The sequence below is a fragment of the Juglans microcarpa x Juglans regia genome, chromosome 3S (assembly GCF_004785595.1).
Source record: "Juglans microcarpa x Juglans regia isolate MS1-56 chromosome 3S, Jm3101_v1.0, whole genome shotgun sequence".
NCBI classification, from domain to species: Eukaryota; Viridiplantae; Streptophyta; class Magnoliopsida; order Fagales; family Juglandaceae; genus Juglans; species Juglans microcarpa x Juglans regia.
The window spans coordinates 24,196,076-24,251,700 of NC_054599.1; the positions used below are offsets into that span (position 1 = coordinate 24,196,076).

The following is a 55,625-nucleotide window of genomic DNA, read 5'->3' on the forward strand; positions in this document are numbered from 1 at the left end:
TTCAACCTCTACACACCACACTTTATGTGGAGAGAGAGACGATGAGAGGGTGTGTGGGGGTTGAAGAGGCTTTATAGAATGACTCATTATACAGAAGGGGATCCTTTTCACGACGCTAGATACATTTTATTAAGAATATATCATTAATTACATTGACTTGACTTGACGCTAGATACGTATTATTATTAGAGTAATGATACTCCCACCGCTCTCAATTCTATTGGGAGTTACGCTAACATTTATTTTTGTTTTTTTTGTTATTTATTTTATTTTATAATTAAGAAAATATTTTTTAATAATGTTATGATTTTTTTAAAAAAAATATATATATATATTTAAAAGTGTTAAAAATACATATATAAAAAGCCAAAAAACAAAACACACCAAAATAATTAACAATAGCTCCCAACGGTTGCTGTAGTGCCTTATTTTTCTGTAATTTTTTTAAGAAAATGATACTCTCATCACTGAATTTTATCTCTCAATGTTATTGTTGGAATTTTTTTTTCTTTTTCTTTTTGCTTAATGATTAATGAAGTATTTTTTAATAATATTGTGATTTTTTTTATTCTTAAAAAATATTTAAAAGTGTTAAAAATTACATGTAAAAAAAGAACAAAACAAAAAAGACCAATTATACCTAACGGTAACATCGTCCTTATTATTATTATTTTTTTTAACACATAAGTTCTTCATTGCTTCAAACTGTATTATGGCCTCCAACCATTAAAACAGACATAATTCATGGATTTACATAGTCTATATCTAAAATTTCATAGCCCAGTGAGATAGCTTTCTTAGCCGGTTGATGTGCTATCTTGTTTGCCTCCCTCTTTACGTGTTAAATTTTTCATTAAATTTGAACTATTATGTTTATAAAGCGGTAAACCTTTTAAAACTAATGTTTTATTATGAACCATTGTAATTTTTAAGTTTCATTTCTTTTCTTACATATAAAAGATATAAACCAATTCAAAATTCTACTCAAAATCATTAATTTAACATTTATATTATTTTATATTTTAAGCGGAGTCATATGACTCAAATGTGACATTCTACCTATAAAAATAAGTATTCTACCCATTAAACTTGAAGTGTCATGTTTATGGAACAATAATCTTTTCAAAAACAATGTTCTATTATGAATTGTTAGAACTTTTAAATTTTATTTCTTTTATTACATATAAAGATATAGACCGATTCAAATTTTCACCCAAGGATGTTATTTCAACTTTTATATTATTTCGTCAAATAAATCACCCTATAAATCGTTTCAAATTTCTTCACTATAAAATCCAGTATCTCTTTAAATCTCTCTCCCTCATGCACAATATACACAATAATGAACGTATTGCACAGATTATAAGGTTCTTTCTAATTATTCTTGAGTCAGAAAAGTAAGAGAACGTCTTGTCAATTGTTAATGAGGACGGTGACTCGATTAAGAGAAATCTTACAAAAGAAAAGAACAAAATAAGTCTTATACACTACACACACCTAACTAATCTAACTAATATGCGAGTCGGAATAATCAAATTTCTAATTTTTCAATGATTGTTTGGAAAATAACACCCAAAGTTAAGATGATTCGACTCTATGCTCATACGACTATATGCAAAGGATCATGCTATAGTCACCGACTCACCGCTCACAGCTACCAACTGTGTAAATATAATGGGCTTTCTTTTTCTTTCTTGAGTTCTACTAAAGCCACCAAAAAAGTCACTCGAATTAGGCTACCAAATAGTACATTTCACTTTTTTCTTTATCTTTTTTTTCATATATATTTTTTTAATCATCATAAACATTTAAAAAAAATAAAAAAAAATTTACAACATTATTAAAAAATATTTTTTTAATCACTAAATAATAAAAAAAAGTCATTTGAGACACTTTTTAAATTCAAATTTAGGATCCAAAGCATTTCTCTTGTTTCTTTATTGATTGTGGGCCCCAAGAAAATTATATGGCAACTATCATTGATTACATTGACTTGACGCTATATACGTATTATTAAGAAGATATGAGATGAGATATAAATTAAATAAAATATTATTAAAATATTATTTTTTAAATAATAAGAAAATGCTACGCCCACCGCTCAAAATGTCCCGCTCTCCCTTCCCGCTATACGTGGTTTGCCACGTTGTATGTCTTTAAAAATTGAAAAGATAAAGCGTCCTTCATCTGAATAAGTTAGAATGACGTTCGTCTTCATGCCAACCGAAACTCCTTTCAACTTTTGTCTTCGTCACTTTCGTCTTAAAGCAGAGGAACTCATCTCAAATTAAAAAATTAACCTCCTTTGTCTTCAAGCTTTGTCTTCAAGCCAACCGAAACCCAGTCCAGATTTCATCTTCGTATTCAAGTCAGAGGAACCGATTTCAAATTTTGTTTGTCTTTGCATAACACTTCCAAGGCAAGCTTTTGTTTTATCTTCAAGCCTGAGAAACCCATTCTGCCCACCAAAGATAATCCATTTCTTATTTCATTTTCAAGCCAAGCCTCCATTTTTGTCTTCAAGCCTCCAGTTTCAGAACCCATTCCGTCGCCTCCCTCAGATAGCCTCCAATCCCAGTTCGAGAAACCAATGCTTCCATCGACTCCCCCTTGGGTCACCACCCCTTCAAACCCATTCCGTCACCTCCCTCTCAAACCTCTACCCCTTCAGAAAATTTAGCGCACAAAGGCAATTAATTGTATTGTTTATATTAGTTATAACAAAAGAGGCTAAGAGAAAGAATGTTGGCGGTAAAGTACTTGGTTTCTTTTACTAGGTTGAGTTTTTGCCCGAAAGGATCCGATTTTTTCTGCTTGGGGAGTGGTGTATTTTAAACTTTTTTCTTTACAAATTATAGGGTAGCTCTTATGTTTTATTTGACTAACACCTTTTCTTTTTGGGTAGCTGTTGTGTACCCATATTAATGGAAAGAAGACAGTAACTTTGATTTAAAAAAAGAAAAAAAAAAAGAGAAAAAAAAAAGAGAGCTTTCATACAGAGATGGATGAATTCTGGGAGTGCAACATGTCCAAAAACTTAGCAGAAGCTCTTACCGCGCGGACTAAAGACGGAGGAGTCAAAGGAAATGAATGCAAGCTTTTGTCGGGGGTTGGGGATTTTCAGAAGAAATGAAGAGCAGTCGGGGATTTTCGGAAGAAATGAGGAGCGCGGGGGGGGGGGGGGGGGGGGGGGGGGTGTTGGGCGGGCTCGTAAACGGTAAATATCAACGGTAACTGTAGCATCGCCCTAATAAATATCCCTTCCCATTTTACAGACTGAGACTGCAAGTTACATACTAAAGAATCCATGGATAAGCGTTGGATGGACAAGGATTTATCTATTGAGGAACAGAATGCTTATTATAATAAATATAAACAACAAAAGCATGCCAATCGAGAAACAGAAAACAATGCAAACATTGCTCAGCATCCACTAAATGGGTAAAAAGATGAAGAGATAAAGTACCCATCACATCCAAATCACAACATTCATCAAAATAAAGCAGGTTTCTAGACAAGTCTTGAGATTACTAAGATGATGAAGCAGCATCAATCGGTTTGTCACTTTCATGTCGCAGGCTGTTTTCTCTACTGTAAGGAGCCTTGGCTCCCTGAAAACAATGAGAATTGATCCATTAGGATTAAGCCGGCCATATAAACACAGAGAGATTAAACATTTGACTCAAGCTACCATAATATTTGCAAAACAACCACTTACTTGAAAGATTGTTCCTAACTTTTTCAATGCTTTACCCCGCAGCCTCAGAACATCCTTGGAAACACTAGGGTCTTTGAGAACCTGAGACACAGAGAAGAGTCTAGATTTTTTATTTTATTTTTTGCTAAGTAATGGAGTCAAGGAAATCATTTCTTAAAATTTTTCATAGATGTTAATTTCTTATAAAGTTAAAAATGAACCTAGAGTTTCTTTTGCTCAAAATCTCTATAACCTTTAATTCTATAAGCACCCAAAATTCGAGATTATTATAATCTGTTGATTTACTGGTATATAGTCTTGAAAGTTCTTTATGAGCAACGGACAGCTAAAATCATCTAGCATCAAGCCAAAATACTACAGAGAAAATATTAAAACTCACTGCTTCGCAGACATGCGACAGGATTGTCTCGATATCGACGACATTAATCTGCCAAAGGGAATTAACCATGGCTTCCTTCTTATCTTCAATGGCTTTCAGCAAGTTCTCTTCTTTGTTTTCTCCTTGGTTTAGCTTCATCAACTCATCCTGTATCTGAATTAAAGACACGGCACCTACACATTCAGAGAAGTATGAGCTATTCATATTCATTAGCAAAACTCAACATTGACAGAACGACCTAGATTCTATTGTTGAAAAAAGAAAAAGCTTGATAGCAGAAACACAGTACCTGAAGCTGCCATCACTTGCGACTTTATCAGATGTCCTTTATCCCGTACCCATTCTGCTAAAAATGGTACCTTCATGAATCGCATGTCTTTTCCAAGTTCCTTTGCAGCTTTCCTTGAGTAAATATAGCCAATGGTATGTAGCATAGCCTCACCAAAAGCTGATATCAGTAACAAAAATGAGCAAGCAAATTGCACTTGGTGACAGGGAAAAAGAGCGCTACTATTTCTTTGTATCTAATGAGTACCTTTGCCTCGGTATGCAGATATGATATAAATTTTTGCCTTTAAAGGCAATGGAAGACCAAATGAGGCCTGAGCAGATATGCAAGCAGGCATGTATGTATTAAGCATTGCATGCACTTATGAAATACAAATGCAATACCACCTCCATTCACTGCTACTCACGCAAAGTGACTAAAAAGTGTGAAATGAATGGTTTAAAAACCAGTTGGGCTTGTTCCCAGCATAAACCCTCCACCAGATGGGTAATGCAAACTGTCAACATAGTCAACCAGGCAGCCTGCTGACAAAGTGTGGACTTCTGCTTGGTGAAGATTTTGTTCTTGGTGAAGAGGGGGGGGAGATAGATAATACTAAAAGACTTCATATGAATTTTCACCAAATGAAGCGTTTTACTTTTATCAGATTTATTATGTTAATGAGGCTCTCTCAAATTACAATAACAATAAATGCCTCTGAAAGTAAAGTAGCTGCTTCTCAAACCCTACAGTAATAGTTATTTGTATTTTGTGCCCATCAATTGCCTTATTAACCAAAAGAAAAGAAAAGAAAAAAAAGCCTTATTAGCCAAGCATTGACCTAACTAAACTAGATTGAGCTTTTATGTAATTGAAATCTAGAATGGAACCAAAACATCTTTTGGTTCAGTAGTGTTAGACTTTAACTTAACATGCCTGGGGCATCTTGAAAAATTATAGAGACCCTGATGTTTGCTCAAGGATAAAGGATTATTGCTAAATGTGAGCTAATTCGTTCATACGACCACTCTAAAAAAATAGACCACCTTCTGAGAGGGAGATAAGGAGCAGGGGAAAGGATACAAAAAAAAGTTGTTTAAATGTCAATAAATTTCTTTTGCAAGTAGTTATAAATCTGAGATTTCTGGAGAATCTCAATCAGAAATTGCTATAAAGAATCAAAAGATCTCATACATGACCTGAAAATAGCTCATCAAGGCCATCTATGATGCTCTTGCTTTAGTAACTTAAACAGTTTCTTACTTTATTTCAATTTAATATCACTCTTCGTTCCCTGGAATATATTGGGGTTGCTAATGTTAGGAGAGATTCTTGGAAGCCAACACTTTCCAATTTGTAGAATCTTAGGGTGGTTAAATATAGAAATTACCAACTGTTGAGAGTCGTCGTGCTTCTGAATTTGCCCATTCTATGAACTCGTTTGTTCTACCTTCAACAAATGGTTGAAGGCGATTTTTCAGTATTTCTATGAGCCTTTCTTCCCTTTCCTTCTGTAATGCCTGCACGTGAAAAAAAAGGCAGGAGTTTCAGTTAAGTGAATCAAGAATTTTAGAGCAATGGTGAAAGAAGTATACCTTTAGCTTCTCCTGAATTCTTTGCTTACGAACCGTAGGATCTTGTGAGTCTTCTTCCATTTCAACAGATGCCAAAGAAGCTAATGCAAGTTGCCCAACATACTCTTCAAAGAACTCACTCCCAAAAAGCATCCCAAACACGGCTGAAGGGTCCACCATGGAGTCCCTGGCAAGGAGAAAGCAGTCACTAGGTTTTAGGTTCAAATAAAAAAAGCATGCAATAAGGAGAATGCAAAGGTTAATAAAGAAGCCGGTTGAAATAGGAATAGCGATATTCAATAGCCTAGTTAAGGTGCCATTTTTTGTATTAAATATTATGATCCAATGTCATTCAGTTTGAAATTAACAGCTCTCTTACAACCCCCCAAAAATGCCTATAAAGTTTCTTTCGATCAATAACTTGTGCTGCTTTTTACATAATTACTTTGATACATAGATTTCTTAATATAATCAAAGCGAAGCATTGTCGATGAAGTAGAAAAGGTTCTTATAATCATCAAAAGACCTGAAGCTCTATTATAAATTGCAGAAGTTTCATTTCTTAATAGCTAATCCAAAGCGCAATCAATTTTTTAAAAAGACTGAAATGTCTAAACCTATGCTCAAAGCAACCCCCCCCCCCCCCCCCCCCCAAAAAAAAAAAAAAACCCACCCAAAAAAAAGGTTTGCATAAACTTACGATAAGACTCCTGCCTTTCCATGCTTGTCATATGCTTCACGCTTCTCAGGATCACTTAAAACTTGGTAAGCTTCACCAAGTGCCTTCACATACGCCATGAGCCAAAAAATAAGAACGTAAGAAAAACAAAAACAAAAGATTTAGAATTGTACTCTTCACATTTTATTTTACCAGTATTGTTTCCTTCACATTAAAATGCTTATAGAGCTAAAATGACTCAAGGCAACTTAAAGAAAAGCAATGTGAATCTTTGGCAAGAGGGTAGAATATGATCTATATTAAAACATAATTTACCTAATCAAAAGGCTCAATATAGACCTGGAAAAAACTTAGATTTTTCCTATTTGGTAATGCAGACTTGGGAATTCACAGTAATTAAATGATAGAAGAAGTATTTGTTTTCACAAAAAACTTCATATATAGCTTAATGAATTACATGATAACAAATTGAACATGTAGAACGGTACAAAACTCAAAATAAGATATTTTGTATAAAATATTAAGAACCTGTTAAATAGGATTATTTTGTATAGAATATTAAGAACTATACCTGGAAATTTTCAGCAGCTTTAGGGTCTCCAGGATTTTTGTCTGGGTGAACTGACCTTGCCTGGAAAGAACATATAAGATATTTTCTAAGCGAAACATTTTACTAGTATTTTACTTCTAGATTCAAGATATGACAGTTCTAAAGTATCTAGAGAAAAACGAAATTAAAAAGGTTTACTTGCTGTATTAGCAGGTTGAAATGTTGTATTCACTATGACTCGGAAAATGGCAATTGGGAGTGGTATATCTGGTTCCCCATGAAGCGAAATTTGATTGTCAATCTGTGGTCTAAAACTTGCCCCTTACCCTTCTATTGTCATATTTGTTAATAATTTTTCAACCCAAAATAAAACAAATGCCTTGAAAAGAAAGCTGAAATATTGCAATAGTAGCTCAAACATACACACACACACACAAACAATAGCAAACTGGTTCTAATCCGATACATTAAACTGATGGTCTAAAAGCAAGTAAAATTAGGTGTCAAACAGACTATGAGACTTTTTAACGCACAGGTTATCAACTCAAACTCACCTCAAATCATGAGCTAATGAAGTATAATACTCCCCTAATTAAACCACCAGGCATTAATACACTGGGACTGGATGAAACTGGAATTAAATTATTAGCCATTTTCCAGGTATCACTGGGGTGCTATTAGCCTGTGGCCACAAAGTTTATGAAAATTGAGGAATGTGTTACAGAAAGTTTTGGACCGTGGCCACTTTCATGGTTTTGGAGTGCTTCTCGCACCTCTAACTACGTAGGCTGTGTTTGGCTGCTAAGACCATCTTAATTCTACTGCTCACAAACTATTCACTATTATTCCATTCACATATGATCATCTGACTTGTTTGGGGATTGAGATAAAATGAGAATTTTGTGAATAGTAGTGAGATAGTTTGAGTTGAGTATTTTTTTAGTTTTAGAAAATGAGAGGAAAAAAATTGAATAAAAAATATTATAAAATTAAAATATTGTAAAAATATTGTAATAATATTATTTTATAATATTATTTTTATTTGAAAATTTGAAAAATTTGTAATTATTTTTTATTTTTGATTCGAAAAATTAAAAAAGTTGCAATAATTAAATTGAAAATTTTGTATTTGAATTATGTTTTAAAATAAGATACGATCAGATGAAATAAGATCAGCCTCAAACCAAACCGGCTTTCCAAACGTACCGTACGAGTCCAAAATCGGAAACTACATCGAAACATACCCTACGAGTCCAAAATTGGAAACTACATAAACTTCAGTAGCGCTTAGCCAAAAACAAAAAGAAGGAAAAAAGAAAAAAAAAAAAAAAAAAAAACAAAACAAAACCAAAACTGCTTTCAAAACTAGGGTAAACCCTAGTTAAGGGTCTAGGAGCCCAGCCGCGATTTTGGTTTTCAGGCAGAAAACGAAAGAAGAAAAAAGAAACAGCGCAAAAAACAAAGTAGTTGAAGATGCCAGAGGCTGAATTTGAAGGGAAAGGTTAGGTGTTACCTTAAGGTAGTAAGCCTTCTTGATCTCGGCCGCAGAAGAGTCGACATTGACACCCAATACATCGTAATATGCAGTTTCCTTCACCATATCTCCTCGATCACAGCTTGGAGCAGCACACAATAGTGATACTAACGTTACAATTGAAGCAGATCTGGGTGATGTTTGTGCTTCTTACATTAGGGGAGGGAGAGGGGAAGTGCAATGTGCATTAAGACCAAGTTATACGACGCCGTTCTATACGGACAATACCGGAATATAATATATATAGCGGACCGTGAGGAGCCATCTGGGATCTCTTGCAGGTTTACTTATGGCAACACGTGGCGTATAGTCTATTCAATGCCATCCAAGTTTGCACACTTGGCATGTCCTTATATTTTTTTTTTCTTTTTATTTTAAATATTTTAAAGAATAATTAAAAGAATATTAATATATAAATAGTCATTTTTTTAATTATTAAGTAAAAAAATATTAAAAAATAAAATAAAATATACAAACGATTGAGCATACTCATTAGACATGATATCATTTTCATTTTCTGTATGTTATGAATTCTAGTCCTGGAATTAGTATGGTTTATGGATAGGATTTAATGCAATGAAATCTACGTCTATCTGTCTTCAAATTATAAATGTATTAGTAAAAAAATTTATAAGAAATCTTAATCAAATATTTTAACTTCTCATTCCACACATATTAAACAAGAAAAATGTTTATAGAGAGGGCTATAACGTGCATATCTTTTGAAAAATAATCAATTTCACTTTTCTTTAAAAAAATTGACCAGAGTTGCAACCATGAAATTTATGAAAAATTCAGATTCACAAAAAGATCTTTAAAAAGTGAGATTTATAAACTGACATATTTAAATATGATACATTAAATTTTCTTTATACTAAAAAGATATTTACAATCTGATTTATCACAAGATTTATAACAAGTTATATTAATTTATTAGTTTTATTTGTTATGAGATTTCTTTATGAACAATATATTTCTCGAAACTTATATCCAAGTATTTAGAGAAATGCTTGGGATCCCCATTTTGGGTCCCGGGCATTTCTATCAAGACTATTTTTTTTTAACTTAATAATTAAGTAAGTATTTTTTGATGATATTATAATTGTTTTAAAAAAATGTTTAAGAATATAAAAGAATATGAAAAAAATTATTAAAAAAAAAAACATTTAGGTCTTATCGAGACCGATCCTCGTGCTACAACGTCGGTGGGCGTAGACGACTCAAGTATTTATCGTTAAATAATTAATAAAACAAGCAACTACGCAAGTAAAATCTTCATTTTAACCATCAAGTTGTGCGTATTAAAGAAGCTTCCTTAAGTCTATCCTTAGAAACAGCTAAACAATTTATCTTGTTTGAAGAACTTTCGGCCTTTCTAAACAGCCAAACAAACTAGCGGAATCGAGGGGGCAACGAATGGCAGGGTTCTCGTATTGGGCCGTACGACAATGTGGCCCAACTGTAATTGAATGCCGGTTTCGGGGCTATCTGGGAAAATAAGATCGTGGGCTTGAATGTGAAGGCCTAATAGGCCGAGCTAACTCATTTATACCGAGAGAGCATCTATCTGAAACCCTACAAGAAGTCCTGCTCGTTTGCTCGTTTTGTTCCAGCTTTATTGCAATAAGTATCCGAAAAGCAAAAGAAATAGAAAAAAAAAAATTTCATCATTTCATTCACCATATATATCACATTTTTTTTTCTCTTACTAAATATGTGGTATATAGATGATGAGTAGAAAAATTAAATAAATTTAAAAAGAATAAAATCAAAAAAAAATTAATTAAATAAAAATAAGTATGGTGTGTAATGTATGAGAATGATGAGTAACAAAACTCAATAAAAAAAATTTTTAATTTTTAATTTTTAACATTTTTATCTAATCACTACCTAATCATTATTCAATAACAAAAATCAATAAAGCTTTTACAAATTTTAAAACAAAAATTATATTTAAAAAAATTTAACTTTATAATATATTTAGTTTTTTTTCTCTTATTTTTCTAAACCCAATAAAACCATTCCAAATGTTGAAACATGCCTAAATGCTACTTTAAACGACAAAGTTTTTTAGCATTATCTAAACAGCTCTCTTACGTGAGCGAAGATCATGGCCTAAGAAAGAAGTAGTAGGAAGGGATTGATCTTCTAGTGCATTGCACGAAACCTGAAGGAAAACAACAAGATCTTCTAAGCTGCAGCAAAAGATTAGATCAGATCACGCAAATGCACATATATTTCCGTTTCCTTTCCACCATAAAAAACAATATTATCACTTTTCATGCGCCTTGAATATATAGACTTATATTCTTTTGCCCTCGTATATATTTATATATATATTTATGCTGCTCGATCTTTAAACATTTCAGGGCATAAATTCATCCAAAACAAGCCTAGTCTCGGTTTGACGCATGCCTAAAAAGAATCTCTCTCTCCTTCTCGAAAACTCTGTCTCCCTTTCTCTCTCTCCCCCCAAAATACGATTGGTTAATATTATACAATTAAGGTCTCGTTTACATTTAAAATTTAGATAAACTCATCTCATCTTATTTTATTATTACAATTTTTTTAAATTATCACATAAAATATAATAAACAATTCAATTTTTTCAAATTTCAAAACAACTTTCTTAAATTTTCACACAATATAATAAATAATTTAACTTTTATTCTACTATTCACAAGCTATCTCAACCCATCTCAACTCATCTCTGAATCTAAATCACTCCTAAGTGTGAAATTCTTATATATTTCCTTTGAAAAAAAAATTAAAGATTATTATTAAAAAAACTAATTTTGTTACATGCAGTCGCTTTTACGTACTGTACACTCCACTTATGTCATAGAACTCAACATTTATTTTATATTAAAAACAAATGACATGGCCAATCACATCAACGGAATGTGCAAAGAGTAGGCAAAGTGATTGTACAGAGAATTTAAAAAAAAATAATAGTTTTTTTATATAAATCTCAAATTTATTTATTTTTTCAAAATAAATACGCTAAAATTACATAATGTAGAATTTCAAATATCATTTCTCTAATACAAATTGATTAATTGAACAATTCAAAGAAGGATACTATAGCAATCACATGGTACATTGCAAACAGTTTAAACCCATAAATCGCACTAAAGAGGTATTTTTCTTTCTTCGAGACAACCAATATACATGAATTAATTGCAAGTAAATTCGAATCAGCTGATCTCTCACCAAACCAAAATGATTATTTAGGAGACCCCATTCTTCAATTAATGGAGCAGTTCAAGTGCAAGATTGCCCACCTGATCTCTCACTTAACTAACTAATGTCCTTGCCACTTCCTTTTTCCAACATCCAAATCCTAAAAAAGGGGAAGAAGGCGTGCTAAGAGATTTGGTCATCATTGTTCTCTTTTATTTAGATGTGGAGTTTGCTTTTTTGCCTTTTTCTTTCGGAATAAATCTATGGGTTTATTTCACTTTACCCCCGTTCTTTAGTAAATTTTCCTAATTCCCTTCTTTAACAGAGTTACTTAAATTAGCTCCATTACTATTACTACAAAGCTCTCTATGCTTGAAATACTACTTGCCTCGTTCCCTATCAATCAAACTCCCCTAACATTTTTATAACTAATGCAACTTGATATATATATTATATATATCTATCTTTTTTTTGTCTCTTGGGCAAAGCTCCGGTTCATTATTCGTGTCCCTTATGTTATGTTGCAAGACACGTGTCTCACATCTAACGAATCTAATTTTAACCTATCGATATTTAATTGAGTTTCAACCTTTTTGTAAATTTTTCCTAATCTAGTATAATAGAATGTACGAGATTTACACACTATCTATCATTTCCCTTTATATAAATACAAAGCTATAAACTCTTACTGCGATGCAATTTTTTCTTTTAATAAATTACCTTACTGCAATTGCATAATTTGCAACTTATCAAACATGCGTATATGATAAAAGATATTCGTTCGGCCTGTTTTTTCATGCTCTACCGACATGAGTTTCTTCATTTTAAATAGCAAGTTAGAAATATTCGGAAAAGACATAATAATACACCTACAATATTTTTATAATTATTTTACTATTTATTTCAATTAAACTAATGTAATTGTACCACTTCTTTAAAAATTATTTTCAATCTTACATAATTACTCTTTATTTTAAATAGAATTACAAAATAGTTGTAAATTAATTGTAGGTTTATCGTTAATGGCCCAAAAAACACATATTATAAAACAGTTATATATGAATATGACTTGTTTACATGAAGAAAGATAAGTCTATTAAGTTTATTTAGAAACCAACGTTAATGGAAATAATAATGTGATTAAGTGTATGTTTGGAATTACGGTGGAAAATATAACTTATAACTTATAGTTGAAGTAATAATTTTACTATTAAAAAGTTATTTATTGTTTGATAATTATATGTTTAAAACACTTACAAACATGTTACTTCTGTTTATAAACAAATTAAAAAAATGATTTGTGGGGTATAAATGACGATTATATGATTTTTTAAAGATTATAACTATATTATTGAAAGTTTGAAAATTGTGATTATCTAAAAGTTGTATAAGTAGTTTTGCCAATTATCAATCTTTTTAAAATTCGAATTACATTCATTATCCATAAAAATACATTTGAGAAAATGCATCAAAACGATATTTTTCCTCAAACATACTTTTTAGATTATTTGAGATTAAAAGTTACTTTAATATATAACACTTAAACAATTTATTTTTTCTATTAAAAAACCTTTAGAGTTATTTAAACACTTTTTAAGAGTCATAACACCACTCCAAACAAGCCCTAAATAAGCTTAAATGATTTCATTCCATTTAATTAGTGCACACCACGTGCGCGTTCCTGTGTTCCCAACCTATGACACGGTATTTAATAATAAGGATGCTAGTTATCAACTCTCACCGCACATTTAATATATTTTAAAAAATTTTATTTTATTATTATTAAACTAATTGAGATGCTCTCATAATTGATATAAGAAAAATAAAAAAATAAAAAATAAATAAATATGATGTGTGAGGATAATAAGTGAAACTATTTATTTAATAATAAAGTAATACTACTCGCCATTCATTTTAACATCATCATCTCATCATAACATCATGTTATATTAAATAATTTGAGATTATTTATTATGTTTCACTTATAAGTTTATTATTTAATATCACATTAATGAATGTTGAGAGAACAATGATAAATAAATTTTTTCTTAATAATAATTTGGTCTTTTTAATACTCTTGCTCTCTCAACTGTGGCGGACCCACGTTCAAGGCCTCCAAAATTTTCAAAAAAAATCAAAATAACCCCACATTTTATTTATAATTATATAAATATAGAAAATGTCCCTCCAACAAATTTATAATCCTCATATGCTCTCTAAGATTTTCTAGAGTTTCAATATACCTAAAAATACATCTCACCACTTTGTTTCCTATTTATAGCCCCAAAATTTGATTTAATTTTCATATATTATCTATTTTCAAGAATGTGGCATCACCAAAATTAAATTAAAATTAAGTTTAGGAGAAATAATAATCTTATTAATATGGATCCCAAAGTTTTTTGTTGTACAATATAATTAGGCTTTTTAATATGAGATCTAAAGTAAGAATACAAGAAAAATCATTTAAAAGTTGATGATGTATATGAAAAATATTTTAGAGGTAATTTTATCATCTACACTTAATTGAACAAGAAAAAATGTATTTAAGATCTCAATTATAACATTAAATGTTTAATGTGACACGAAAATATTTAAATTTTATATGAAATTTGGTAAACTAGCTTACATATTAGAATGAAATATGTCATTCTAAAATTTAAATACCCCATTACAAAAATAATCATGGTTAAATATTATTCCATTAAACATTATTGCCAAAAATATGAAATATATGTTAAGTTGTATTTTTAAGATTTTATATGTGTATGTAGCAAATTACCTAGATTTAATTTTACAAATAGTTATATTTTTATGATTTTTTAATCTCTATTTATTTTACATAAACGTGTAATGCAGTAGAAAAGTTGACCCCCTCCACAAACTTGCTGGTTCCGCCACTGAACATCAACTTGTCTTTCTTGATTATTAACTACCAAACTTGTTATGTTACTCTCGATTCTCCAATATAGATTAGAGGAGGATTTAGATTTCTTTAAAAAATTTCATCTAATATTGAAGATATAAAATGATGAGAGACACATGAAATAAATTGTATAATATTTATTATATAAGAATTAATATATTTAAAATCAAACAAAAATAATTATAAATATTATAATATTCACTTTATTAATATCTTTTTATTTGAGACTTTGAAATAGTAATTCTGATATATAAGTGTGTCGTTTGGATTTGAAAATGAGTTGAGATGAGTTGAGATGTATTATTAATAGTAGTAAGATAGGTTATGAATAGTAGTGAAATTTATAAGTTAAAGTTGATAAATAATAATGAATAATAGTGAGATAAATTAAGATGAATTGAAATAAATTATGAATACAAACCTCTGATTGAGTGCTTAGCACTACTGAACCATGAGTGACTGAGTCTGACTGACCAAAACTAGACAGGGGGATGAACCTTTATTTACTTCTATTTTTTTAAAACGACACCTCTACTTTTTCTCCATCCTTTTTTCTTTGCCTTTATTTTTCAATATTTTTGTTTGTTTTCTATATGCGTGATGGGGAAGTGCAGTAGGTTATAAGCATTGGAATCCGAACCTCCATATCTCTGCAGAAAAAATGGAGTTGGAACCCACTTGCTATTTCAATTGGATTTAGCTAGATCTTCACACAGCAAGTGTTACAAGTTCATTATTCTCTCTACATTTGGTTGGTTTTTTTATTCTCACAGAAAGTGTAGAAGGAACAGTATTAATGTTTACAATAAAAAAAAAAAAAAGAAAGAAAGAAAAGGAAATGAACAAGCTCCATAACCAGCTTGTTTGCAATTCATAATAATCAGATCCATTAAATCATAAGTAATATAAGATATAATTTTCGGTTATTCAATCTTGTAGACGTCATTTGAAAAAAAAAAAAAAGAGATTTTTCATTCAAAAAATTTTTTTTTTCATGTAGATGCATGGTTTATTTAATTTTTGTTAAAAAAGAATATGCGAGATTTAAACATCTTAAAATTATAAATATCATTTTTTTAAAATTATTATCGACAAATAAGCCTTGTGTTCCTCTAAATTATGCTGCAATTACCCTTAATTAATTTTTATATAAGCAGGGCTTTTAAGTACTTCCAAAAAAAAAAAAAATCTGCAGGAATAATATATCATTTTCTGAAAAAAAAAAAAAAAAAAAGGGACCAAAGAATATATAGTACAGTACTCCTCATTGCATTTTCCACGTGCATAATGCACAATTATAATACGTTGGCATCGATGATAACGCAGGAAAATGTCAGTGGTCACAGACCACCTAATATATGTATAAAACTGTGACTAAAGCTTCGTTTCGGAATATAATTCATTTTAATTTATTATTATAATTTTTTTAAATTTTAATATGAAATATAATAAATAATTTAATTTTTTTAAATTTTAAAATAATAATAATAATAATAAATAATATTTTTTTAACTCAACTCATTTCAACATCCAAACACACTCTTAATTTGTTTACGATCCTTCATCTGTTTTTCAGTACTGGAAATATTGTTCCCTGCACGTGGGACTAGTTCCTCTCCACTGGACGAGCACTTCCATTTCAACTCTTTAGAAAATCACGTGGCTCTTTGGCTTTTTACATATCGATCCGTACAATTCTTGTAGCTTTAACATTGTGTTAATCTTTTTTTAAAAAAAAAAAAAAAAAACATTGTGTTAATCTTTTATTAACCCTTTTTCAGCAAATAAAAAGAATAAAAAGTATTTTGCTTCATCTCTCTGTGTTTTCCTCGCAGAATGGAGTACTATGCACTGAAATGCTTGGTCTAAGTGCTGCTTTAATTTAGGCCCATTTTGAAGTCAATAGCTGGTTCTTTTGATGTGTACAACCTTACTATAAATGAAAATTATATTCCTCCGAAAAATTCTCAATAATTCTGTGTTTATTTACAAATTTAGTATATAATACATAATTTATTATGAAGTCTATATTATATTCATAAAAAAAACAACATATCTATTTTTTTATTCAATGTATTTGGTGTGCCAATAATCAAGTTTATAAAAAGAAGTGTTACAAATATAAAGAGATTTTATAAAAATAAATATACAAGCTGGTGTAACTCGTTAGATCTAATATTGTACAATAAAAATAATTTTATAATATAATGTATCATATCACGTCACATCAACTTGTGAGTTTATTTTTATGAAATATTTTTAACGGGACGAAGCATTTCTTGCTTGCAAATAGATTTATTACGATTACAAATCTTGTTATCCGAAAGGATTTGTGAGAATTAGGCCTCGTTTATTTTTAAAAAATATCTAATCTGATCTAATCATTACAATTTTTTCAACTTTCAATATAAAATAAAATAAATAATTTAATTTTTCAAATCTTAAAATAAAAATAATATCAAAAAATATATCATAACAATATTTTATTCAATATTTTAACTTTAATATTAACTTATCTCATTTTATTCTACTTCATTTCATTTTATCTTATTTGTAAAAATAAACTGGGCCTATTCTACTTGTGCACATAAGAGTCATTTTCAGAGTGAAGTGCACGATGGACATTCAAATTCCTGCCCGCGAGAGTCCCTGAAAAGGTAAACGTAATGAGAACCAATCAAAACCAATCCCAACACAAACAATCTTCTTTGTGGCGAGAAAAGGAAACAGCAAGGAACGTATTTGCTAAGCAAAGTATATATATATATATATATGTATATATATATATTTGGTGACATATTCGAAGTGGAATCAAATTAAAGACAGCTCAGAATTCCATTCAGACCAAAGTCCGTAGATTACATAGGTATTTGAGTTCTCAGTTCACTTTGTAAAACCATGAGATAAAAGTAAGTAATCTTCTCACGTCACATATTGCATTTATTTTTATTTATTTTAATATTTTTTTGAGTTTTATTATTTTTAAATTAATTGAATTATTCTATTTATCATTTATACACTATACATTTGATAAAAAAAAAAAATTATGTGCAGTGTGTTAATGATAAGTAAAATTTTTTAAAAGTGAAACACAGCAGAATAATACATCACTGGCAAAAAATTGTCAAAAGATATACAAAATCCACTCTTTATCTCATAATTTTGTCAAACAAATGAAAAGGAAATCATGATTGTTATCATTCATAATTTCATACGATTGAGTTGAGCAGATTATGACGCAAACGTGGCTGATTATATTATTAAAAAATAGGTAGTGCAACGTCACACAACATTAATAACAGTAAAAACACCCATCTGGACCGATACAAATAATATGTATTTTATTCCTTACCACCTCCACGCAGTGATGTTTCTAACCATAGTCTAGACAACAAAAGACACACGAAAGAAAAAAAAGCAAAAAAAAAAAAAAAAAAAAAAAAAATCTCTCCACTTTACTCCATCTAAACGTCAAGCAGCACAGCAAGATCAGTACTAGCGCTGAAACATGTCTGCAGCAGCAGCCATTATAGGCTGGTTCAAATACTGCAAATTCAACGGGTTCAAAAGGCTATCATGTGGCTCAGTGAAGGAACTCGAGTCCCCAGCTCCAAAAACGCCATTGCTGGCATTCAAGAAAGTGATAATCTCATCCAGGGACTTCAATCTGTGGCTAAGCTCACCCACTCGAGCTTTGAGTACTGAATTTTCAGCCTCGATATTCAAGTAATGCTGGGTGGTGATGTTCACGCCGGTGATGATGTGCTGGTTCTCCTTCCTGAGGTGAGTCACCTGCGAAATCAGATTGTCCAGATGCTTCTGTTTCTTCATCCGAGACCTTCTTGCTGATTCCCGATTGGATATCATTCTCTTCCTCTTCTTCAGTTCCAGCATAGCTTTCAAATCCTCCTCAGAGCCAGAGTTATGCATCAAAGTTGATCCTGAACATGTCCCACTCGAGGATGCCATGCATGAAACACAGAAAATTATACAGACTTTTGTAATAACAGTTAATGGTGAACTCAGAAAGACAGGCAAGACACAGATACTGAAAACCAGAAATATATTAGATTATAGAGCAATATAATTATACTATTAGAGCCTAATGATCAGAGTTTGAGAGGGGATATATCATGAAACGTAGTACAACCAGTACAAGAACACGACAGAGAAGGATTGAACTAAGTGGGTCCTACGCCAGAATGTGGAATTTATCATACACCCAGAGAGGAGGATTTCACACAGAATTTGAGACATGAATCTCAAACATCAAGAACAAGATATTGACCATTAAGATTATCCTTGTAAGAACTAACGGTACTCTGATAAAATTCGAGATTAGAGTTTGCAATAGCCTCGAAAACTCCAGCCCAGCATGCGAAACTCGAAAGTAGTAATCTTTCTGAGACTCGAGAAACAAGGATCTCCGAAGGAAAATAAAATAAATCGACAGGCCTTCAAGATGGGTTGTAGATTTCAAGGTAAAAAAAAAAAAAAAAAAAAAACGACTTTGGACTCAGAAAACAAGAACCCTAATGAACTTCCGATCAAAGCCAGGGCTTCTTCAGTCTGGCATAGTCGTAGACGCCAAAATATCTGCAGCAGTGAAGCGAAAGAAAGACTACAGACAGAATGCGAATGGGAAGGGGCCTTTGAAAGTTTTGGGGATGGAATTTATAGAGCAAAATGGACAAGCGAGGTGATTAATTAAATGATTTAAAAATTAAAAATAAATCTAAAAATTAGAAAATATGGAAATAAAGGTGAAAAGAACTTCGCAAAAATTAGTTGAAAAAGTTGATGGGACATGTGAGGTGGGCTGGGAGAGAATAGATGAAGGTAACCTCCGCCGTCCACGACTTCCACCTCCAGCATGGAACTATTCTCCTTTATTTTTATAATTATTTTTATACTATCTCATTTAATTTAATTATTATAATTTTTTAAAATTTTTATATAAAATAAATTAAACAATTCAATATTTTTAAATTCTAAAATTAAAAAATAATATGAAAAAAATATATTCTATTAATATTTTATTTCACTTTCACTTTTTATTTTAATTTATCTAATTTTATATCATCTCATCTTATTTCATTTATAAATATACGTGAAGTGGATATTATAAATTTAAATTTATCAATTGATTTTTATAAGCAACAGGGTAGCATGGTTCTTTATATAATTTGTTTGCAGTTTGCTTATGTCCATTTCTTGATGTTCTGACACGAAACACTAATTAGGAAAAAGGAAGGTATAGGGATGTAGGTTTAGCTATTAATTATTTTGTTAATCAGAATTTGGGTTCAGAATCCAGCAGGACTTTAACGTTAAGAACTCCAGATTTTCGAAAATGACCATGTTTATTGTATAATCCATACATTACTTCAAGGGTACTTTGTCTTTTCGGTTTGCAGACAAGAGAATTGGAGATTATTCCTTTTCAGGGCAATATTTTGCCACGGTCACCATCTATCTAACTGAATTTTGCAAAGGTTCTAATAATATAATTATTTCTGATTATGTGATTGAAGTTAACTTAATAATGTACAATATTGTGTTAATAATATAAATAATAATGGAAGTACTTGTCATGGTGAAAATTAAATAGAGCAGTGCTACTCTGCCGCCAGCAGGTGGCCGCTCATTGTGGTGCATAGTGCAAATTATACTTTTCTTTTTTTTTTTTTTTACTTTTTTTTTTCAAATATTTTTGTAAACATATTTAAATATTTTTTTAAAAATAAAAATATATAAATATACTAATAGTCACTTTTTTAACCATTAAAAAAATTTAAAAAAATTAAAATTAAATACATAAACAGTCAAAATAAGTAAGCAGATTAAGTAGATATAGTAGTATTATTCAATTAAATAACCCCCCGATAATGACATTTTAGTATTATTGAAATTGCTGGGTCGGACACCAAAACACTAGCATATTACGGAAGTTTTGATGCTTGGTACTTTCCTAAATAACGCATAAATATTTATAAGTGCCAATCATTATATGTTTTCCGTTTAGAAGTTGTGTTTTAGTATGAAATGTGATCAACACGTCTCAAACACATAAAATAAGTCTATTTATCACTCTTATAGTTTTAATCTGCTGTCCAAATGCATAATATGCCTGGATAGGGGTGCTATCCGCCTCCGGATGGGGTTGACCCCTTATCGCACCACGCCTCATCATGGGTAGGGATTGGGTTTGTAATCCCGCAATCCACCTCTGCATCTTGGGAGTGGGGTAAACCTCTCATTCGTTCGCCCTCTTGTCTACCGGCACCCACGAGTATCCTAGCTAAAAAAAACACATAAAAAAAAATCAAAAGAAGTTTCAAAACCATCTCAATAATAAACAAAGTTACAAAACTACCTCAACAATTAACAAAGTTACAAAACCATCTCAAATCCACAACAAATTCACATTGAAAACCAAAACTAGCAAAAAGAAAAAAAAAAACAAAACACAATACATATGCATCTAGCCAGAGACTTAGATTAGAGGAAAGATATTTAAAAAAAAAAAACCTAAATATCGTCGGATTCTCACTGTGCTGCCAAAGAGGAAAGAGAGAATGAAGAAGAGAGAAGATGTAGACGCAGGTCGCACCGCCGTAGTGACTATGAGAGGGCAATGGTGCAAAGAGAAAGAGAGAGAGAGGCCCGCATGTTGCCCAAGCAGGGGGCGAGGTGGTGGATGGCTGAGTAGTAGGAGTCGGAGTCCCGCCGCCCAACCTTAGCAAGATGGCCTTAACATCGCCTCGAGTGGTCCCCATTACTATTTGAATGCAATAATGGTACTCTTTTTTTTTTTTTTGTTTACCTGAGAACAAAGGATCTTTGTAATAAGGTGCAATTAATGAAAATTAAACATTGGAGAAAAAAGAAAACAAAGTATTTATATAATGGGTAATGATACTGATCTTACACCTTATTTACTACTATTTTACTATCTAGTTATTTTTTTTTCCTTTTACTATTTGAATCTAGATTAAAAATCTCAGAATATAACTTTTTTACATAATTTAAAAGAAAATAAATTTAATCAACCAACGTAATCAACAAAAGTAGTTAAAAATAAATTGAATTTTATAAAAGTTGGTTCAAAGAGCAAAACAATGTCAATTTTTATAAAATTAAATTTATTTTTAATTAAATTACATGATTACGTTAGTTGATTGAATTTATTTTCTTATAGATTATACAAGGATATAAAGTTATAAGGTTTTTAATGCAAATTCAAATAGCAAAAGAGGAAAAAAAAAATTGAATAGTAAATCAGTAATAAATAGAGTGTAAATCTATCCTTAATTTTATATAATTACAGAGTATGCAAGCTGTTATTTTGTCATCTCAAAGACTCAAATGTAATGTTCAAAATTATTGATAATTTATTTATATTTTGTTAGTTTAAAAAAAAAACATAAATACAGTAATAAAAACTTTGAATATTTAAGAGGGAAACATATCATTTTCCTTTTCTCTTATATCTAATTAATACAGTATTTGAAAGCGAAGATAGGTGCCTGATCAGTACTCGATCCCTTTCTGACCAATCTTATGTTTTGTTCATTCATTGGGGTAAACGAGGCGCACATCACTGCCAAGATCTCAGTTTTTTTTTTGCAGTAGCCATAGCAGTTACATTGCACGTGCCCACATTCATCCATGCTAATCTGTGAACAGAGATTTTTATTTTTTTTCCCTCAACAAAAGCATCTTTAGCCTTTAGGCATCTCATAAAGCAATGAAAAATGCTGGGACCAATGAAATGGAACTCTCAATTTGATTATACTTTCTTTTTTCAAAAAAAGAAAAACTTAATTACAAAGGAAGTGTTTATTAATGAATTATTTTTTTTAAATTTGTTTAAAAATATTTAGAAAATATGTATAAAATCTCACTTCACCTTTTTTTTTTAGTTTTTAGTTTTTTTACGTAGTGATTAAAAAAATATTGTTTAATAATATTATAAATTTTTTCTTTTTTTAAAATATTTAAAAATGTTAAAACAATGATGTGAAAAATATTTAAAAATATTTTTTTAATATAATTTTTTAACACTTTTAAATATTTTTAAAAAAATAAAAAATTCGTAATATTATTAAACTATATTTTTTTAATTATTACACAAAAATACTAATAAAAAAAAAAGAGCAGGATGTTTGAACGGAATCCCAGCAAGATCCCAAGCACTGCCTAAAGCAATATATGGTAAGTGGTAACCACGAAAGGTCGTTTCATGGAATAGTAGTCTCGCACTATGTTCGTACGTAGCCATCGTTTACTTATCTGTTTGGTTTGTGCAACATGGTTTGTTGGTGTCGGGCTGATTATTCTATAATGATACGTTATGATTTTGAATAAAAGTACTTTACCTCTTCACTTTAACTGTTCTATTTGATCGTTAGTTAATTTTTTATTTTTTATTTAGTGATTAAGAAATTGATTTTAAATATATTGATATATTTTTATTACTTTTAAAAATATTTAAATGTATAAAAAAAGAATGAAAAAAAAGGAAAAAAAAATCACTAGGCAGTACGCTCAACGGTAAGAGTGGGACAGTATAGTAGCCTCACTCTATGATTTTTTGTAGATTTTCAAGGAGGAAGACTATGGAGCATACATTCGGACCATTGTCTCTAGAAAAAATTTTTTGGCACTATTTTTATATGCGGAAGATCAAAATTCGCGCGAAAAGTCGTTCGAGTGTAGTTCAAACATAAAATTTGTTGATAGGTCATTCAAATGAATATTGGACAAAGAATTTGTTCGAGGCACGCTCAACACTTCGCTAAAGTGAATAACGCATAAAAGTAAAAATTAATATTTTTGCTGACACCATAAATATATACTTGATAAATTGTATAGCCGTTTCTATATAGTGAATTTCACCACAAGTGTATTCTATGATTTTTCTTTATAATAAAATTATCTGCAACTCTTTAAACGTAAGCATGTTATCGAACCGCATTAATTTTATTTTGTGTAATTGATTTACTTATGTGCAGTTTATTTTTTATTTTTTATCTTCGTTTTCATGATATTATCAAAAGAAAATAATTGATTAATTTGTTCCAACTTTCTATCTTTCTTTCTTTTTTTCTTTTCTTTTCTTTTTTTTTAAATAAAAAAAGGGAAAGCAATGGGTTACTAATAAAGGATCAAGTTATCCCAACCCATACGAGACCAAACTACCCACAAAGCTACAAAGTTGCACGTAAATTTAGGCTCTATTTGAATAATGAAAATAGTTCATCTCGTCTATTTATTATAATTTTTTTAAATTTTTATAAAAAAATATAATAAATAATTTATTTTTTTAATTTTTAAAATAATAATAATATTCTAATAATATTTTATTAAACTTACATTTCAACTCACTATTTAGATAGCACCTTAGTCTACATGCACTTAAAATTGTAAAAAAGATCCATTAATTAGTTGAGTTAGATATAATTTTTAGAGTGGGAAAGTCAAACTTAGTTTATTTGAAAAAATATGACCCATTAAAAAAGACTACATAATATCTGTATACCTTAAACCTACATCTAGTGTTACTCGTTTAATTAAGGGAAAAACTAGCAGTTGAATGGGTTTAAAATTCAATTTTACACTAGCCAATAGATGGTCGACACGTAGGCACTCTAAGAAAACTCAATTTGAACTTGCTTACACCGAATGAATGCTCTCCTCCCTCCAAATGTGTCTCCCTCCCATTACAATATTGTTTCGAAAGCTTTGGAAAAAAAAAAAAAAAAAAAAAAACCAGAAAGGTAAACTCGTCTTCAGCTGAATGTCTCTCCCCATTACTGTACTTCCGAATATCTCTCCCCACCACCTGCACTAATCTTTAGCCGACGGAAGGTAAACTCTGAGAATTTCTGTTTCTGTTTCCTGTCTATTCCTTCTCCTCTTTGTGAATTTCGATTTCTATCTCAGCTGGGTTTCTAGTATTTCTCCCCAGATAGGCCATCTTCATTATCCTCTGTTTCACTAGCATCTTTGTTCTCGAGACCAAGTTTTTTCACTGTATGCAGTTCAGCCAATTGAAACCCGAAAAATACAATTGGTTTGTACCACCCTCTCCAGAAAAATAGAGTAGCAAGTAATAGCAAAAAGGTGGAAGAAATCTAGTCGCTAACCCTCCAGATGAGTCTGGCTCTTTGTGCAAAATATCCATTCCATTTGGCGAAAGCCCCATTTGAAAAAAAAAAAAAAAAATCCAAACTCATGCCAATTAATAAGATCAACTAAAGAGTCCATACAAAATGCAAATAATTTGGCAGAGGAGTTAAAAAGGTAGCACGAAAAAAATCAATAGAGTGTCGAGCCTGGCAATTTAAAGGTTGTGATTGATCTCAGACAGAGGTTGTGATAGAGAGATTAGGAGGCAAAGAGGGCAATCGGGTGTACGCAACTCCAATATATTTTTTTTAAAGCTTAGTAAAAGTTGAAACACAAACCGAATGAGAGGAAGTGGTGTAAAGATGAGTTTTTTTCCTTTTTTCCTTTCTGAAGAAATCATAAAGTGCAATAATAGGGAGGGAGAGACATTCGGAGGGAGGGAGAACAGGCATTCGGTGTACGCGGGTTCAAATTAAGTTTTTTTGGAGTGCCTACGTGCCTTTCATCTATTGGCTGGGTGTGAAATTGGGTTTTAAACCCATCCGTGTGCAAGCTTTTCCCTTTAATTAATCCGGCCATTATTTGGAGCGATAGTTGCCATAGCGAGCAACAATTGTAAAAATCTCCTGCTCTCACTGGCACTATTCACCATCTTGCACCTTATACCCTACGAAAAATATTCTTACTCTCTAAAAAACATTTCTACAACTTATAAAAAAAAAAATCGTGTGAGATGCATAATGTGAATAATTGCTGATTTATAGCAAAACTCCACCTACAATTAATGTCATCTTTTTCAGTTTTATTTATTTTAAATTTTAAGATTTTTAACGTAGATAGAGTAAGATAAAATAAAAAGAAAGAGTCTTGGCCAACATAACGTGGACTATAGAATTGATCAGAATAAATAGGTATACAACATAACAAATGAGAGTAAAACAACGAGAAAAATAAGGAGCTAAACATGGACTACACTTGAGAGCTAACATATATTTTTCAATACAAATTTACACAATTGAAACTAACTATGCAGTTGAGTAACCGTATGAGAGTTTTCAGCTGGTTGTTGAGTGAATTTTGTAGTAGGATATTTTACATGTGGTAGTTGAGAAAATCGTGCAGCACTTTGAGAGTATGGAGGGACAGATACACTAACACCCCATGCAAATTAATGGGGAGATCAAACACTATCAATTTAGAATGCAAGAATGTAAAACGTAGTGATGTCTGTCCATCTATAAATACATTAGCTAGTTGATCTTGTGTGGAAATGTGACGAACCAAAATGTCTTTATTGACTACCTTTTCTTGAATAAAATGGTAATCAACCTCAACATTCTTGGTGTGGGCATGAAAAATCGGATTTGAAGCAAGAGCAATCGCGCCAACGTTGTCACACCACAAAACAAGAGGAGAAGGAATAGAAAGACCAAGGTCACGAAATAACATCCTTATCTAGTATAATTCTGTTGTAACCAATGCCATAGACTAATACTCCGCTTCGATACTAGACTTGGACACCACATTCTGCTTCTTCACACTCTAGGATACAAGATTTTGGCCAATGAAAACTCCATAACCACTAGTAGATTTGCGATCATCCGGATTTTCTGCCCAATCGGAATCATGAAATGCATTTAAAGCAATAGAAGATGGAGTGTAGAGCAAACCATAGTCAATAGAACCCTTCAAGTAACGCAAAACTCATTTGACTGCAATCCAATGGGGTTTATGTGGGCTATGTGTAACACCTCGAACCAGAGGTCTGGAGAGTTAACTCTTGTACCCTAACATCATTTTCTATAACAAGTTTGTACACTCTAATATTTCATCAAAATACAAAATCCATTTATACGAACAAAAAATATATGTCCCCCCATCAAGACACTAATTAACTACCTCAAATAAATAAATTAGAATTTCACACAGTTTCAAAATTTTTACGACTTAGAGTGCCAAAATAACATAAAATCATAAATTAACAAAATATGACTCCAAAATAAATACTTGTACCTTTGGATACTTATTCTTCTACGAACATCAAACTTTTCGAATATAGTCTACTTTTGACTCCCGGCTGAAGCATCATAATCATCTGAAAATTATTGTGGAGATAAGGGGTGAGTTATCAACAACTCAGTAAGCAGAGAGTATATACTAGTGTGTAAACATGAACGTTTTCAAAATTTTCAGAATGCAGAATAAAATATTTACCTTCAGAATGTAAAATAAAAAATATTTACTTTTCGAATGCAAAATCAAAACATGTTACCAAAAATTTTAAAGCGAAACTTTCAGAAAACTTTCTTATTCAAAATCCTTTAGTATATCAAAATCTGAGACCTTATCTTCATAATACCGGAGCATCAAATCAGGAAAGATACCATGTTTAACCCTCGTTGTAGGTTATAAACCACCATTGTAATCTGTGGAATGGTCTTATCCACTATTATAACATGTGGTTTGGCCGTATATCATGTTTAACCCTCGTGATAGGGTTATAAACCACCATTATACTTGTGGTTGGGCCGCATCCATTATTATAACCCGTGGTTGGGCCGTATCCACTATTATAACCCGTGGTTAGGCCGTATCCACTATTATTACCTGTGATTGGGCCGTAACGGAAATCGAGCAGAATATCAGAATCAAACTTAATAAGAATACAAAATCAGAATCTCATGCCAAGGTTTTCAGATGTCACAACATATCCAAACAAAGTATTGAACAAATTCAGATCCTTCGCATTTTCAAAAACACTTTCAAAATATTTTCGCATCACATGCATACATTTTTCATAAATTTCATATTCACACTTTTTGCATAGTTCTGAAACAGAATATACAAAATTAGTTAAAGTCTACTCTAATCATGATAGAAAATATTTTATCTTATACAACTTTCATGCATATGTAGAACACATATCTAAGGTTGTTTTTAGATTTTTTTTGAAAACAGACATTCATATTTTTAAATCAACCTCATTTCATTTTCTTTTTATGCAAAGTCTAGTCTAGGAACCCCGTTTACCTAGACTTATTTGCTTTTTCTAAATTTTTTCACAACAGTGCTGAGTAAATATCAATCGTCACCTATAGAAAATTCATGTAACTTAAATAAATATCCAATTGAACAGTTACTTCGTAATTACACATGAAATACATATTTTAATACCTTAAACCCTAAAATTTCTCTTAATTCTAAAATATCATCACTTTCTAAATTCATCAGTATCTACTTAATAAATATTCCATTAAAAATATCAGTCTCTTAAAAAAATACCCACTTAACAATATAAGTCCGCATGCGTCTAAGTCCAAATAAATAAAAACTCTTCCAAAACCAATAGTCGATTAATGCTTTAATAATAGAAGGGCATTAAGGTAATAACCCCTCTTCTACTAGGTTAACAGACGCATATATATATATATGTATATTTTATTTTAAGCAGCAACAAACAACTGAACAACGTACGGCGACAACACTTACCCAAGGAAAAGCTAGGGACAGCGGCACTGTATAGAGGCTACGACAGAATTTGGGTGGCTGAGGTGTAAATCCTAGCAGATGGGCTACTGAACATAGAGAGAGAGTGACGAGAGAGAGTGTGAGCAGAGAGAGGAAGAGAGTAAGCCGTGAGAGAGAGAGAGAGTCTGCACAGAATACTCACTGAGAGAACAGCAATGCAGTAGTGCCAAGGTGGTTGGGCAGTGGCAGATCACAGGGTGGCTAGGGAGTCGGCGTCACTTGGCCGGGTTGAGTCAAACAATGGTAAGCTGAAAAGAAAAACTATGTTTCTTGGTGCGAGAATAAGGGCCTTCCATTGTTGGCGGCGTTTGGCCTTGATCTAAGGAGCATGAAATGGGACCCATGCGGTTGAGGTGTGGAGGAAACGGGGTTGTTGGCATGGACAACTACTATGTTTTCGGGTGGGAAAAATAGAGTTGCGTGAGGCGTTGCTGCATGTAAGAATGGGGTGGTTCGAGGTGGTGATCTAGGGTTGTGGGGGTGCAAGATTGCAATGTTGGGCTTCATGTGGGAAGGATGTTCCCGATGGCAACGAACTATTGTTGCGGTTGGCTTCTGTTTGGCTTTGCATGGTGGCTGAGGGAGAAGACATGGAAAGCATGCCTGTTTAGGGATGAGCTTTACCATACAAACTTGGTTTGCTTGTTATTTCGTGGTGTAAAGTTGGCATATGTGAGACTCTATTTTGAGGGAGGAATCGAAAGTGGAGGAGGCTCAGAAGGTGGTTGATGGCCCTCTAGCTGGGCAATGGAGTGGTGTCTCTAGCTGGGCTTCATGATGATGGTGCTACGTGAAAAACAGAGTAAGAAGAGGTGTAGATTAATGTCGTATGCTCCATTAATTATACAAAGCATTCAAGTGAAATGCTTAAGATTAATGCAAAAAGTCCTCAACAGTCGATTAACAAATTGTTTCACCGAAAGAGAAAAGAGTTCGAGCGGTGGAAAGTGGAAATGAATGAATGGACGGCATGCGTATGGAAAAGTAAATAGTGCATGTGTGGTGCACGCAAAAGACCAACACATGGGGGTAGAGGAAAGAGTCATGTGGTGCATGTTAAACAATCGAAAGTGGTAGCTCCATAATTAAAAGTAAAACTTCAAAACAAACATAGAGTCCCTCCGCTAGCCGAAAGATAACTTGTGGTCCCAAAAAATTTTGTGAAGCGGTTTGGCTGGAACCGGTTACAAACAAATTGTTTCACCAAAAGAGGAAGGAATCTGGGGTGAAAAGTGGAAAGGAAGGAATGGACGGCATGCGCATGGAAAAGTAAATAGTGCATGCGAGGTGCACGCAAAAGACTAGCACATGGGCATAGAGGAAAGAGTCATGTGGTGCATGTTAAATAATCGAAAGTGGCAGCTTCACGATTAAAAGAAAAACTTCAAAACAACCATAGAGTCCCCATCAGCCGAAAGATAACTAGTGATCCTAAAAAAATTTTTAAAGCAGTTTGACTGGAACCAGGCATTACACTATGCATGAATTGACAGAGTTGGTTGACGGCATAGCTGATATCTGGACAAGAAAGAGTGCAATATTGCAAGGCACTTTCTATTTGTCGATATTCAATGGCATCTGCCAGCAACTCATCCTCATATGTAGAAATTTTGGTCCCATAAATTGTAGGAGAAGCCAGAGGCTGAGCACCTGTCATACGTGTTCGCTCAAGTAAGTCAAAAATATATTTTGATTGTCTGAGATGTAGACTAGTATGATCTCTTGCAGCTTGAACGCCTAACAAATAGGAAACTTGGCCAAGATCTTTAATGTGGAACGAACTACTAAAACCAGAGATAAACTCCTCAATGACATAAGTGCTAGAGCTTGTGACAATGATATCATCCACATAGATTAAGACAAACAATTTGAATTTGTTAGTCTGTAATGTGAAGAGACTGTAATTGACGACCGATTCTTTACAACCAACATCAAGCAAGTGCTGTGATAATCTTCTAAACCAAGCCCTTGGTGCTTGTTTTAGTCCATACAAGGACTTATGTAGTCGGCACACATAGTCTGGTTTAGATTCATCAACATAGCCTCGTGGTTGCTGCATGAAAACTTCCTCATCCAATAAACCTTGCAAAAAAGCGTTAGAAATATCTAATTGTTTAATATCTCAATTAAAAGTCACAACTAATGAAAGAACAATACGAATAGTTGCTGGTTTGATGACTGGCGTGAAAGTTTCATGATAGTCCAAACAATAAGGCTGATCGAAGCCTTTTGCCACCAACTTTGCCTTGAAATGATTAATCTTGCCATCAGGGGTCCACTTTATTTTAAACAACCATTTGTTTCTAACAATAGGATTGTGCGATGGTCTAGGACAAAGAGACCAGGTGCCATTAGCCATCAATGCATCAAATTCCTTACCCATCGCTGCTCTCCAATTTGGATGAGAAACTGCTACACGATAGGCAAAAGGTTCCTACTCATTAAAAATAGTGGACAACATTTTTAAAGGATGGTGTGTAGCTACAACACTTTGTAGTCAGTGATGTTTTAGGCTTGGAATATCATATTTTTTACCGAGTAATCATACTAGAAGGAGGTGCTGGTGCGGAAGGTATTATAGTTTCAGGTTGGTCAGTGTGGTCTATAGGAGGTGGAATCATGTTAGGACTCAAGGCAAGAGGTTGTCTAGCTATAGGAGATGGTAAGGCAGTTGGACAACAAGGCTCTTGAGAGAACTGAATATCTAAGAGGACTCTATGGTTGTAGTTCGATCCACGCAAATTGGTTCAGAAGTGGATTATGTAGACAGAACGTTACACAACAAATTACTTGATGAATTGGATAAGGTGTAGAAATTACCGACTAATGAGTACTACTTGGAGCTTGAGAGAATCGATTGTTATCCCCTGCTGGAAATGTAGTTTCATAAAAAAGAACACGACATGAAATATGAACTCTTTGAGTTTATAAGTCTAGACAATGATATCCTTTTTGGTTATTGGAGTAGCCTAGCCAAGAAAAATACGACGTTTACTTCTATAAACTCATTTACATGGCTAATATGGTTGAAGTAAAGGGGAGAAGCAACCAAAAATTCTTAATTCAGAATAATTTAGAGCTTTGCCAATCAGCACTTCAAAAGAATAATAGTTTTGAAGGACTTTTGTTGGTAGTCTATTGATTAGGTACACTGCCGTTAGGAAAGCGTCCATCCAATAGCATTGTTTAAGATGTGATTGCGCTAATAAAGCTAATCCAAGTTCTTGAATGTGACGATATTTCCGCTCAACGATACCATTTTGCTATGAAGTATGTGGACAAGTTAATCGATAATATATCCCATATTTTGAAAGAAATTCACTGAATTCTTTAAATAAGAATTCACCTCCATTATCAGTTTGGAATTGATTGATAGAGCAAGAAAACAGATTTTCAACATGAGCTTCAAATTTCAGAAAATTAGCAAAGACTTCTGATTTATTATGTAAGAGAGATACAACCATGAAAATCTTGAAAAATAATCTTCAAACAGGACATAATATTAGCAACCACTAACAGAAGCTACAGGTGAAGTCCACACGTCAGAGTGTACTAAAGTCAAATGATTGGTAGACTATCGGGTGGAATCATTAAAGGGCAATTGTTTGCTTTTGCCCAGAGGACAAGCAGAACAAAATGTATATTTATTTGTATATGATGAAAGGGAAATAAAACTTACACGTAAAAGGGACTAAAAAACAGCTTGTGAAGGATGTCCAGGCCGACTATGCCATTGCTCAACAGATGCTTTCTCACCAATAGTTGCTGCAAGACCATGTAACTTGTGAGGACGGCTTGGCGTGCTGGCAATGGGATAAAGACCATTCTCAACTTGCCCGTGGAGTAGTATTTGATCTGTATGATTCACCTTCACATTGAAATTAGAACTAGTTTTGTAACAGTTATTGTCTAAACAAAATTTATTGATAGATAGTAAATTTGTGGAGGCATGCATATAATGCAATATATTGGACAGTTGAAATTAGATTGGCCAATTTGCAAAGAAGTGGATCTAGTATCTTTAATTAACAAACATGTACCATTTCCTACAGTGACAGTCTCTCCTCCATTGAATGGCAGTGGATTAGTGAGATGTTGATCATCGGAGGTAATGTGAGTATTGGCTCCGTTGTTTGCATACCACACTTGGTGTTCAAATTGTGGATTAGATTCAGCTATCATTGCTGCAAGCTGAGTTGGCGGATGACAACCCTGATACGAGAAGTCAAATCTGTGTTAGCAATCTATAGCAGTATGACCTCCTATCCCACATATTTGACACATATTGATTGCCATTGGAGGTCTGAGTTGAAGCTGGTTGAATAGATGAAGAACTAGGGGCAAGACCATCAGTTGGACCACCTGTTTGAGAGGGACCTGATGGTCGAGCAACAGCAGGAACTGAAGGCCTTTTCTTTGGTCCAAATGAAGGCTTCTTGTTAGCAGCAAAGGAAAAAGTGGTATTAAAGACCACTGTGCTACGTTGACTTTCAAAAAGAGCTTCATGACTCAACAGCTCGACATTGAAGACTTCAATGGTAAAGTCTTTGTCTTAGGAAGCAAAATTATAAGATGTAATAAATGGGTTAAAATCCTAGTTTAGACCACCAAGAAGGTAAGATATCAAATCATGATCATTAATAGGCTTCCCAGCGGCAACCAATTGATCAACAATAGATTTGGCTCTCTCCAGATAGGCAGAACAATTACGAGACCCCTGAGTAATGGTCTACAACTGGCGCTTCATGTGAGCAATGCGAGAACAAGATTGACTGAAAAATCTCGTTTAAGAGTAGACCACACTTGTTTGTAAGTGTTTAAACCAAACACAAAAGCCACAAGATTATGACTGATGCAGGACAAGATAATTCCAAGTAGAGCTTGATCTCTCTTATACCAGTCTGTATAAAAAGGATTGGGAGAATTATCATCGTTGAGCCTTTCAGAGACTGGTGTAGATCCTTCCACGAACCCTAAGAGATCATTGCTGTTAAGAAATGGTAGAAACTGAGACTGCCAGCCCAAGTAATTTAGGCCATTAAGCTTAAAAGATGCTGGTGGGGAGGGATGAGAAAGGTTGAGTGGATTGGTGCTATTGGTTGACATGGTGCGGAAGTGTGATCCAGGAAGTGTAGCATGAGCTATTTCCCAACTGATACCAATTAAGATAAAGTAAAAAGAAAAGTTTTGGCCAACGTAACGTGGACTATTGTATTGATCAGAATAAATAGGCATACCTCGTAACAAATGAGAGTAAAACAAGGAGAAAAATAAAGAGCTAAACATGGACAGAGAGCTAATGTATATTTTTCAATACAGATTTATGCAATTGAAACTAACTATGCTGTTGAGTAACCGTAAGAGAGTTTTCAGCTAGTTGTTTAGTGAATTAAGCAGCAAGATATTCTGCTATGGCAACTGAGAAAATCGTGCAACACCCTGAGAGTGTGGAAGGACAGATACACTAACAGATAGTCTTATTGGAAGCTCCAATGAAAAGACAATGTATCAACTATCCACTAGAGAATGTGTACAGAATTTGATTCACACCATATCCAAAATTCTTGTTGAAAACTATATTTAAATTCTCTTATAAATTAAATATTATCATGTATGTTGTGTGAATGATACGTCCTCCTTGTTAATTGATAAGTAGAGGAACTCTTTTACTTTTCTCTCTAGCATGATGACATAAAATTGCTCAAGAACAAATAAGAGAAAATAATTGCAAAAATTGTGGTTTCGAGATTGATATTGACTAAGTAAAGAAAGAAAATTATTCTTATAGAAATTAATCACCTCTTCTGATTCCCATTCATATGGCAAATATTCTGTTAAGTTAGTCCTGTCATAACCGTTCTTTTTTTTTTTCTTAACAAGCCCAAGCCTAAGGCCCAAAGACTAGCCAATTTTAATTTTAGTGTTTTAGCCATTCCTAAACACCTATTTTCCCTTCTTCCCCTTTCGTTCCCCCCATTCTCGTTAAAGCTGATTAAAAATTTAAAAATTCGATTCTAACTTCGACTCCATTCCGACTCTACTCGGAGTTGGAGGGTTTTCCCTGTGAAGTCGGAGTTAGAGATGGAGTTGAACCGACTCCGACTTCACTCTGATCCGACTCTGACTCCGACTCCGACACCAATATTATATATTTTATAAAAATATATGTGTGTGTTTTCTTATATATTAATCATAAATTTTTTTAGAGGTGTAAATTTAAACCCGTAAATTGGTAAACCGGAAAATCGGTCCGGACCGGACCAAACCGGATTGGTTGGTCTTGTTTTGAATCGGTCTGATCCGGAATCGGTTCCTATATTATGAAAACCGTCCGGATTTGGTCTGGTTTTGGTTCCGTAGTTTTCGGGACCGGACTGGTTGGAAAAATATATATATATATATAAATTAATTTTATATATTATACAAAATTTTTTCTAGATATAAGTTTTATATATAATATATAATTATATATTAAATTTTAATATATAATATATATAATTATATATTATATAAGAAATAATTGTATATTATAATTTATAAATTATAACATAAAATATCAATCTTAAATATGAACATTTGTAATTTATTTAATGATATATTATTAATATAATTATATATAAGAGATATATATATTAAATTTTTAATAATATTTTATCATAAAAAAGTAACATTTTATTATATATTTTTTACATTTAAAAAAATCAAAAAATTGGACTGGACTGGAAACCGATAAAACTGGAGGTACTGGTTTAGGAGGGTAATCGGGGCGTAATCGATTTTGAAAAATGCAAAACCAATACATACTGATTCGGTCCTAGATTTTGTCCAAAACTAGACCAGACCGGAATAGTTACACCCCTAAATTTTTTATATAATTACATTTTATATAATTAGTTAAACTCAATATTATACTATCATGAGCTCATTATTATTAAATAATATATTTATACTATAATATATACAGACTAAATTGACTAATAATAATTTAGTATATGTAAATATCATACTATTACAATATTACTATTACTATTACAATAATGATAGTAGTATAATAATTATATTTAAATATTAGTCAATATAGTACAAGTCAATTTAAATAATAACTTTCATTAATTAATACTAACAATTAAATTAAGTGATGAAAAAAATTATAAAAACCATAAATAAAATGATAAATCGATAACATATAATTAAACACTATAAAATGTTAAAAGTGTAATATGAATATATGATAAGTGATAACATATAATTAATAATAATAATTAGTGTATCCAAAAAAATCAACGAAAACGGCGCCGTTTTTGACACCCCACCGCGCGGCCTCAGGCCTCAGCCAGTCCCTCCCTTCCCTCCCTCCCTCCCTCCCTCGTAATTTCCATTTTCTTCGGCTTCAGCCTTCAAAAAACCCTAGCCTCCACTGGACCAGGACCACTCTCGTGTCTCTCTCTCTTTCCCTGCGACAGTCCCCCTCGACTCTCGTCTCTCTCTCGCCGAGTGGGCCCGCGGCCTCACCCTGATCCAGTAACCACCCCCGCAGGCCGTGGTCGATACGGTAAGCGTTTCTTTCTTCTCCCTTCGTCTTCTCTCTCTTTGTGTAAGATGTGAATCTGTGTAATTTTGCGATGATATGTTGTGTAAAATCTGTGTAATTTTGTGATTATATGGTTGTGTAAAATCCGTGTAATGTTGTGATGAAGAGTTTGTGTAAAATCTGTGTAATTTTTTGATGATGAGTTTGTATAGAATATATGTAACTAAAATAGGATGGATGTTGCAGTCTTGCAGTTGATGAGTTTGAGTTAATATTGGGGCTGTTTTTGTTGGGATGTTTTGAAGGAATAAACTGTGATTATACTTGTTTGGATGGATGTTGCAGTTGATGAGTTTGTGTAAAATCTGTGTAACTAAAATAGAATGAGTTTGGGGCTGTTTTTTTGTTGTTGCAAGGAATGATTGGATAAAACTGTGATTATTCTGGGGCTGTTTTAATTTGAGTTAATATTGGGGCTGTTTTTGTTGGGATGTTTTGAATGAATAAACTGCAATTATACTTGTTTTTGGAGCTGTTTTTGTTTGAGTGTTGTGGTTTGGGGCTGCTTATATATTAATATGATGCTAAAGTTGGGACTGTTTTAATGAACACGTGGGCGTTTTATTTTCTTTCTGTAATTGATGGTGTGGTTGGGCAGTTAATTTGTGTACCACAAAGTTGAACATTTTTATAAGTACAAAGTTGAAGTTTTATCACCTTTAGGAATTCAGACTTGACAAAATCACGTCTTTTTGATAAACTAATTTAGTGCATATACGACATAACATGTCATGTTATTACCTGAAAGTCCTGCTGATGTCTGTTTTGTGGTTGACAATCTTGAAAATCATGAAAAGAAAGATTGGATAACTTATATCACATTCCTTGGTTGAATTGAGAGGACCGTCAACAATGCTTGCATTGGATTTTTGGAGTATTTAAGATCATTGAACTGTTAGTGGTTGGAGTTTATTAGTCTCTTTGAACTGTTATATAGTTCTTGGAGTTCGGGAACTCCTAAATTTCATGGTGTTAATGTTATTCTCTTTGAAATTCATGGAGGATAATGGATATTTACTGCATAGCAAAATTCATAGTTAGCTCTGTTGTGATTATCATTTTCTGGTTGGCATAGCTAAGTATTTTCTAACTAAAATCTTTTCATATTATTTTTAAGCACAACTTAGAAGTTGGAATGGCAGTGTGACACTTGGAACATTTAATTTGGTTGGGACTTAGAAAATGTTAGGTTTCTCTTTTTTTTTTTTTTCAAAATTAGAACTTAAAAAAATGTTTGTTGTAATCGTTGTAAGAACATATTATTATGATTGATGTGGATGATGGTGTGGATGATTTTGGATGTGGTTGATGGATGATGGGTGTGGATGTTTATTGTAGACTTGAAGTGATTAGTTGGATGTGGATGATGGATGATGCATTGATGGGAGTGGATGTTTATTGTAGTGATTAGTCATTTTTATTTTTAATTTTTTGAAGCATGTTAGTAACTTAGTGTGTTACTTGTTTTCATTTAGTTTTTTTTTTTGTTATGTGTTTAGTAAAAAGTAAATTATTTACTTTAGATTGTGATTTTTGAAAAAAATTAAATTTGAAAGCTCACACAAAATCTTTTTTAAAAAGTGTGCCAAATATGAAGTTGAAAACAGTAAAAAAATCCCAAATCTAACTCCGCTCCGACAAGTCGGATTTGGAGTCGGAGCGGAGGATGATCATGTCGGAGTCGGAGGTCGGATTCGACCTCCGACAAAGTCGGAATCAAAATCGGAGGATGGCCATACCGACTCCGACTTGGTCAGTGCTCAACCCTAATTCCCAATCAGCCTCTCATCCTTTGCATCTCTCGGCATTCAGCTCAGTGGCTTCACGCCGCCGCATCGCACAGCACCTCTATTTGAAGCGCCACCACAAGCCTTGTCTCACCCCACCGTGACGGTAAGCCTATTTTTCCTCTCTTGGTCTCTAAATCTCTCTCTCTCTCTCTCTCTCTCTCTCTCTCTAGTATATATCTCACTGTTTATTCCCACTCTCTTTGCTCCATGCCAGCCAACGTGACTAGTAGAGGCCGATGCGCCGCACGTACAGTCGCACTTGACTGTTGCTTGGAGCACATCACGCCATTACCGGTGAGAAGTTAGCCTTAGAGGTAAGAATTTATACTAGTCTTTTTGGTATTGGTATATGGTATCTAAACAGCTCCTAAACAAAAATTCTGTTGGTTTTAGTGCAATTATTTGGGAATGGATTTGGACGACCCATTTTGTGATGATATTCTGGAGACAGTTAAAAGTAAACGTAGGTTATTCTGACACACCCCTCTTAGCTTGTTATCTTTAAAACTATTTTCCTCTTTAAGCAGTTTAAAGGTTTGTCAATTTTTTTTTTTCCAGCCAAGGCTGGTGGCAAGTTTCAACCAAAGGCTAAATCCAGTGCAAAAGATGGGACTTCTACATCAGTCCCATCAGCTGCTTCAGGTTCTAACGATGAAAAGTCTGTTAGACTAACCTCCTCAGGCTTAGAGACTAAACAATATGCTCGGTTGTTGCAGAAAATAAATTGACAACTGCGGATGGAATTTCTGCAGCTACCTCAGAGATTGTATGCATTAACCAGAAATCAAAAGACAATGAAAGCTCTTTTTCTGACAACAAAAGCTCTTTTTCTGACAACAAAAGCTTGGAATCAGTCAAGGCCTCATCCCAACCTGTGATGGGAGAGGATATTGGCTCTAAAGATGCTCTGCATCCAGAGGTTGCAACATCTGAGAGCCACATTGGTTGGCATTCCTGCATGGGAATGTTGTCAGCAGAGGTAGATATTTGGATATTCCAAATATATATTTTTTATGTATTTGTTTGCTGATTGGGAACTCCTTTGGCTTTAGATAGACTCCATGGAGTTTGAATTGGAGCCCTTTGGAGGTATTCTTTCTGAGGCTGACACAACAAATGGTAATGATGGTCGGGAAGGTTCCCTTTCTCATTCAAAAATGCCTACTTTTCTTGATTTCAACAATAAGGATTCAGTGGAGCATTTTGGTATTCGGGCTTGTAATTCTGTTGACTCCTCAGCACTTGGGGCATGTGATGCTGCAGAGCCTCAAACTTGTCCTGATGCACATATAAACCGAGATACACTTACTTGTAGGGAAGCTGGTGTTTCTAACAATGGTGTAGATATTCAGATTAATAATGGAATGTCGGAAACAAAGGTGAAGATTTTTAACTTTTAAAGAAGTACTCTGTTTTTTTCTTTTACTAAATCGGATAGATTTGTGATTAGTTTCAGGAAGCTGGGGCCTTTTCTGGCATGGAAGATCTAGATTTTATGTCTCAGGCCAATATTCCATTTGGTATGTTTAGAATCAGCTGCATGCTTTATTTGTTCTTGCTTTATGTTGCATTTATAGTTGTTTATTTTCTCCTTCATATTTTAGGACTGCATTCTGGCAAGTTTCGACCCAAGCCCAAGATGAAAACAAGAAAAGACAAACCTAGTACTGACATCTCTCACCCAGAAGTTGAGTCTGTTATGCATTCACAAGCTCCCGAGTTGGTTCCTTCTGACACTGGATACGCAAATGTGGACTCAGTTCCTGCCTTCCCAGCTGACGATTTACAAGATAACTCCATGAGGTTTGATGATTTTATTACATTGGACACAACCTCTGAAATTTCAATGAACGAAGATTCAATAAATCTTGCCAAAATTTCTTACTCCGATTGCCCTGTTCCGAGGGATATTCTGCATTCAGAGGATGTTCCTGAAATTCTAACGGAACTGGTAATTCAATTATGGCAGTTTGCTATGGTATTGGTGTTTGATAGGTAACCAACTTATTTGCTCAAATATCTTAATACGGTCTTGTCATGTTTCTGCCCTAGGATTCTAACTGTAGAAGAGGAGAAGCTTCTACATCATCGGATCTTCTTCAAAAAGGCAAAAGATCTGCTACAGCTGATGAAGAGAACAATGATGACAAATCGTTGAGAAATCTAAACAATGATGGCAAATCATTGAGAAAGCTAAGGAAAAAAGTATCTTTTCAACTTATCGATGAGCCAGATGGTGAGGCTAATGAAAATGGGAGCTTCTCTAGTGAACCTCCCACTGATTCTAATATAGGTGAAGTTGAGGACGGTGATGATGACGATGAATATAGAGTGGAAAGTGATGATGAATTTAGAGTGGAAAGTATGTCCCAGAAGAAAAGGGCTCCAAGAAAGTCAAAGAAATCTGGGGTTGAAAATGGTAAACCTGTACAAAAGCGCAAAAGGGCCAATGAAGCTGCCGACCAGTTGAGCAAAGAACCTCCCAAAAAATTTTCTCATTCAACTCGTCGAAACAGGAGATGTGGTAAATCAAATTCCCAGATCTCTAAGATTGCAAGATAAAACACTTTCAGATATACATATTTGCATAGTAAAGTAGGCTGTATTAACAGAATTGTTGGATTACTTTCTCTTTTGTAGTGGATAAGGTTTTACTTGAAACACCAGAGGATGAAATTGACCCTCAAAGGTTGCCTATCAAGGATCTCATTTTGCTTGCTGAGTACAAGGAGCGACTAGCGGTACATATTCTGCACTCTAATTCTTGTTCTTGTTCTTGTGATGATGTTATTTTAGTAGAAATACTAGTCTCTTGTTTTTTAGTTGTAGCACTACCTTGCTATAATTACTGTGTCTTTGCTAAATTCAATTTTGCTAATTTGCTTTGGTCATCTACAACTTGTCCACTCATGCAGAGCAAAGAAGCAGAAACGTCAAAAACACCCTTGACCAATTTAAGGTACTCTTTTAAACATGACCTATATGTGGCTAGACCTGTAGAATTGCTATTTGTTTTCTGTATCAAGTGACATAATGTCTGCATTCATAGGCAACTCAAGAAAATTTGAGTTATTTCTTTCTTTTTTTCTATGTAGTCTTTGCATGTCTGTGGGATTTTGTTGTTCCTCTAAATAAGGGTTTATCTTATGTATTCTTTTTCTTTTTAGTTTAGGTTCTTACAAGACTGCAATTATCAGATAATGTTTCTTGATTTTATGTAAATTTGCATTTTAGGAGTGTTAGGGCGGGCCCCTTGGGGCTAGGCCAGTTTCTAATGTTGCCATGTGACTTTATGGAACATGTTGTTTGGCCTGAAAATTTTTGTATTATTTGATGAAATGCGGAATTTCGAATAGCCCGTAATCTAAGCAAATGTTGTTGGTTGTTGGTTAGTAATTTGGTTTTATTATACCTGGAGTCATATGTAATCCAATGATTAGGCCCCTAGTGGTTGGCTCAAGTGGTAAGAGCCTTGGTCTTGGCGGTTTGCTCCCTCTAGGTCCAAGGTTTGAAACCTTGGGTGCAAACAATTTCTAGGGGCTACGTCCCATCGGTTAAAAAGTCGATGATTTACCTGATCTGTGTGATGGGGGGGACACATTACACAGGTCTGGTGTTTAACCGGGTAAAGGACATGTTGCGTTTGCATGCTCTCCAGGATTCTTTTTCATAAAAAATGTGATCCAATGATTTTTATTTTTTTATTTTTTTGTGTTGCAATTATTTTCTGTGCAGGTCTTACAATTCCTTTCCCGAGGAATCATCTTACAATGGAGAGGCTGCTTTTGTTTCAGAACAAGGCAGAGGTTCTGATGATGATCAACCAAGTTATGAGGTTCCAACTAACCCTTTCATTAATTACCAGTCTTTCATGGACAAAACTCCCAGTACAAGATGGTCAAAACAAGACACAGAACTGTTCTATGAGGTACAGCTGTAACATCTTATTCATTTCTTGTTTTCACTTGCCAGAAAAAAAAGGTCTCGTTTATTTCTTCTTTCCATTAGTAAACCATCTAAAGTATATGATCAGAAAGATGACCAAGTTTTAGTCTTGCAATCACTTTGAAAGCAAATAAATAGTCTGTTTCAGCTTATGAAACTGCCAAAACTGAAGTTTGTTTGATTCAAGGAAATCACAGAGACTTGTCCATTGAAATTTATGGATATCGTCCGAGGAATAAGGCCCGGTTTGGATACACAAAACTATCTCATCTCATCATTACAACTTTCCCAAACTCCCACACAAAATATAATAAACAATTAAACTTTTTCAAATCTCAAAATAAAAAATAATATTAAAAAATTATATTCTAACAATATTTTATTCAAATTTCAACAAAACATCTCATCTCATCTCATATGAACTGTGAAACCAAACGAGGCCTAAGTTTTGTGTAAGAAAGTTTTAAGTTCATCCAGTGCCGCTCGTGATCTTTGAAGTTTTTATCATTCCTCTCTTTCCAGATACACCATGGTAGACAAATGGGGATCAGCTTGCACACAGCTGCACTTGGGTGTTGCCCCTTAATCCACTCTAGGTAGCAAGGAGATCTTCTACCCGTCTAGGCGTAACCGATGCTAAATTGACTCTGTCAAAGAATCGTACCACATGGTACTAGCAACCTCACAATGAAGTAGTAGGAGGTCCCCCCACCCCCCCGCCCCCCAAAAAAAAAAATTGGCCAAATTGTTATCTTTTTAGTGAAATTTTGGAACATATTTGGTGTGCGATTATAATCCAAAGAGAGGAAGATGAAGGTATATTGGACATGATGGATGGCAAATGTTATAGGATTAGTAGGGTTGGAGATCTGCTCAGTGGTTATCTTTAATTTACAGTGAATTTTGTGGGTCTGTTGGGAGAGAACAGTTTTGGTAATTAACGAACACCATGCAGGATTTTCGTTTATGCCTCTATGGTACTGGTAGTCTAAGGTTTCAGAGGACTTCATAATTTTATTTTATTTTCCTGTATATTTGTCATAATCTGTATTCTGGGCAGGAGGAGGGAGATCACCCCATTAGTGTGCTAATGCCCGTTGGTGTTCACTGAACTGTTACCACTACCTTGAACAATTATTGTTTAGTCATATATTAAGGGGTCGTTTGGATTGAGAGAGCATGTCAACTTATATCATCTAAATCTTATCTAATCATTACAATTTTCTTAAACTCCCAACTTCGAATAAAATATAATAAAAAATTCAAAATGTTCAAATCTTAAAACAAAAATAATATTAAAAAATAATATTCTAATAATATTTTATTTAACTTTCATCTCATCTCATCTCAACTCACTATCCAAATCTCCCCTAAATCTTTTCTACCTTTTTTTTTTTTTTTTTTTTAATGTCGTGGAATCTCTCCAAGGCAGAGCCATTCGGATCCACTCCTGCACAGTAAACCCCTGTCCTGTGGGTCGCACCCTCGGAAGTTTCCCTACATGGAACTAGTCAAATTGCTGGCTTTTCACCCCTAAGGATTATTTGTGCACCCATGAGATGTTGAACCTTGGATTTTGAAGGGAGTGATACCCCAAGACCAAGACCTTCACCACTTGGGCCAACCTCTTGGGGTTTTCTAGCTCCTAACTTGTATTATGTGTTCTCTGATGTATACTTCGTATTTACTTGGGCAATGTCTATTTACTTGTTTCAATACAGTTTTATATTACTTATAAAAAAAAGTAAATGGGTGAAGCTCAAGTACGTAGAAAGTATACAAAGGATAGCACCTAATTACAAGTTAGGAGCTAGAAATAGAAACAATAAAATCATGAAAACTAACTCCACATTAAATCTCGAGGAGCATGCTGCATCCCAACCTAGAGTTGATTAGGCCTCGTTTGTTTACACATATGAGATGAGTTGAGATAAATGTTGAAAGTTGAATAAAATATTGTTAGAATATAATTTTATTTTTTTTGTTTTAGGATTTGAAAATTTTGATTTTTTTATTATATTTTGTGTGGGAGTTTGAGAAAGTTGTAATGATTATATAAGATATCTACCAAACCAGGCCTAAATCTATAGTTGAGTTTACCATTAGTTGAACTTTAAAACCAGCCCTAAAGTTGCAGTACTCTGGAAGGGTTTTGCAGTGTGTCAAGTGATTTCCATGAAACCATATAAAGCATTTCGTGATGTTGTGATTTAAGTGCATCTTCTTTTCTTTTATTCCTTTTTTGAAGTGGGTCTTACCAAATAAGATGGTTTTTGGTTCCCTTGATCTGTCTTTATGAACCTTTCATGTGGCAATTTTCAATCATTTCATGCTAATTACATGCACTAAGAATTGGGGTTTTCTGCATGTACTGCAATGTAAACACCTTCCTGGCAAGATTCATGTTGATAATGAAGCATTTGTTACCAAAAAAAAAAAGTGTAGGTTGAAAAGCTTAAAATTTGAGATAGTGCAAGAGAGGGAAAGGGATGAGACAGCATTAACTCCCTAGAGTTGGTTACTGATTTGTCCTTTATCATCCACTGTCATTTTTTAAATTGGAATAAAGAATTTAATTGCTCTATTTTTTGTTCTTTTTCTCCAGACAAAAGTGGCAAGTTCCAGTCCATTGGTTGCTGTTTACATAAAAACTCAACTAATCTCTGTTTTAATATGTGATATAGGCTGTTCGGCAGTTCGGGACAGATTTTGCTATGATACAACAACTTTTTCCTGGTCGAACTCGTCATCAAGTCAAGTTGAAATTTAAGAAGGAAGAGCGTCAATATCCATTACGGCTTTCTGAAGCCCTAACCAGTCGTGCTAAAGGTGAAGTCCTTTATCTTTCTTTTTAATCTCTCTTCTTTTTCTTTATCTCTCAATTGTACCATGAAAATTTTAATTTTAGTAGTCTCAGCATGATTTAGATTGTATTAATTCATGTAGTCTCATATATAAGCATTGGGAAACTAAGTTTAACCATTTTGGTACCAAACTCAACAAGATATATTTTATGGTTTCTATTGGAGTCTTTATCAAGGTAATCTTCATGAGTAGGAATGCCAAAAACTTGCCTCATATATACTTCTGTTTTAGATCATTCCCATTTCCAGTTGGTGATCGAGCGGTTGCAACAAGCTTCTCAGGCAGAAGATGCTTATGTAGATGACGTGGTTGGAAGGACAGGCAAGGAGGAGGAGATAGTGGAATTGACTACTCAAGCGAAGGTAAGCTTTTTGGTGTTTTTTTTCTCTCTTCTGCTAAAAGATAATATGGAACCTGGTCTCAAGCCCCACAAAGCATGAAATGACCATGTTTATGAGGCATCTTATAGTTTTTGACTGAGCTAGTTAGGATTATGGTTTAAGGTTTTTTTGGTAAAATGAAGTTTTTTTTTTCTTGTCTATTTCATGCAGTCTTGATGCCTCTTTCTAACCTGATATGTGCACAGGAGGAAGTGGCAAAACCTGAGCAGGATGGAGAAGTAGTTGTTGAAGATCAGGAAGCAGATTTGGGTGAAGTTCATAGTCCTGCGAAATCTGATGCAGGCGATGATAACCTCTATGACTGGAGTCAATATAAAAGTGATTATTAACAATAAAAATACACAATCTATTGGTTTTTTCTTTTCTTTTTTTTAATTTTTTTATTAAAATTTTTATTCTAATTAAAGTACAGCAGCACTCTGACACATGAAAACGCCCATTGCTTCTTGTAAGAGTGATCAATTCTTGTCTGAAAATGCAAACATTTTCCTTATATTTTCCATCTTTTTGACGATTTTAGATCATCACCTTCAGAAAAAGAAATATAGCATTTGGAAATAAATGCATTTCTATTTCCAATTAGAAAGAAAAAAAGGAGTATGTCAATGAAGGAACCTCCCCCCTCACCCACCCCCCACTTGTTAGGATTTCAACATCTAATTGCAATTTACAGGTTAGGTTGTTAGTTTATGCGTTTCATAATTAGGAAGAAGTCTTAATCGAAAGGACCTCATTGCTTTTGGTAAGTGCTACAAGCAACTCATGATTGGATTGATTAAATCTGTCGGTGTTGAGGATATAAATATATATATATTTTAGTTGACCTTGTAGCACTTTGTTTTTAAGCACAAATTTTCTGACAACAATTTAGATAAGGTGGAAGAATGTTTTATTATTGAAAAATGTTACATATGGTCATGCTTTATGTAAATATTGTGCATTCCTTTTAAAAAGTAGTAAGGTCTATTATTAAAAAAATTAATTCTTTTATATAGATTTCAATTTTTTATATTTACTTAATTTTTTTTTTTAAAAGTGCATGGCACTTGTACATTATGTAATTGTAAATATCATTTTTCTTTATTATTATGTCCTCCCACTCTTATTCCCGCAAGTTTAGTTAGTATTTAAATATAATTTTTCATTTCTTTTAGTTTAATGATATATTTATAAGGTGTGCAAGTTATTCGTTCCTTTTAAAAAGTATACAAGGTCTATTATTAAAAAATTTATTTTTTCATGTGTTTCAAATTTACTTGCTTTTTTTTAAAAAAAGATAATGTGCGAGACTTGATAGTAAATATTATTTCTCATTTTATAATATTTATTATTATCGATATAAGTGTTTTATGCAATATTAATGTTTATAAATTTTAGTTTCAATAATATGAAAAAACCAAAAAATTAAGAGAATGTTTTAAAATAAACCAAAATAAATGTTTTGATGTGTTTGTGTTGAATACGTTAATAAACAAAATTGTGAACAGATTGATTTCGAACTTTAATCAATGAGAACGTGTAGGGTCAAAACCGGGGCAAAAATTAAAACTCCTTGCACCCCTTTTGGGTTACAAAGGTATGATATTTGTACAGCATTTGGCATGTTTCATGCTGCAAGCTGGTGCTTGATTGCCTCAGTAGCACGTTAGCGGTTAGACCATCATTTTTATTAAATTTAGAGTCAAACATTAACAAAATGATAAATTAAAGCAGGTTGGTAAGAAAATTAAAAAAATGAGACAAGATAACTATTATACTTTGACAATTAATAAAATACAAAAAAGATAGGTCAACTATGGAAATTGAATAGGAAAAAAAAAAACGACCCTACCTACGTGGCTCACCAAGAAAGCTCCATGTGGCTGCTTTTTGCCCTTATTTCCGCCAATAATCTAGGCTATCTAGCTTGCATTTGAAGAAAATTTATTTCCATAAAAAAGATGAGCAGCGTTTGTAGGTGTTAGGTATTGATCAATTAACAATATTCTGAATTTTGTCAAAATATGTAGTCTGATTGATATAAATTCACAGTTTTTAAAATGAAGGTATTGGGTTTAAAATCCCCCTCCTCAAATGTATAGAAAAAAAAAAATTTTAAATTTCGGTTGAAATAATTAAAAGTAACATTAATATAATTTTAAGTTGGATAATGTTTAGAGAAAATTCAGATGAGATGAGATATTTTAAATAATAATGAGATTTTTTGAGTTAAAATAAGATGATATAGTCTGTAAAAAATTGTATGTTTGGATAGTGAGATGAAATGATATAGTTTTCACTTTTTGAGATTTGGAAAAGGTGTGGGTCCCACGATATTTATAAAGCACCTTAATTGTGTACTGTTTATGTACTGTTCACGTCAGTTTTTACTATTTATGTATTGTTTATCTCAATTTTGTACAGTTTACACACTATTCATGTCAGCTTTAACTGTTTTATATTGTTCATTTAAGTGAACGTTTTCAAAACTTAATATATAAATATTGTGTTTGGATAGCCAAAACTATTGTACAGTACAACTCTAGATGAAAACATTTCATCTATGATTCTATATTGGCTAACCAAACAGGATCTTGTGTATTTTTTTTTAAAAAAAAATGAGGTATATTGTTAAAAAATAATTTTTTTAATATGAATCTTACATTTTTTAAATAAATAAGTGTGCAGGATTGCATAAATTATTTTTTAATAAAATTAAATAATTAATGTTGAAGTTCATTGAATGAATTTAAATTTTATCATTTGAAAATTTAGAAAATAAATTATTGAAAATATATAATCTCAACAAATATATAAAAAAAAAAATGCTACTCATTGGAACTTTGTTCAATCAACCACGTGCGTAATAATAACAAGCATGGCTCCTTTAATGCTACCCCATTAAAAAAGGGAAAAATCCTTTGTAAATAGTAACAGTGGGATTGGAGTAGCTCACAGCCAGGGACCAAATCATTGCTCAATCACAGCGACAAATAGTCGTAGGAGTAGCCGAGTCGGTTGCACATAGCTCCGGCTACCGCCGGCGGATCACTTATTCAACGCATCTGCACTCTCCACGTGTCCATCCTAACCACGCCCCCCCCCCCCCCCCCGGGCGTGGGTATTTTTGTTGTACTTAACCCCCAAATTTCAAGGTTCCTCTCCCTCTCCGGCTCTTTTTCTCTTTATCTGCGCCGTGGTTTCTCGGCGATTATTTATTTAAATTTGATTAATTTATTTATCAATTTCTCCAGCAAATTCGTTCTGATTCCTCTCGAACTTAGCAATCCGTTACAGCACCCAGTTCGGTAAGGAAGGAATTACTGCGACGCATTTATGACCGTGGGATCTTCCTCGTGATTCGTGACGAGAGCTCTCTCATTTCCTTTCTTTCCCCTCTCACTGTCCAAACGGTACTGCTGCTGTTGCTGCTACTCGAGGGTATTACTACATTCTCCTTCCTAGGCACCGGATTGTGCCGGAATTTGGTGCTCTCCTTCTGGGGGTTTCTGAGCTGAATGCGGGTTTTCTTGATAAATCCATCATCCTCTCAGCTTGTTACGTGACTTACTGATCGGTTCCGGGCTGAAGAGCTTTGTTTTTGCGAGATGTCGGGCCCTCTGGACCGGTTCGCCAGGCCTTGTGAGTGCCTTCCAATTTTCTTATTTTTTCGTCCTTTTTTTTTTGGAAATGGAGTTCTGAATGGTTGTCGATCCAGTGAAATAGTGTTCAGTTTGGTGGGATTCTAGGGTTTCACTTTGGCCTCTTTGTTTGGTTGGAGAGTTGTTGAATCTGGTTGTTTGTAACGAATGACTGGGCTGATGTAGTTGGGAATAAGAAACAATAATATTTTTCCCCCGAGCTCAAGGAAAAAGAATTATCGTGGTTAGGCTAAGGTGAATGAACTATTTTCTTTTATTGGGTTCCTTAATAATGAAATGCGGGTAAATGTAGAAAATTTTACGAATGTTTTATTTTTATCCTTCTGCAAATATTCTCAAGAACCAAACGCAATTGTTTCAAAGAGATTTTTTTTTTTTTTTTTTTATCAGTAATAAGACATTTTATTAATGCAAGTAAATAGGTATAGCCCAAGTACACAGGAAGTACAAACGGAAACACCTACATACAAGCTAGGGACTAGAAACTAGGAAAGGCTGAAAGAAAATCATTTAAATTATCCCCATTCAATACTCTCAAAATTCTCCCAACCAGCGTTCTCTATCATCGAAACAGCGCCCATTCTTTTCTTGAGAGTGGCTGCGAGTACACTAATTGTTCAGTTTCACTCTTGCCCCTTGGGTTTGAGGCGGCTGTGTAATGTTTATCCAGATAAGAAGTTGATTCCTTGAATTTTGAAAGTTTTGAAAAAGATGTGGAGGCCCATATTGCTTATAATTGTTTTGGGTAAGATAATATATAGCTCTAAACAACAAGGCTCTGCAAATTCAGCAATACTAGCAAATTTTGCTGAAAGCAAATATAGTTTCTTTGGATACACTTCAATCTTTCTTATTTTTGCATTGGTTATTTGCATTATATCGTTTCATGATGTTCCTTTGTGGCAGGCTTTGAAGGTTTCTCTGGTAGTGATGAGAGAAAAGAAAGAAAATCTGATTTTGAGAACTCTGAGGACGAAAGGAGGACTAGAATTGGGTCTCTTAAAAAAAAAGCGATCAATGCATCTACCAAATTTAAACACTCTCTCAAGAAAAAGGGTAGAAGAAAAAGTGATGGTCGAGTCAGCTCTGTTTCAATTGAGGATGTTAGGGATGTTGAGGAGCTAAGGGCTGTTGATGCATTTCGACAAACACTACTCTTGGATGAACTGCTGCCAGATAAACATGATGATTACCATATGATGCTGAGGTGCTCTCTCTCATCTTTTTACAATCTGTCTATCAAATCCATACAAATTATTCTTCCATATTGAGGCGCTCTCTCTCATCTTCTGTTATTTTTACAATTTATGAGTACAAATAAGTTTAACAATAAGTCTGTACATGCTTCTATCATTTAGCCAGTTTCTGTACAGGCAACAGGGTAAAGAGAGATTTAGTGCCTTTTTAAAATGATTCTCTTTTCAACTTATATTTTTACTTGCCTCCTGAATATGCCTCCTTGTCTTCAATTTTCAGCTTGTAAAAATTTGTAGATGTTTCCATTAGCTGTCCTGAAATCTGTCCTTTCTATGTAAGAATTTCGGTTTACATTCTAGCACGTGTCTCCTTGCATTCCCCCATGCTTTTCTTTTGGTATCAGATGTGGTCGTGTTCACTGTTTTTTCTTCTCCTTGTTTTAAATAGGATTAAATACACTTTTCACTCCTAAATTATAAGGTTTTGTACACCTTGCACCCTCCAAAACTGACACATTGTACCCTCAAAACTACTATGAATTGGAAAATAGCACGCTCCCATTAAGACAGAAAAATAGACGATGCAGCACATTCTTGACTGTTGAATCTTAATAAAGGGTATTACTTGACAGTCAACTTAATTGGAGGGTGCAATGAGCTGATTTTGAAAGTTTGGGTGAAAAGTGTGAAACACCTGATAGTTATGTTCTTATCATGTATTTTTACCCTTTAAAGTATATTAAGTACTAACACTCTCAAGGATTATTACATTAATTTCAGGTTTTTGAAAGCAAGGAAGTTTGATATTGAGAAAACAAAGCATATGTGGGCTGATATGCTTCAGTGGAGGAAGGACTTCGGTACCAACACTATTATGGAGGTAACAATGTTTGCCTGGATTTAGAGTGCATGGTAGCTATATTTTCACGTTATTTACCATATTGATGTTTGCACCAGGATTTCGAGTTCAAAGAGTTAAATGAAGTCTTAAAGTATTATCCTCATGGTCATCATGGTGTGGACAAGGAGGGAAGACCTGTTTACATTGAAAGACTGGGAAAAGTTGATCCTAACAAACTTATGCAAGTTACCACTATGGATAGGTATGTTAAATACCATGTGCAGGAGTTTGAGAAAAGCTTTGCCATAAAGTTTCCAGCTTGCACCATTGCGGCAAAGAGGCACATAGATTCGAGCACTACAATCTTAGATGTACAAGGCGTGGTATGTGGCCTGTACATAATCATTGCTGATTGCAGAGTTCATATTTTCGTTTTAAAAAGAAACTCATTATTCTTTATTTGTTCATCCTAATATTTTAATCATTCAGGGCTTTAAGAACTTCACAAAGTCTGCACGGGAACTCATCACGCGGCTGCAAAAAATTGATTGTGACAATTATCCAGAGGTACTAAGTCTGCTTTCTTCCAATGTTAGATTATTATATATATGCACATTCATCATTAAGCATGTGATAAATGAATTAAAGTCTAATGTCGGTTTTGGAACTTACTATGATCTAATTATGCAGACTCTTTGCCAAATGTTTATCATCAATGCTGGCCCTGGATTTAGGTTGTTATGGAATACTGTAAAGACTTTTCTAGATCCCAAGACAACTTCCAAGATTCATGTATGCATCGTTCCCCCTCCTCATATGTTTTATGCATTATGTTACAAACTTTTAGGGCCCTTGACTTATTATGTTGTATGTTCACCAACAAAAACTTGCTTTTGTTTGGAATCATTTTAGGTTCTTGGAAACAAATTCCAGGGCAAATTGCTTGAGATAATCGATGCCAGGTATTTTGGGTTTGATATTTTTATAGTATGTGAATATTTTCTGGTGGCCATAATTTCATGATTTTTACTCGTCTTCGTTTCACAAGTGCACTAGTTGTTAACTTATGCAAATCTTTGGCATTTGTACAGTGAGTTGCCAGAATTTCTCGGTGGTAGCTGTACCTGTGCAGATCAGGGAGGTTGCCTCAGGTCTGACAAGGGGCCATGGAAAAACCCTGAAATATTAAAGGTTATGTTGGAGCCTCAGGATTTCTATTAAGATTTAATGCATCAGATGTGCTTTTACGTTCACTTTTTTATATTTATAAATATGCTTTTTTGTGCACCATTTCTACATCAGGTTGTAAATGGTTGTTTGACACTTTCTTGCAGATGGTGCTTAATGGTGAAGCAAGGCGCGCCAGGTCGGTTGTGAAAGTTTTGAACAGTGAGGGGAAGGTTATTGCTATTGCTAAGCCACAGTACCCTATGGTTAGACTCTTTTGATTCACCCATTTTTATGGATGGAGTCACCTGTCAAGCATTTCTTATCCTACTATGATTTTCCCTTTTTTTATTGATTGAGCCATAATTTCAAGTGTTTTTTTATCAGACAAAGAATTGCCACATTTTTTTGTCTTTTGTACTATCTCCAAGCAGGTAAGAGGGAGTGATACATCCACTGCTGAATCAGGATCTGAAGCTGAAGACATCACTTCCCCAAAAGCAATTAAGAGTTATTCACACCTTAGATTGACTCCTGTTCGCGAAGAGGTTGGTTTCTCACCTTTGTAATCTATGCGTATGATAATAGAGTCGAAGTTTTTCATCAATGATTTCTCCAAATGATTTTGGGTGCCTTGATGATATTTATTTTGCTTGTGGTAAAATGACAACTAGAGTTTAATATTAAATTTTGGATTTAAATTCAAATATTGGTCAGTTTGGAAATGGCTGTGGCATATTGCTCTATTTCTTTTGAACCTTTCCTCTTTAACTTAGAGAGGTGCTGATTGATAATGTATGTCTGTAATGTAATAGGCAGTTTTATCAAGGAATTTATATAATGCTATCTTAAATGTTAAATATGCTCATATTTTTAAGAAACTGGTTACTTTTTTGATGTACTTTCATGGATATGCAGGCTAAGGTCATTGGAAAGGCAAACTATGCTGGTAGCTTCTCAGGGTATGATGAATATGTTCCAATGGTTGACAAGCCTGTTGATAATGTTTGGAAGAAGCAAGTTCCCCCGAGAGGCCTAATGCTCTCAAAGGTTAGAAACTGTACCCTAGATCTACTGGCATCTATCATGTTTGTATCTTCCTGCAGTATCGCTATGACTGTGAAGCTAGAGCCTTGTAATAAAACAATTTCAGAAACTTCCTTGACTTTCCATACTTGTCATGTTACTCCGGCATTGTTGTTGTCTTCCTAGAAGAATAGCACCCTTTATATCCAATTCAATGGTAAAACCACCTCGGTATTATGGTCTAAATTCATTGGAGCACCTGGTATACATTCATAAGTTCAACTTTCCTATGCAGGGTCACTTCCCCTGCCTGAGCCTCCAAAGACACCTGAAGGGATTCGTGCTCGGATTTTGGTGGTGATTATGACCCTCTTCATGTCTCTTTTCACTCTCTTCCGTTCAGTGGCTGATCGTGTGACAAAGAAGCTTCCTGAAACACCATCTAATAATGAGCAAAATATTCCTGCACTCACTCTTGATGCAACAGACAAAGAGGAGTTTCAGCCCCCTTCACCAACTCCAGCTTACAAAGAGGCAGATCTCCTGTCTTCTGCACTGAAGAGGCTGAGTGTGCTTGAAGAGAAGGTCGATACACTCCAATCAAAGCCATCCGAGATGCCGTATGAGAAAGTGGAATTGCTTAATGCTGCTGTTTGTCGTGTGGATGCCCTCGAGGCAGAGCTGATTGCAACTAAAAAGGTACAACAGCTTAAGTCCTAAAGTATGTTGTTTTCCTGCAGGAGCATTAAGAGTATTGTTGTGGAGTCCTTTCTCCAGTCAATGATTAGAATGTGTGGTGGGGGGTTCAGACATTGTCCAGTTGCTGGATTGTCCAGTGCACATTGAAGAGGCATTGTTGGTCATATCTCAAAGGTGGGCGCAACATGTAAGAGATGGGTGCTATGTGCATTGGAAGCATCCAGCAATTGGATGGTATTCAGCCTGATGCATACCTTCGTTACTTTTACATTTTGAGAAGCTTGGTGGACACACTGCATGGCTTTTTCATGTCTCTTTATACCATTTGCCACATAACTGGATTTATCATCACTTTGGCCTGTGTTCAAAGGGCCTGAAAATGATGGGACACTAAAAGTCTAAAGTAAAACACAGAGTTTGGCTGCAAGTACATTTTTTATTGGCGTAAAAAAAGACAATAAGATGTTGTAGAATTATCCTTTTGTGATGTATGCGCACAATATCTTGACTCTCGACTTGCAATTGTGATGCATGCCTTACACCCTTCCCCTTTTTCTCTCTTTGTAAATTCCTGTGTTGTGATGCATTTGGAATTTGATTTGAAGAAAGCAGCATATTCATACTTCACGTGTTTTTTATTTAGTGCAATTTCAAAAGATGGATGTATTGATTGTGAGGTTTCTTTCGAGCAGGCCCTGCATGAAGCTTTAATGAGGCAAGAGGAATTGCTTGCTTACATTGACAGTCAAGAGGAAGCCAATTTGCGGGTAATGGGATTTGTGTCTACAAACTGAAACATATACTTGGAACTATTATTTCGTTAATGGGATTTGGGGATTGGTGACTGACATTTTCTTCTTTTTGCTTTTTAATCAGAAAAAGAAGTTTTGCTGGTAAGATGTTTGGCCAATGACAATACTGCAGGAGAATACTTGTTTGATCCTGCTATGGAAACGCAATCTTAAACAGTGTATCTATCGGGAAATAGACTTTGCTGTAAGATGTAAAAGCATTGGATGTTCCTAAAAGTCTTCAGTTCGTTTTTGTTTTTGTTTTGTTTTATGACTTTGTGCCTCCCAATATGATGTTTGGAAAGAGTGGAGTTCTTAACCAGAGTGAGTTTGTTTTGTTGGATCCTTGAGACTACTACCAGTTTGGAACATTTGACGGGAGACTTATCCAACTATGAATGAAGCACTTTGTCTCAGTTCCCATTATAATAGCTTTTATACATTTCTTGCATTTTTGCTTTTAGTAACTCTCTTCTAACCGATCTTTTACTTGTACATATAAATTAATATTCGCTTATAAAAATAAAATTAATATTTTTTTTCCATTTGCTTTATTTAATTTAAGTCGATATTAATTTAAGAGATTAATAGTTTCTTTCTTTCTTTCTTTCAAGACAATGCATAGATGTTCTTGTAATATTTAGAAGTTGGACAAGTGACACAGAGCCTTCAGATATTGATCTGTCATATCTTTCAGGCCCAAGAAGCCTCAAAAATTAATAGCTCAGTAATATTAATGGAAATATTATAAACTGTGATATTTTTATCATCAATAAATTTATTATTTTTTAAAAGTTGATAGACAATAGCACTTATCACGGTAAGGTAAAAATGGGACATTGCTCTTTCTTTTTGAAATAATATTGGGAGCAGCCACTATTTCGGATCATTTAGAACATACTCTACGTGTCTTCAAGTAAAATGACAAAAAATGCTCCACAACAAAATCTACTTCCTTTTCATTTTACACATTTCATCTTTCTTCCTCTCTCTACCCAGTGTCGCTTGAGTCCCCCCGTTCCTGCTCCTCGCCCATTCTTTCCCCCCACCCTCACCGCCCGCTGCGTTGGCATCCTCTTCCCTACCCAATGATTAAAATGGGATGAAAATATAATAAATTGCACAAGTTCTATATTTTAATATGCAAGTATTGATTTATAATGAAATAATATGGAGAGCAGCCACTGTTTTGTGGTAGT

At 33.6% G+C, this 55,625-nt stretch overlaps 4 protein-coding genes across 16 annotated transcripts; 2 read left to right on the top strand and 2 right to left on the bottom strand.

Annotated features, from left to right (window-relative positions):
- Positions 1-3,399: 3,399 nt before the first annotated feature.
- Positions 3,400-37,914, bottom strand: LOC121258471 (chaperone protein dnaJ 10-like). Of its 2 annotated transcripts, XM_041159995.1 has the most exons (10): positions 37,800-37,914; positions 8,682-8,863; positions 7,190-7,249; positions 6,640-6,722; positions 5,961-6,126; positions 5,756-5,885; positions 4,387-4,545; positions 4,098-4,270; positions 3,719-3,799; positions 3,400-3,611 (listed from the first exon to the last, which is right to left on the bottom strand). In XM_041159995.1, the coding sequence occupies exons 2-10, from the start codon at positions 8,766-8,768 to the stop codon at positions 3,531-3,533; spliced, it is 1,020 nt and encodes a 339-aa protein (XP_041015929.1). In that variant the 5' UTR covers positions 8,769-8,863; positions 37,800-37,914; the 3' UTR covers positions 3,400-3,530. The 2 variants fall into 2 exon arrangements, with proteins under 2 accessions (XP_041015929.1, XP_041015928.1); XM_041159994.1 differs by lacking the exon at positions 37,800-37,914 and having other exon boundaries at positions 8,682-8,921.
- Positions 18,046-19,486, bottom strand: LOC121258472 (bZIP transcription factor 44-like). The gene has a single exon (XM_041159996.1). It carries the CDS (start codon positions 18,778-18,780, stop codon positions 18,307-18,309), a length of 474 nt encoding a protein of 157 aa, XP_041015930.1. The 5' UTR covers positions 18,781-19,486; the 3' UTR covers positions 18,046-18,306.
- LOC121258470 (transcription factor TFIIIB component B'') lies at positions 37,814-45,403 on the top strand. 12 transcript variants are annotated; one of them, XM_041159981.1, is made up of 15 exons: positions 37,814-37,957; positions 38,069-38,168; positions 38,248-38,317; positions 38,413-38,496; positions 38,571-38,833; positions 38,907-39,233; positions 39,305-39,374; positions 39,459-39,805; positions 39,907-40,378; positions 40,495-40,595; positions 40,770-40,813; positions 41,590-41,782; positions 44,484-44,628; positions 44,896-45,026; positions 45,251-45,403. In XM_041159981.1, the coding sequence occupies exons 3-15, from the start codon at positions 38,263-38,265 to the stop codon at positions 45,392-45,394; spliced, it is 2,376 nt and encodes a 791-aa protein (XP_041015915.1). In that variant the 5' UTR covers positions 37,814-37,957; positions 38,069-38,168; positions 38,248-38,262; the 3' UTR covers positions 45,395-45,403. The 12 variants fall into 12 exon arrangements, with proteins under 12 accessions (XP_041015915.1, XP_041015921.1, XP_041015918.1 ...); XM_041159987.1 differs by having other exon boundaries at positions 39,311-39,374; XM_041159984.1 differs by having other exon boundaries at positions 38,069-38,148.
- Positions 45,404-48,196: 2,793 nt separating this feature from the next.
- Positions 48,197-54,864, top strand: LOC121258297 (phosphatidylinositol/phosphatidylcholine transfer protein SFH8-like). Its single transcript, XM_041159764.1, is given in 15 exon segments — positions 48,197-48,686; positions 49,613-49,913; positions 50,683-50,782; positions 50,860-51,126; positions 51,233-51,310; positions 51,434-51,535; positions 51,656-51,705; positions 51,835-51,934; positions 52,078-52,176; positions 52,345-52,458; positions 52,829-52,934; positions 52,937-52,960; positions 53,232-53,635; positions 54,328-54,402; positions 54,512-54,864. Coding segments are annotated over 15 exon segments (1,875 nt in total). The 5' UTR covers positions 48,197-48,652; the 3' UTR covers positions 54,533-54,864.
- Positions 54,865-55,625: the final 761 nt, after the last annotated feature.

Coding starts and splice junctions, on each gene's coding strand:
- LOC121258471 (XM_041159995.1), bottom strand. CDS start 8,768: ATGGTGAAGGAAACTGCATATTACGATGTATTGGGTGTCAATGTCGAC. Junction 7,250..8,681: donor AGAAGGCTTACTACCTTAAG/GTAACACCTAAC, acceptor TGTTCTTTCCAG/GCAAGGTCAGTTCACCCAGA. Junction 6,723..7,189: donor AAGCTGCTGAAAATTTCCAG/GTATAGTTCTTA, acceptor GCGTATGTGAAG/GCACTTGGTGAAGCTTACCA.
- LOC121258472 (XM_041159996.1), bottom strand. CDS start 18,780: ATGGCATCCTCGAGTGGGACATGTTCAGGATCAACTTTGATGCATAAC.
- LOC121258470 (XM_041159981.1), top strand. CDS start 38,263: ATGGATTTGGACGACCCATTTTGTGATGATATTCTGGAGACAGTTAAA. Junction 38,497..38,570: donor AGTCCCATCAGCTGCTTCAG/GTTCTAACGATG, acceptor CGGTTGTTGCAG/AAAATAAATTGACAACTGCG. Junction 40,379..40,494: donor TCGTCGAAACAGGAGATGTG/GTAAATCAAATT, acceptor TCTCTTTTGTAG/TGGATAAGGTTTTACTTGAA.